Source organism: Fundulus heteroclitus, unplaced genomic scaffold, assembly GCF_011125445.2.
Source record: "Fundulus heteroclitus isolate FHET01 unplaced genomic scaffold, MU-UCD_Fhet_4.1 scaffold_712, whole genome shotgun sequence".
Taxonomy (NCBI): Eukaryota; Metazoa; Chordata; class Actinopteri; order Cyprinodontiformes; family Fundulidae; genus Fundulus; species Fundulus heteroclitus.
In genome coordinates this window covers 1-60344 of record NW_023397157.1, presented here as the reverse complement: position 1 = coordinate 60344, position 60344 = coordinate 1, and the positions used below count along the sequence as shown (strand labels likewise).

General features: G+C 38.5%; 1 protein-coding gene across 1 annotated transcript; it reads right to left on the bottom strand.

Moving 5' to 3' along the window:
• Positions 1-24677: 24677 nt before the first annotated feature.
• LOC118561793 (N-lysine methyltransferase KMT5A-A-like) lies at positions 24678-29940 on the bottom strand (the record flags this gene model as incomplete). Its single annotated transcript, XM_036134001.1, has 7 exons — positions 29376-29940; positions 28779-28894; positions 27848-28010; positions 27490-27682; positions 26983-27072; positions 26215-26304; positions 24678-24768 (listed from the first exon to the last, which is right to left on the bottom strand). Coding segments are annotated over exons 1-7 (751 nt in total), but the record flags the coding sequence as incomplete, so codon positions are not given.
• Positions 29941-60344: the final 30404 nt, after the last annotated feature.

The following is a 60344-nucleotide window of genomic DNA, read 5'->3' as shown; positions in this document are numbered from 1 at the left end:
AAGTATAACTACAGTCTAAACACCAAGACAATAACTAACAAATTGCTTTTGTGGGAGCCGGCAGCGTCCCAGTCACTCATCAGGGCTGATCTGTGCTGATGCAGTGCACAATTTTGTCTCTCTCTCTTACAGATTGCCTGCGAAGCACAACCCCATCTCTTATTTATTTTGTTCATGCCGCTTTGCTGTCTGCATGTTTGGGTGTTTGGTGCACACGAGGAAGAGAGGCAGCTGATGATGAGGAGGATGATGTGTGTGTGTGTGTGTGTGTGTGTGGAGCTGAATTGTTGCAGAAGATCCGGAGTGCTTGGTTGAATGATGCATGATTCTTGTGTGTAGAAGCTTTTTTGCAGGTTTTGTTTTCTGCTGCAGCATTAAAACATAGTTTGTGTGTTGGGTTGTTGTTACACGATGATGATCAGCTGCTTATGTTGCCCTCTGAGTCTACAAGACAAAAAACAACCTCAAACACAGGCAACAAAAACAGCTATACAATATAAAGAAGAATGAAATAATGACATAAATATCTAAGTTGTAAAGCACATGAAAACTTTTACTTTGTAAATGATCATTGAGTTCAACAAATGTTCTTTAAAATGTACATTTCATGGTAGAGGATAATGAGAGCTAGTTCCACCGGAGAGGCGGCTGTAAAGTAAAAGAAATCTGGGAATAACTGAAAGGAATGGAGCAGTGTTTTTAGCTTTTCTTCAAACTCAGAACTATACGTACACTAAGATTACGATGCTTCTTACACACCTTTGGACTGTCCAGAGGGTTGTTTCATCATGGCTTTGAAGCTTTTATTCACAACAGTTCAAACATTTATTCCAGCATTAAAGTAGGTGAGCATGTTTCGGTGCGACATGTGTGCATCAACCCCTGAACAAAAGCAGCGCTGTGGGAATAGGGTGCTGGCTCAAACTGGTAGGAGAGGATCATTGTCCTCGGTGAAATTAGTCCTGTGGAAACGAATGCTGAAAGGCCGCTCACAGAGGAAGAAGAAGAGATTACTCCAAAAGCAACATAAAAAGCTTGATTACTGTTTGCAAGTGCACTCAGGGATAAAGACTGTACATTTTGGAGACATGTCCATCAGTCTAGTATAATTATTATTTCCGTTTTGGCCATAATGCCTGCTGTTAAATATTAGGAAAAAAGGGGAAACTTACAAGCTTTAAATCACCGTCCCAACTATTAAGTACGAAGGTGGCAGCATCATGTTTTGTGAATGTTTTGCTGTAGAAGCAACTGGTGCACTTCATAATATGAAGTATCAAGAATTAAGAGCCTTTGTTTTCATTATGAAACCATAATGATATTTTGGTGAGACACACCCGCTCAGGACGTTCATATAACACACAGACACAAGTCGAAAACACCCATGGAAAAACAGAGAATGAGCATTTCCAGAGAAGACCTTCAAAAATCCAAAAGCACACTGTGGAAATAAAAAAGCTAAATTTTAAGTTACGCTGTAAAGCAGAAGAGAACAACTTATCAGAAGGAAAAAAAATAATGGATAATAAGGCATATTCAGATAAAAACAAAATGTTCTAGTGATATATGGGTGACACCAGAGGAAGTATTATGGGTGAATATTAAACACTTCAAAACGCTTGGGCGTGACATTAAAAACCTAAAAGAATTATTGTAAAAATGTTCTTTTTACATGCTGATCAGTAAACTGAATACACAAGTAATATGTGTATTCATTAGCCCCTTATTTAGATGAGGAGTATATTAGATGAACCAAATTTGTGCCATTCTCAAATTGTGGTCCAGCGGCCACACAAAATCGTTCTGAGGGCTGTAAATGGCCCTCGGGCCACAATTTGGACAGCCCCAGTATAAACTGTCGTCATGTGAGCATTAGCTGGTAATTTATGATGAATAATGCAATAGATATTGTGGTAGGCATAACAGTCACCCTCCCATCTGGAATCTGCTGGAAAATGATTTTTTTTTTTTACGCAGGTTTAGTGTTTTTACAGTTAGTTTCTCTGCTCAGCTACATTTAACATGTTTCATTTGCCAGTATGTGAATCCCATGGGCAGGTCATAGGTTTAGCATTGCCTTCTAACATGGTCTGTATGGAATGTACGTAATTGTCTAATGAGCTTTGAAGCTAAAAAAACAAACAAACAAACAACTATTTGGCACGCTTGGAGGTTGGTGTAAAAGGTTTTAGTAACAGGCCTGAAGTCCACTTGATTCCTGGCTCTGCTCTGACAAGCAGGGAAACAGATTCTGTTTTTTTTAAAGGGAAGACACTTGGAGAATTATCTCTTAGTGTGAGAATAACGATGGGTCATAACCTAGCAACAGAACAAACGTTAAAATATCAGACATTTTCCTTTTAAGAATGGATACTGCACCAGAGGACTTTTAACTTCCATGCTAGATTTATCAAGGATCCAAAGGAGGCAAACTACGACGTGACAAAATTGCCTTTCATTATTCAAATAGGTGTCAATCGTTTGCAGGATAGAAGCACTCAAACAGCACTGAGGAAATATGATTACCTCTCTTAGGTTATGTTGGTCTTCACTGCTATTCACTGGCTGTTGAAAGATGCTACGTCCATCTCCAAGAAAACCAGTGATATGCTCATTTTCTTCTGTATATACAGAGAATTGCTGAGGAAATTCAGCCATCGTCGATGGAGTAAGAAGTAGGAATAAACCCCCGATTCCCTCAACATCCATAGTGGTCACCTAACGTACAATCAAAAGTTCACAGGGACATTTAAATGAGATGTTAGCACCACCAAGGGCCAGCCTCGAGGTCGCTTTGAGAAAAGCAGTGGTACCGTGATAATCTGGACCTTGTTTATCACTTTGGAGCACATTTTAGCCTGAGAGGATTTCCATGCCGACTAAACCAATCAGAAGACAAAATGATCTGGACAATACAAAGTTGATGAGTGTCTGACTTGCTGGAACAAAGCGCAACGGAGCAGCTCTGATTACGACACATGTAAGCAGGGTGAGGAGTTCATTCCTTTCATAGAGCAAAATCATCCTGCAATATCTCACCTCCACTGGAAAGTGAACTTTAAACCTTTAAGTCAGTATTGTACTAGCTCATTAAATGGGATCTCTTGCTGTGCCGGGACGACATACGCGAGCAAAATGCAATTTTGAAGTCCAGAGAGTCCCGACCACTCAGAGCAAACTCTGTATACTGAGCGGGAGCCACATGAGTTTGAGTGGAGATTTTTTTCCGCCTTATTCTTAATGTGTTTATGGAAACTGAGGATGATGAGGGCTGAGGGAGTACCGGAGCCCCAGCAGAATAATTCACTTTTTCAAGATGGTGGGTTGCAGCTCTATCAACTTTCTTTTCAGTTCCTCTCTGTTGCCTTTCCTTGAGATATTCAGTGTTTGGCAGCTCTCACTCTCAGTCCTGAGCCATTGTGCTGAATTCTCATCACCTCCTGCACCACAGCAAAGAGCCTAACTCCCCAAGCCCCTTACATTCAAACCAGAAGAAAGGTCTGGGAAGTGGAGATTCTTGAGGCCCCATTTCTAAACCTTGATTCCTTGGGGACAATAGGAGCTCTAATTTCCTTTTGGCGGTTTTCTTTCTCTTTCAGTCCCATGCGGTGCCAAAGGGGTCTTAGCAACATGTATGGTTTTCTTTACCGTGTGTTATTTTTGCTTTCAAACTCTATTTTGTGCTTGCAATCATTATTTTTGCCAATTTAGGTAGAACCGTTTTCCTATGAGTATGTCTGCTGTGCTCATTAGTTCTTTTTTTTGAAGAAGCAGGAGAAATGCAACAGGGTTGTAACTCTAATCAAAAGAGGTTTCAGTAAATTACACAGTTATTGTCTGAGGTTTTAATGCGGAATGCTGTTTCATCCTATTTTCTGTGAGGTACTGTTCCCAGCTGACCAGAAACCACGCAGTCGTGGCTGAAAGCATTTTCCACTCTGAAAATGCATCTCAAAGAAAAAGGTATGAGGAAAGAGAAGGCTTGCCGAAAGGACGATACACAAGTGTATATTTTCAGAAAGATGGTTTGCCTGTCTGCTTTGCTCAACCTCTCCGCTTCTTCCATTTTCACTTGTGACCTTGGCAGGAGTCGGATGCAATGAGAGGAGTGGAGAACGTGCAAATCGGAAACTTGCACGTTGGGATGGTTTAAGGTCCTTTCTTTTTAAGCCTTTCATCACGTCAGCAGCCAGAGGTGTGTTGTGGTTCGTGCCCTGAATTGTCAGTACTCTTCATGGAAGGCTTCTGCTCTCCAAAAGCGTCTGAATCTCGTGCAACAATACGGAATCTGAATGTGGGACATAATTCTGTATATTTCTGCTCATATCACAGTTTTCATATTGTAGTTGATTGGAAGGAAACTGGAATAAGGAAGCGTCTGTCATCCGTTTAAACATGCATTCTCTGTCAGTCAGCATATGCCTTTGTGCTGTAGGTACAGGTTCCTCAGGTAGATTTGCATTACTGTTAAATTCAAGAAATGAAACAAGTCAGACACATAGCAAAACTTAGAATTAGGAGCCAGGATTGTTCAGGAAACTGTCATTGGCGCTTATGAGCCACGCTCTGAGCAGAGCTAGTGGACAGTATTTGCTGAGCAATACCCAGAGTCACTAAATATCCTCCGCTGCAGTCCTTAAAAAAAATCTTATTTTTTCTAAATCACATTCCGAAGATCAGATATTAAAGTAAAGTGAAAAACATTTTCAACCAGGAGAAGCCTCTTTAGTGCATTTCTAATATATTGTTTTAATAATTTGGGTCCTTGCAGGCATTTGTCATAGCAATTATTTCCACAAAGAAGGCAAAAACAGGTTTACAACTAAGCAGACTAGTAATGGTGACTAAAAAATTAGATTCTTAAATCCTGAATATACTGGAACACAACAAATTAAGAATAAATAATAGAAAAGCACTGCCGAACAGAAGCTCACCATGAACAGAACATTCAACAGAGGAGAGATAATGACTAAAGGACTCTAGGTGTAAAAAGAAAGAAAACAGAACAAGGAATGTTGGTAATTAAACAACCTTGGAACAACCCAGGGATCAGTATATAAGAAATATTCAAATATACAAACTCAAGGAAAGTAAAAGAAACACATATACTGACAGAAAGGGGAAACTTCAAGGCAGACTGAATGTAAAAAATAAATATAATAAAAATAAAGTAAACAAAAACAGAGAAAGAAAACACAGAACTTTATAGTTGCTCTTTAATTTTAGCACAGATTGGGAAACATTCACTTACAAGCTGACATGTATAGTAATATTCTTTGTAAGATGTGTGTTTGTCTGGGATCCCCAACTTTAATTGTACACTTCACAAGACCAAATAAATAGATAAAACGCAGACATTGGATTCCCTGCCCTCGTTTTTAAATGCTAGGCATGGAGGTTGCCTTCAGTAACACAGTTAACACTGTGTTATCTTTGTGAGCATTTATGGTTACAGGCTATTGGAGGTTCTCCCCATTGTTGTATCTCTACAGCACAGCACAGCAAAGCTTCCGCCGTTGCTGCAGTACATTTTCAGATTTGTGTTTTTTTATTTTTTTTATTATTTTTTAGCCAGCATCAATTTACAGGTAGGAAGCACAGTTATATACTTTCAAAAAAGGATAGTTTCCTTTCCCCTCACCCTCCCTTCTTCCTTCTATCTTTCACGGCACTCTTTCCTTCATAGATACTTTGACAATTTTACACACACACGCACACACACAAGCATCACACACACACACACACACACACACACACACACACACACACAGCCTTGTTTATAAGCCGTAGTTGGGACTCAAGACAAGACCATGCTTTCTGGGAACCACCCTTTCTGAAGGCAATATAGCTCTGCAAAAAATCAAGTAGCATACTACAATGACAGTGAACAAAAAGGTCACTTTGAATTTCCAATAAAACAAAGTAAAGTTTCCAACTTGATAAGAACCTGCCTTTTGGGGACGTGTCAGGTATTTAGTAGTAAGTGGGGTATTACACATACACTTATCAGTTTTTCTTACATTGATGGTACCATTAGCACAAATCTAGGTTTAAAACACTTTAACAGCCACCACAGTTCACTGTTCAATGAAATCTACTTTTGAATAGATAAAAACATTAAGTTAACCACTCATTTCAGTCTTGAATCACTCAAGGTAGCAGCATGTTGGAACAGCTGGTACATTTATTATAATTTATTCTTATAAAAGGGCTACATAAAGGGATTAAAATTATGCATACATTTCTAAGTAGGACTTCCTCCTTGGACATCAGATCATAATCTTGTCCCTTTGATCAGATTATAAACCTTGTTCAGGGCAACCTGTGATGACGAGGACTGTGACAAGATGGTCAGAGTATTGAAGGAGCCCTGCAGGATTGTCTTAAGGGTACCAGCATGAATGCACTCGAAGAACTTTAATGTTAACTGAATATGGGACAGACTAAATACATGTCTGCTTGAATAACACTATCCCCAGGAGAATAGTGAGATACATGCTCTTTAATGTAACATGGAGGAAGAGCAGGCCGGACCTCTTGAGAAAGTTAAGATCCTTCCATATTTGCAGCAAGAGGCTCTATACCTTCTATTAATCTGTTGCAAAGAGTGACATCTCTTTTGCCATCATCTCTTGGGTTAGTATCAGGGCCAGGGATTTAAAAAAAACTCAATAGAATAATTCTGTTCTGGGAACTACTGTGGAAATTCTCTTGAGAGGATCGTTCAAAGGATTCTTCATGAAACAAACAGAAACAACCATCATCCTCTTCATTAGAATTTCAGATATTTGCACTCAGAGGCTTCTTTAGATCCATTGTAATACTCAATGAAACAGGAAATCCTTCCTCCCCACAACAATCAACATCTACAACGACTAAATAACTCAGACCAAATGTTATAGCAACATTTAATTTCCATTAGTTTTTTTGATTTAATACATCTGGAAATTGTTTTTTATTTTACTTTTATGTATTAAATAAATGACAAAGGCATATAAATGTGTAGAATAATGAACATTTATTGTTCCCATTCACAGAACTTTTGATGGGATTTTCCCCCCTGTAAATGCTGTGCAAACCAACAACCTAACTTGAAATAGGATCTCCCTATCGGTCCTAATGTCAGATTAGGAGCCTGTTTCTCTTAAAAAGAACAGGCAATTATGTATGGCTGTGATTCAAATGTAAACTACAGTTGTTGACAATTGCATACAAATTTACATTGTTTATTCCTCCATTCCGCTAAACATTCCTTTATGTTTCAAATGCAGCATCAGGTTGGTTATTTTTTTTCCATTTACTAATAAACTTAACAGGGATAAGAACTTCACCCACACGTGGGAATAAACAAGGCAAAGCACCTGAAGCCCTTAAACATTTATATCTCATTTAAATTAAACAACTTTGCCCCAAGGTCAGGGTCACCAAAGAAGTAACAAAATCAGCGAGCCTTGCATCAGTGTCTGTGACTCAGTGAGCTCAAATAAGGATGTCCTAATTAAACAGAGGAAATATCTCTTTCTCTACAGAACCTGAACGTTTATTGTTCAACTGGTGTTACTCAAGTTTCTCGAAAAGTGAGAAATAATAGTTGAAGGTTAGCCATGTGCCTCACAAGTATGGCTCAGTATTTAAAGGCATTGCAAAGCCTTGTAAATCATATATGCTCATTTTTGAACTAACCAACTTGGTTTTTCCAATAGCGGCAGATTTAGTTTTCATGATCAAAGCTGTAAATCCTTGAATGCTCTGGTTTCTGCTCCTCGCAGTCACTTTATATCATATGTACTATTGGTCAAATTACAGGCAAGACTTCTTGAGCTGCATCGAGGTAGCAACCGCAGAGGCTGAGTGTTGTTCCTGTGGAGACCGCTCTGAGTCCTCTGTGATGATGTATAAAATGTGTAGAATAATGAACATTTATTGTTCCCATCAACAGAACTCTTGATGGGATTTTCCCCCCTGTAAATGCTATGCAAACCAACAACTTAACTTAAAAATTACAAACTGAAATTACTTCTGCTTTTAAATAAGATATCCCTATCTGTCCTAATGTCAGATTAGGAGCCTGTTTCTCTTAAGAACACCCAAGAACAGGCAAAGTTATTCATGGCTGTGGTTCAAATGTAAACTAGAGTTGTTGCCAATTGCACACATATTTACATTGTTCATTCCACCGTTCCGCAAACGTTCCTTTACATTTCATATGCAGCATCAGGTTGGTATATTTGCCCATTTACCAATAAACTAACAGGGATAAACAGTCTTGAAATCACCCTCAGTACCCTCAGTTTTTTTAAGTTATTGTGAAGCAATGTAAGAACGAAAAAATGTCCTATTGCCTGTACTTTAAAGGAAGACAAAGACAAACTGAAATGTCTATGACATGACTAAGCAACTAAAGCACTTAAAAGAAGTTTGAAATTAAAACCTTCTAAACTTTGTTTTTGAGGGCTGTTATGCGATTCTTGACATAAAACTTAATAGCTAGCCAATTTCGGTGTCTGAGTGCAACAGGTTCCTGTTTTAGACACATCTCACAATCAGTCTTCCCTGGAACACGACATGTGTTGATGAATGGCATCAAGTGCTTTTCAACTGCAAGGATCTCTGCTTTCTCCCAAGTTCTCCTCTTAGATGGCTGGCGACCTGTAAAACCAAAGTTAATAATACATGTAAAATAAATTCAGGCCTGACACACACACACACACACATATATATATATATATATATATATATATATATATATATATATATATATATTTTTTTTTTTTTTTAAGCTAAAATGAAATCAAAGCAATATCATACTTAAAGATTATTTTGTTTTACAATTGCAAGATATACTCATACTCAATTAGACGAATCTCCCAAAAAGTGGCAAAAAAAAGCAAAACATTCTCTTAAAAACTAATAATGTTAATGAAAAAGATATATGGATAATTTATCTTCATCTATTCTTCAAACACATTTAATATAAAATGCATTTGAAAAACATTGAGAAAATTCACTAAACAGCTTTGATATGCATAAAAAATAGAATTCAAACAAAAACCTAGAGGAATTCTATAAGATGGAGAGGGGCAGGGAGTAGAGGGACAAATGAGTGGAATACTTACTTTTACCCTTTTTAGGTGAACTACTTTTGCTGGTTTGTGAAGGTGTCCTATTGTCCTGTATTTCGGCATTTCTGTCCTCCATTTCTGTTCTATGTTCCCCGATGGATGTGACTTGATCCTCTGAAATGAAAAGTAAAAAAATAATATAAGCTGTATTAATTTATTTACTTACTTATTTAAACCTATTGCTTACCCTTAGGATCTGACTCAAACTCTGCCTCTTCCTCACTGTCCAACTTCACATTCTCTGTAATTGGTTTAAAAGCACCACAACTGGATCAACATTTTGTCACATGGCAATAACCAAAATAAAAGCAATGCATTAAATCATTTACATAGAAATACATGCTAAAAAAAGACAAGCAGTACCTTCAGGGTCAATGGTTATGTCATCCAGGCTTTTTCCTTTAAAGTCAACAAGACGTCCCTGCTCCAGTGCCATGAGTACTTTACTGATTTTAGCAAGCTGAAGGGTGCCTTCTGGAAGCCTGTAAAACTGGCGATGAACTCTTATATCGTGACCAAGGAAATTTGCTAGCTGATCCAACTCTGTATTGCTCAGGTTCAAAATCTGAGACAGAGTTGCTGTTTGCTTGCGCAGCTTTGTTGATGTCAATGTGTCTGGTCTTTTGGCTCCACAGGTGCTAGCAAAATGCCGAAGGCAATCAGAGCCACGATAGCAACTCATTGCGAATGGTCTTGCAAATAAGTAGATGTTTTCTGTAGGTACACCACATTCCTGTCGTTTGCTGACAAGCATATCCAATGACTGCTGCATTTCTGGAGTCAGTAGGACTGGTACCTTTCTGCCCCTTTTCCCTCTTATTTCTAATCTTCTAAAATGTTTGCACAGTTTTTTTTCAAGGTCAGATAGAGCTTCTTTCAAATCATCCTGATCACTATTCGGAATCGAAGACAGATATGCGGAAAGGGACATTTTTGATACTTCCCCGGATCGGCGTCTGTTGAACAGAATCACTTGAGTCAGGGTGACTTTGGTCAGATTCATCCAGGTTTGTGAGGATACTTCTGTTGATAATTGGTTGTAAAAATGTTGTTGTTGCTCACTTAGATGTAAATGAAGAGTCTGGACATCTTTAGTAAAGGGAAGCAACTGTGGAGCATTCCACTTTGATTCCTGGAGTGTTCTCAGAGATGCAGCTGACACAAACTCATTCCATCTCGATTCATAAACATTTCGGAATGCACGAGCATCTTTAGCTGCACTGTAATTCTTCTGCACATTTGCACGACTTTCAACCAGCTGTGAAATTTTTGTCAAGCTGTATCCAATCTTCAACGCTAAACTAGGGCACCTGTAGGTGTTTGTTTCAACCGTAAAACCTGCTAGGGATTTTACAGATTCCACAACCAGCATAAAATTTGCAGGTTTAATGTGTTCTTCAATCGTCGTCATGGGGGTAATTTTCTTTGAATGTATCAAAAGTCTTCCAAGTTCTCTCATCTTTTGACGAATGTACTCATGTTTTGTGGGATCATAACCCAGTCTATTGTAAAGATGCTGTCCATATTCAATGATGAGTTCATCAGATTTTACAGCAGAGTACACCTCATCCTGAATCATGGAGTTCAACAACTTCCAGAACTCTGTCTTCACTCCTGGGGGAGGGGGAACAGCAAATGCACAGAGCGCCTGAACTCGTGTTTTGCCAGGTTTCTTGACAACATTGGGCTTGAACTTGCAGATTGTCATGTGCCTCCAGAGGACTTTTTTTGTGAATAATCCTTGGCAATAGGTGCAGTGGAGATAATTTTGTGATTCAGATGTTTCCCTTGGTTGCTTGCGTGGAACCAGTCTTCCAGTGCCACTATTAAGCACCTCAACATTGTGTGCAAAGTTGCCTCTGTTTCTCAAATGTTCGAGGTGTAACCTTCTTTCCCTGGAGCCTTTGGGAAAAGCTATGGCTTGTGCAACTTCAGGTTTGTTGTAATGAGCACGCTCCAAATGCCTGGAAATTTTTATGTATCCCTGTTTACAGTACAAACAGTACTGCTTTTTGTTGTAAATACGTGACCCATCCTGACTTTTTGAAACAGCAGGTATGACAGGAGAAACTTTAGGACATCTATCATCTGCAACTGAAGAGTAAGATACACCATCATCTTCTGCAACAGGTGTTGATGTGGCAGAGCTGTCGTCTTCACTTGAACGTCCAATTTGATCAGCTGACTGAGCCTCACCAATGCATTTAGTGCGACAGAGTGAAGGACTAAAACGTCGCCTTTTGGATTTATGAAATTTTTCATGCTTTTTTGTTGGTGAACGTCCCCTGTGAAGTCCCCTCTCCGTACATTTATCTTTACTGTTCTCCTTCATCACAGGGGGAGGTGAAACTGCAACTTTCTTAAAATGACAGAGGAGGAGTCTTTTCTGATCGTCAGTTTCCATAATTTCGCTTGTGTCAGTATCTTCAGAGTATTCCTCACTACTTTTAGGAACATATTCTTCTCCACTCTCATTTGATGAAGGGTCAAATAGGTCATCGGACTCCAAATTATCAAGTTTGTTCATCTAGAAAAAAAATATTCCAGAAGGAAAATAAATCTCAAATGGCCATTCTGGGTTTTTTAAGTTCATGATTACTAAATAGTGTAACTTACCACAATGCTTTTGGTCCTTCTTAACTTAGGGATGAGCAAATGGTCTTCATCAGAAGAGCTAGTATCAGGTGAAGACCTTGAATGATGTTTCTAGAATAAAAAAGAAAATTGAGGAGTAAGTGAAATTATTTAACAAGGATAAAAAAAAAAAGTCCACAGTCAACACAACAATCTACGAGGAGGTTTTGGAAGACTGGTTCAATAAACAAGGTGTTCTTTGGGAATACTGGCAATAAAACCTGAACAAACCGGAACCTCATTAAAAAAACCTAAGAACTATTGTCCAGAGGAATATTAGAAATAATAGACCAAATTATGTAGATTACCTGAAACCTGCAATTAAAGCAACCATGACTTTACAGTGGATGTCGGTAGAACCATGTACTGATCACCTCTATGCCAGTGATGAAATATATCACACAAAAAAGACAATGACTGAGAATGAATCAAAACAGTATTGTCATGACCCTGGAATTTAAGTTTAAAAGTGTTTTTATTTGTCTTAATAAGAGACAGAATTTAGAATTTTCAATGTCTAAAAGGAATAATAACCATTATGAGAAAAAGGGGTTAGGGGATTAGCCTCTCATTTCTGCACCACTTTCATCTGCACAGTTTATCCAAGAAGACATAAAGATTGGCCTCTAAACATCCTTGTATAATAATCCCCGATACTGAACATACATCAGGTCATAAACCAAGTGTGAACAATGCTACTGATAGGTGGAAAAAAAACAATTAAGTTCCAAAAAAGCAGAAAAAATTATGATAAATAAAAAAACTCTAACGGGTTTACTAACCCTAATACAAACGACCAACTACTCAACAACCTAAAACCATTGACTAATCAAAAGAGATAAAGCTGATGACTAGCTTGGTGCATTGTTGATTAATCGCTGCTGTCATGTTCAACTATGAAGCAGGTTCAGTTTACCAATGATCTGTTATTTACATAGCCTCTCATTCCTACACCACATTGACCTTTACTAAGTTTACCCAATAAAAAAACACAGGATTGCCTTCTAAACATCTTTGTATAACAGTCCCTGATACAGTGCATACATCAGATAATAAGCCAGGTGTGAACCATGCTACTGATAAGTGGAAGCAAACGCTATAGTTCCATAAAGGCAGAATAAATGATGATTAAAAAACCCTCAAACGGGGTCCTCACTTGTACTGTAAACCAGAAAAATGTGTGTTATCACAAACCAGCCATTAACTGTGTACAGACTACAGCTGCTATAGTCCCCACAATGACATTTGACCAGATTAGTGTGTGTTACTAGGACTCCTGAAGGAAACCTGTTCAATGAAGGACATTTTTTACCAATGTAAAAGTACTGAGATGTCTCTGAAAAACACAAGTAGGACTGATAACTGGAAGGCAGATGAAATGACGTTCAGGAAAAATTACCTTTTTCTCGGAGGACTTGGACGGAGCTTGATCCGATGAGCCAGCATGCTCAACTTCGACAGCCTCAGTCACAGATGATTCTTTGCTAGCCTGTGGAAGAGGAAAATAGCCTCTTAATACTATATTTAAGTGCAGGTTTACTAACATAGAGGCAATCTAAATGACCAACTATGCGACAACCTAAAACCATTGACTAATCAAAAGAGATAAAGCTGATGACTAGCATGGTGCATTGTTGATTAATCGCTGCTGTCATGTTCAACTATGAAGCAGGTTCAGTTTACCAATGATCTGTTATTTACATAGCCTCTCATTTCTACACCACATTGACCTTTACTAAGTTTACCCAATAAAAAAACACAGGATTGCCTTCTAAACATCTTTGTATAACAGTCCCTGATACAGTGCATACATCAGATAATAAGCCAGGTGTGAACCATGCTACTGATAAGTGGAAGCAAACGCTATAGTTCCATAAAGGCAGAATAAATGATGATTAAAAAACCCTCAAACGGGGTCCTCACTTGTACTGTAAACCAGAAAAATGTGTGTTATCACAAACCAGCCATTAACTGTGTACAGACTACAGCTGCTATAGTCCCCACAATGACATTTGACCAGATTAGTGTGTGTTACTAGGTACTCCTGAAGGAAACCTGTTTAATGAAGGACATTTTTTACCAATGTAAAAGTACTGAGATGTCTCTGAAAAACACAAGTAGGACTGATAACTGGAAGGCAGATGAAATGACGTTCAGGAAAAATTACCTTTTTCTCGGAGGACTTGGACGGAGCTTGATCCGATGAGGCAGCATGCTCAACTTCGACAGCCTCGGTCACAGATGATTCTTTGCTAGCCTGTGGAAGAGGAAAATAGCCTCTTAATACTATATTTAAGTGCAGGTTTACTAACATAGAGGCAATCTAAATGACCAACTATGCGACAACCTAAAACCATTGACTAATCAAAAGAGATAAAGCTGATGACTAGCATGGTGCATTGTTGATTAATCGCTGCTGTCATGTTCAACTATGAAGCAGGTTCAGTTTACCAATGATCTGTTATTTACATAGCCTCTCATTTCTACACCACATTGACCTTTACTAAGTTTACCCAATAAAAAAACACAGGATTGCCTTCTAAACATCTTTGTATAACAGTCCCTGATACAGTGCATACATCAGATAATAAGCCAGGTGTGAACCATGCTACTGATAAGTGGAAGCAAACGCTATAGTTCCATAAAGTCAGAATAAATGATGATTAAAAAACCCTCAAACGGGGTCCTCACTTGTACTGTAAACCAGAAAAATGTGTGTTATCACAAACCAGCCATTAACTGTGTACAGACTACAGCTGCTATAGTCCCCACAATGACATTTGACCAGATTAGTGTGTGTTACTAGGACTCCTGAAGGAAACCTGTTCAATGAAGGACATTTTTTACCAATGTAAAAGTACTGAGATGTCTCTGAAAAACACAAGTAGGGACTGATAACTGGAAGGCAGATGAAATGACGTTCAGGAAAAATTACCTTTTTCTCGGAGGACTTGGACGGAGCTTGATCCGATGAGCCAGCATGCTCAACTTCGACAGCCTCAGTCACAGATGATTCTTTGCTAGCCTGTGGAAGAGGAAAATAGCCTCTTAATACTATATTTAAGTGCAGGTTTACTAACATAGAGGCAATCTAAATGACCAACTATGCGACAACCTAAAACCATTGACTAATCAAAAGAGATAAAGCTGATGACTAGCATTGGTGCATTGTTGATTAATCGCTGCTGTCATGTTCAACTATGAAGCAGGTTCAGTTTACCAATGATCTGTTATTTACATAGCCTCTCATTTCTACACCACATTGACCTTTACTAAGTTTACCCAATTAAAAAAAACACAGGATTGCCTTCTAAACATCTTTGTATAACAGTCCCTGATACAGTGCATACATCAGATAATAAGCCAGGTGTGAACCATGCTACTGATAAGTGGAAGCAAACGCTATAGTTCCATAAAGGCAGAATAAATGATGATTAAAAAACCCTCAAACGGGGTCCTCACTTGTACTGTAAACCAGAAAAATGTGTGTTATCACAAACCAGCCATTAACTGTGTACAGACTACAGCTGCTATAGTCCCCACAATGACATTTGACCAGATTAGTGTGTGTTACTAGGACTCCTGAAGGAAACCTGTTCAATGAAGGACATTTTTTACCAATGTAAAAGTACTGAGATGTCTCTGAAAAACACAAGTAGGACTGATAACTGGAAGGCAGATGAAATGACGTTCAGGAAAAATTACCTTTTTCTCGGAGGACTTGGACGGAGCTTGATCCGATGAGCCAGCATGCTCAACTTCGACAGCCTCAGTCACAGATGATTCTTTGCTAGCCTGTGGAAGAGGAAAATAGCCTCTTAATACTATATTTAAGTGCAGGTTTACTAACATAGAGGCAATCTAAATGACCAACTATGCGACAACCTAAAACCATTGACTAATCAAAAGAGATAAAGCTGATGACTAGCATGGTGCATTGTTGATTAATCGCTGCTGTCATGTTCAACTATGAAGCAGGTTCAGTTTACCAATGATCTGTTATTTACATAGCCTCTCATTTCTACACCACATTGACCTTTACTAAGTTTACCCAATAAAAAAACACAGGATTGCCTTCTAAACATCTTTGTATAACAGTCCCTGATACAGTGCATACATCAGATAATAAGCCAGGTGTGAACCATGCTACTGATAAGTGGAAGCAAACGCTATAGTTCCATAAAGGCAGAATAAATGATGATTAAAAAACCCTCAAACGGGGTCCTCACTTGTACTGTAAACCAGAAAAATGTGTGTTATCACAAACCAGCCATTAACTGTGTACAGACTACAGCTGCTATAGTCCCCACAATGACATTTGACCAGATTAGTGTGTGTTACTAGGACTCCTGAAGGAAACCTGTTTAATGAAGGACATTTTTTACCAATGTAAAAGTACTGAGATGTCTCTGAAAAACACAAGTAGGACTGATAACTGGAAGGCAGATGAAATGACGTTCAGGAAAAATTACCTTTTTCTCGGAGGACTTGGACGGAGCTTGATCCGATGAGCCAGCATGCTCAACTTCGACAGCCTCAGTCACAGATGATTCTTTGCTAGCCTGTGGAAGAGGAAAATAGCCTCTTAATACTATATTTAACGTGCAGGTTTACTAACATAGAGGCAATCTAAATGACCAACTATGCGACAACCTAAAACCATTGACTAATCAAAAGAGATAAAGCTGATGACTAGCTTGGTGCATTGTTGATTAATCGCTGCTGTCATGTTCAACTATGAAGCAGGTTCAGTTTACCAATGATCTGTTATTTACATAGCCTCTCATTTCTACACCACATTGACCTTTACTAAGTTTACCCAATAAAAAAAACACAGGATTGCCTTCTAAACATCTTTGTATAACAGTCCCTGATACAGTGCATACATCAGATAATAAGCCAGGTGTGAACCATGCTACTGATAAGTGGAAGCAAACGCTATAGTTCCATAAAGGCAGAATAAATGATGATTAAAAAACCCTCAAACGGGGTCCTCACTTGTACTGTAAACCAGAAAAATGTGTGTTATCACAAACCAGCCATTAACTGTGTACAGACTACAGCTGCTATAGTCCCCACAATGACATTTGACCAGATTAGTGTGTGTTACTAGGACTCCTGAAGGAAACCTGTTCAATGAAGGACATTTTTTACCAATGTAAAAGTACTGAGATGTCTCTGAAAAACACAAGTAGGGCTGATAACTGGAAGGCAGATGAAATGACGTTCAGGAAAAATTACCTTTTTCTCGGAGGACTTGGACGGAGCTTGATCTGATGAGCCAGCATGCTCAACTTCGACAGCCTCAGTCACAGATGATTCTTTGCTAGCCTGTGGAAGAGGAAAATAGCCTCTTAATACTATATTTAAGTGCAGGTTTACTAACATAGAGGCAATCTAAATGACCAACTATGCGACAACCTAAAACCATTGACTAATCAAAAGAGATAAAGCTGATGACTAGCTTGGTGCATTGTTGATTAATCGCTGCTGTCATGTTCAACTATGAAGCAGGTTCAGTTTACCAATGATCTGTTATTTACATAGCCTCTCATTTCTACACCACATTGACCTTTACTAAGTTTACCCAATAAAAAAACACAGGATTGCCTTCTAAACATCTTTGTATAACAGTCCCTGATACAGTGCATACATCAGATAATAAGCCAGGTGTGAACCATGCTACTGATAAGTGGAAGCAAACGCTATAGTTCCATAAAGGCAGAATAAATGATGATTAAAAAACCCTCAAACGGGGTCCTCACTTGTACTGTAAACCAGAAAAATGTGTGTTATCACAAACCAGCCATTAACTGTGTACAGACTACAGCTGCTATAGTCCCCACAATGACATTTGACCAGATTAGTGTGTGTTACTAGGTCTCCTGAAGGAAACCTGTTTAATGAAGGACATTTTTTACCAATGTAAAAGTACTGAGATGTCTCTGAAAAACACAAGTAGGGACTGATAACTGGAAGGCAGATGAAATGACGTTCAGGAAAAATTACCTTTTTCTTGGAGGACTTGGACGGAGCTTGATCCGATGAGCCAGCATGCTCAACTTCGACAGCCTCAGTCACAGATGATTCTTTGCTAGCCTGTGGAAGAGGAAAATAGCCTCTTAATACTATATTTAAGTGCAGGTTTACTAACATAGAGGCAATCTAAATGACCAACTATGCGACAACCTAAAACCATTGACTAATCAAAAGAGATAAAGCTGATGACTAGCTTGGTGCATTGTTGATTAATCGCTGCTGTCATGTTCAACTATGAAGCAGGTTCAGTTTACCAATGATCTGTTATTTACATAGCCTCTCATTTCTACACCACATTGACCTTTACTAAGTTTACCCAATAAAAAAACACAGGATTGCCTTCTAAACATCTTTGTATAACAGTCCCTGATACAGTGCATACATCAGATAATAAGCCAGGTGTGAACCATGCTACTGATAAGTGGAAGCAAACGCTATAGTTCCATAAAGGCAGAATAAATGATGATTAAAAAACCCTCAAACGGGGTCCTCACTTGTACTGTAAACCAGAAAAATGTGTGTTATCACAAACCAGCCATTAACTGTGTACAGACTACAGCTGCTATAGTCCCCACAATGACATTTGACCAGATTAGTGTGTGTTACTAGGTCTCCTGAAGGAAACCTGTTTAATGAAGGACATTTTTTACCAATGTAAAAGTACTGAGATGTCTCTGAAAAACACAAGTAGGACTGATAACTGGAAGGCAGATGAAATGACGTTCAGGAAAAATTACCTTTTTCTCGGAGGACTTGGACGGAGCTTGATCCGATGAGCCAGCATGCTCAACTTCGACAGCCTCAGTCACAGATGATTCTTTGCTAGCCTGTGGAAGAGGAAAATAGCCTCTTAATACTATATTTAAGTGCAGGTTTACTAACATAGAGGCAATCTAAATGACCAACTATGCGACAACCTAAAACCATTGACTAATCAAAAGAGATAAAGCTGATGACTAGCTTGGTGCATTGTTGATTAATCGCTGCTGTCATGTTCAACTATGAAGCAGGTTCAGTTTACCAATGATCTGTTATTTACATAGCCTCTCATTTCTACACCACATTGACCTTTACTAAGTTTACCCAATAAAAAAACACAGGATTGCCTTCTAAACATCTTTGTATAACAGTCCCTGATACAGTGCATACATCAGATAATAAGCCAGGTGTGAACCATGCTACTGATAAGTGGAAGCAAACGCTATAGTTCCATAAAGGCAGAATAAATGATGATTAAAAAACCCTCAAACGGGGTCCTCACTTGTACTGTAAACCAGAAAAATGTGTGTTATCACAAACCAGCCATTAACTGTGTACAGACTACAGCTGCTATAGTCCCCACAATGACATTTGACCAGATTAGTGTGTGTTACTAGGTCTCCTGAAGGAAACCTGTTTAATGAAGGACATTTTTTACCAATGTAAAAGTACTGAGATGTCTCTGAAAAACACAAGTAGGACTGATAACTGGAAGGCAGATGAAATGACGTTCAGGAAAAATTACCTTTTTCTCGGAGGACTTGGACGGAGCTTGATCCGATGAGCCAGCATGCTCAACTTCGACAGCCTCAGTCACAGATGATTCTTTGCTAGCCTGTGGAAGAGGAAAATAGCCTCTTAATACTATATTTAAGTGCAGGTTTACTAACATAGAGGCAATCTAAATGACCAACTATGCGACAACCTAAAACCATTGACTAATCAAAAGTAATAAAGCTGATGACTAGCTTGGTGCATTGTTGATTAATCGCTGCTGTCATGTTCAACTATGAAGCAGGTTCAGTTTACCAATGATCTGTTATTTACATAGCCTCTCATTTCTACACCACATTGACCTTTATTAAGTTTACCCAATAAAAAAACACAGGATTGCCTTCTAAACATCTTTGTATAACAGTCCCTGATACAGTGCATACATCAGATAATAAGCCAGGTGTGAACCATGCTACTGATAAGTGGAAGCAAACGCTATAGTTCCATAAAGGCAGAATAAATGATGATTAAAAAACCCTCAAACGGGGTCCTCACTTGTACTGTAAACCAGAAAAATGTGTGTTATCACAAACCAGCCATTAACTGTGTACAGACTACAGCTGCTATAGTCCCCACAATGACATTTGACCAGATTAGTGTGTGTTACTAGGTCTCCTGAAGGAAACCTGTTTAATGAAGGACATTTTTTACCAATGTAAAAGTACTGAGATGTCTCTGAAAAACACAAGTAGGGACTGATAACTGGAAGGCAGATGAAATGACGTTCAGGAAAAATTACCTTTTTCTCGGAGGACTTGGACGGAGCTTGATCCGATGAGCCAGCATGCTCAACTTCGACAGCCTCAGTCACAGATGATTCTTTGCTAGCCTGTGGAAGAGGAAAATAGCCTCTTAATACTATATTTAAGTGCAGGTTTACTAACATAGAGGCAATCTAAATGACCAACTATGCGACAACCTAAAACCATTGACTAATCAAAAGAGATAAAGCTGATGACTAGCATGGTGCATTGTTGATTAATCGCTGCTGTCATGTTCAACTATGAAGCAGGTTCAGTTTACCAATGATCTGTTATTTACATAGCCTCTCATTTCTACACCACATTGACCTTTACTAAGTTTACCCAATAAAAAAACACAGGATTGCCTTCTAAACATCTTTGTATAACAGTCCCTGATACAGTGTATACATCAGATAATAAGCCAGGTGTGAACCATGCTACTGATAAGTGGAAGCAAACGCTATAGTTCCATAAAGGCAGAATAAATGATGATTAAAAAACCCTCAAACGGGGTCCTCACTTGTACTGTAAACCAGAAAAATGTGTGTTATCACAAACCAGCCATTAACTGTGTACAGACTACAGCTGCTATAGTCCCCACAATGACATTTGACCAGATTAGTGTGTGTTACTAGGACTCCTGAAGGAAACCTGTTCAATGAAGGACATTTTTTACCAATGTAAAAGTACTGAGATGTCTCTGAAAAACACAAGTAGGACTGATAACTGGAAGGCAGATGAAATGACGCTCAGGAAAAATTACCTTTTTCTCGGAGGACTTGGACGGAGCTTGATCTGATGAGCCAGCATGCTCAACTTCGACAGCCTCAGTCACAGATGATTCTTTGCTAGCCTGTGGAAGAGGAAAATAGCCTCTTAATACTATATTTAAGTGCAGGTTTACTAACATAGAGGCAATCTAAATGACCAACTATGCGACAACCTAAAACCATTGACTAATCAAAAGAGATAAAGCTGATGACTAGCTTGGTGCATTGTTGATTAATCGCTGCTGTCATGTTCAACTATGAAGCAGGTTCAGTTTACCAATGATCTGTTATTTACATAGCCTCTCATTTCTACACCACATTGACCTTTACTAAGTTTACCCAATAAAAAAACACAGGATTGCCTTCTAAACATCTTTGTATAACAGTCCCTGATACAGTGCATACATCAGATAATAAGCCAGGTGTGAACCATGCTACTGATAAGTGGAAGCAAACGCTATAGTTCCATAAAGGCAGAATAAATGATGATTAAAAAACCCTCAAACGGGGTCCTCACTTGTACTGTAAACCAGAAAAATGTGTGTTATCACAAACCAGCCATTAACTGTGTACAGACTACAGCTGCTATAGTCCCCACAATGACATTTGACCAGATTAGTGTGTGTTACTAGGTCTCCTGAAGGAAACCTGTTTAATGAAGGACATTTTTTACCAATGTAAAAGTACTGAGATGTCTCTGAAAAACACAAGTAGGACTGATAACTGGAAGGCAGATGAAATGACGTTCAGGAAAAATTACCTTTTTCTTGGAGGACTTGGACGGAGCTTGATCCGATGAGCCAGCATGCTCAACTTCGACAGCCTCAGTCACAGATGATTCTTTGCTAGCCTGTGGAAGAGGAAAATAGCCTCTTAATACTATATTTAAGTGCAGGTTTACTAACATAGAGGCAATCTAAATGACCAACTATGCGACAACCTAAAACCATTGACTAATCAAAAGAGATAAAGCTGATGACTAGCATGGTGCATTGTTGATTAATCGCTGCTGTCATGTTCAACTATGAAGCAGGTTCAGTTTACCAATGATCTGTTATTTACATAGCCTCTCATTTCTACACCACATTGACCTTTACTAAGTTTACCCAATAAAAAAACACAGGATTGCCTTCTAAACATCTTTGTATAACAGTCCCTGATACAGTGCATACATCAGATAATAAGCCAGGTGTGAACCATGCTACTGATAAGTGGAAGCAAACGCTATAGTTCCATAAAGGCAGAATAAATGATGATTAAAAAACCCTCAAACGGGGTCCTCACTTGTACTGTAAACCAGAAAAATGTGTGTTATCACAAACCAGCCATTAACTGTGTACAGACTACAGCTGCTATAGTCCCCACAATGACATTTGACCAGATTAGTGTGTGTTACTAGGTACTCCTGAAGGAAACCTGTTCAATGAAGGACATTTTTTACCAATGTAAAAGTACTGAGATGTCTCTGAAAAACACAAGTAGGGACTGATAACTGGAAGGCAGATGAAATGACGTTCAGGAAAAATTACCTTTTTCTCGGAGGACTTGGACGGAGCTTGATCCGATGAGCCAGCATGCTCAACTTCGACAGCCTCAGTCACAGATGATTCTTTGCTAGCCTGTGGAAGAGGAAAATAGCCTCTTAATACTATATTTAAGTGCAGGTTTACTAACATAGAGGCAATCTAAATGACCAACTATGCGACAACCTAAAACCATTGACTAATCAAAAGTAATAAAGCTGATGACTAGCTTGGTGCATTGTTGATTAATCGCTGCTGTCATGTTCAACTATGAAGCAGGTTCAGTTTACCAATGATCTGTTATTTACATAGCCTCTCATTTCTACACCACATTGACCTTTACTAAGTTTACCCAATAAAAAAACACAGGATTGCCTTCTAAACATCTTTGTATAACAGTCCCTGATACAGTGCATACATCAGATAATAAGCCAGGTGTGAACCATGCTACTGATAAGTGGAAGCAAACGCTATAGTTCCATAAAGGCAGAATAAATGATGATTAAAAAACCCTCAAACGGGGTCCTCACTTGTACTGTAAACCAGAAAAATGTGTGTTATCACAAACCAGCCATTAACTGTGTACAGACTACAGCTGCTATAGTCCCCACAATGACATTTGACCAGATTAGTGTGTGTTACTAGGTCTCCTGAAGGAAACCTGTTTAATGAAGGACATTTTTTACCAATGTAAAAGTACTGAGATGTCTCTGAAAAACACAAGTAGGACTGATAACTGGAAGGCAGATGAAATGACGTTCAGGAAAAATTACCTTTTTCTCGGAGGACTTGGACGGAGCTTGATCCGATGAGGCCAGCATGCTCAACTTCGACAGCCTCAGTCACAGATGATTCTTTGCTAGCCTGTGGAAGAGGAAAATAGCCTCTTAATACTATATTTAAGTGCAGGTTTACTAACATAGAGGCAATCTAAATGACCAACTATGCGACAACCTAAAACCATTGACTAATCAAAAGTAGATAAAGCTGATGACTAGCTTGGTGCATTGTTGATTAATCGCTGCTGTCATGTTCAACTATGAAGCAGGTTCAGTTTACCAATGATCTGTTATTTACATAGCCTCTCATTTCTACACCACATTGACCTTTACTTAAGTTTACCCAATAAAAAAAACACAGGATTGCCTTCTAAACATCTTTGTATAACAGTCCCTGATACAGTGTATACATCAGATAATAAGCCAGGTGTGAACCATGCTACTGATAAGTGGAAGCAAACGCTATAGTTCCATAAAGGCAGAATAAATGATGATTAAAAAACCCTCAAACGGGGTCCTCACTTGTACTGTAAACCAGAAAAATGTGTGTTATCACAAACCAGCCATTAACTGTGTACAGACTACAGCTGCTATAGTCCCCACAATGACATTTGACCAGATTAGTGTGTGTTACTAGGTCTCCTGAAGGAAACCTGTTTAATGAAGGACATTTTTTACCAATGTAAAAGTACTGAGATGTCTCTGAAAAACACAAGTAGGGCTGATAACTGGAAGGCAGATGAAATGACGTTCAGGAAAAATTACCTTTTTCTCGGAGGACTTGGACGGAGCTTGATCTGATGAGCCAGCATGCTCAACTTCGACAGCCTCAGTCACAGATGATTCTTTGCTAGCCTGTGGAAGAGGAAAATAGCCTCTTAATACTATATTTAAGTGCAGGTTTACTAACATAGAGGCAATCTAAATGACCAACTATGCGACAACCTAAAACCATTGACTAATCAAAAGAGATAAAGCTGATGACTAGCATGGTGCATTGTTGATTAATCGCTGCTGTCATGTTCAACTATGAAGCAGGTTCAGTTTACCAATGATCTGTTATTTACATAGCCTCTCATTTCTACACCACATTGACCTTTACTAAGTTTACCCAATAAAAAAACACAGGATTGCCTTCTAAACATCTTTGTATAACAGTCCCTGATACAGTGCATACATCAGATAATAAGCCAGGTGTGAACCATGCTACTGATAAGTGGAAGCAAACGCTATAGTTCCATAAAGGCAGAATAAATGATGATTAAAAAACCCTCAAACGGGGTACCTCACTTGTACTGTAAACCAGAAAAATGTGTGTTATCACAAACCAGCCATTAACTGTGTACAGACTACAGCTGCTATAGTCCCCACAATGACATTTGACCAGATTAGTGTGTGTTACTAGGACTCCTGAAGGAAACCTGTTTCAATGAAGGACATTTTTTACCAATGTAAAAGTACTGAGATGTCTCTGAAAAACACAAGTAGGACTGATAACTGGAAGGCAGATGAAATGACGCTCAGGAAAAATTACCTTTTTCTCGGAGGACTTGGACGGAGCTTGATCCTGATGAGCCAGCATGCTCAACTTCGACAGCCTCAGTCACAGATGATTCTTTGCTAGCCTGTGGAAGAGGAAAATAGCCTCTTAATACTATATTTAAGTGCAGGTTTACTAACATAGAGGCAATCTAAATGACCAACTATGCGACAACCTAAAACCATTGACTAATCAAAAGAGATAAAGCTGATGACTAGCATTGGTGCATTGTTGATTAATCGCTGCTGTCATGTTCAACTATGAAGCAGGTTCAGTTTACCAATGATCTGTTATTTACATAGCCTCTCATTTCTACACCACATTGACCTTTACTAAGTTTACCCAATTAAAAAAACACAGGATTGCCTTCTAAACATCTTTGTATAACAGTCCCTGATACAGTGCATACATCAGATAATAAGCCAGGTGTGAACCATGCTACTGATAAGTGGAAGCAAACGCTATAGTTCCATAAAGGCAGAATAAATGATGATTAAAAAACCCTCAAACGGGGTCCTCACTTGTACTGTAAACCAGAAAAATGTGTGTTATCACAAACCAGCCATTAACTGTGTACAGACTACAGCTGCTATAGTCCCCACAATGACATTTGACCAGATTAGTGTGTGTTACTAGGTCTCCTGAAGGAAACCTGTTTAATGAAGGACATTTTTTACCAATGTAAAAGTACTGAGATGTCTCTGAAAAACACAAGTAGGACTGATAACTGGAAGGCAGATGAAATGACGTTCAGGAAAAATTACCTTTTTCTTGGAGGACTTGGACGGAGCTTGATCCGATGAGCCAGCATGCTCAACTTCGACAGCCTCAGTCACAGATGATTCTTTGCTAGCCTGTGGAAGAGGAAATAGCCTCTTAATACTATATTTAAGTGCAGGTTTACTAACATAGAGGCAATCTAAATGACCAACTATGCGACAACCTAAAACCATTGACTAATCAAAAGAGATAAAGCTGATGACTAGCATGGTGCATTGTTGATTAATCGCTGCTGTCATGTTCAACTATGAAGCAGGTTCAGTTTACCAATGATCTGTTATTTACATAGCCTCTCATTTCTACACCACATTGACCTTTACTAAGTTTACCCAATTAAAAAAACACAGGATTGCCTTCTAAACATCTTTGTATAACAGTCCCTGATACAGTGCATACATCAGATAATAAGCCAGGTGTGAACCATGCTACTGATAAGTGGAAGCAAACGCTATAGTTCCATAAAGGCAGAATAAATGATGATTAAAAAACCCTCAAACGGGGTCCTCACTTGTACTGTAAACCAGAAAAATGTGTGTTATCACAAACCAGCCATTAACTGTGTACAGACTACAGCTGCTATAGTCCCCACAATGACATTTGACCAGATTAGTGTGTGTTACTAGGTCTCCTGAAGGAAACCTGTTCAATGAAGGACATTTTTTACCAATGTAAAAGTACTGAGATGTCTCTGAAAAACACAAGTAGGACTGATAACTGGAAGGCAGATGAAATGACGCTCAGGAAAAATTACCTTTTTCTTGGAGGACTTTGACGGAGCTTGATCCGATGAGCCAGCATGCTCAACTTCGACAGCCTCAGTCACAGATGATTCTTTGCTAGCCTGTGGAAGAGGAAAATAGCCTCTTAATACTATATTTAAGTGCAGGTTTACTAACATAGAGGCAATCTAAATGACCAACTATGCGACAACCTAAAACCATTGACTAATCAAAAGAGATAAAGCTGATGACTAGCTTGGTGCATTGTTGATTAATCGCTGCTGTCATGTTCAACTATGAAGCAGGTTCAGTTTACCAATGATCTGTTATTTACATAGCCTCTCATTTCTACACCACATTGACCTTTACTAAGTTTACCCAATAAAAAAAACACAGGATTGCCTTCTAAACATCTTTGTATAACAGTCCCTGATACAGTGCATACATCAGATAATAAGCCAGGTGTGAACCATGCTACTGATAAGTGGAAGCAAACGCTATAGTTCCATAAAGGCAGAATAAATGATGATTAAAAAACCCTCAAACGGGGTCCTCACTTGTACTGTAAACCAGAAAAATGTGTGTTATCACAAACCAGCCATTAACTGTGTACAGACTACAGCTGCTTTAGTCCCCACAATGACATTTGACCAGATTAGTGTGTGTTACTAGGACTCCTGAAGGAAACCTGTTCAATGAAGGACATTTTTTACCAATGTAAAAGTACTGAGATGTCTCTGAAAAACACAAGTAGGGCTGATAACTGGAAGGCAGATGAAATGACGTTCAGGAAAAATTACCTTTTTCTTGGAGGACTTGGACGGAGCTTGATCTGATGAGCCAGCATGCTCAACTTCGACAGCCTCAGTCACAGATGATTCTTTGCTAGCCTGTGGAAGAGGAAAATAGCCTCTTAATACTATATTTAAGTGCAGGTTTACTAACATAGAGGCAATCTCATCTGTCATCAACATAGTCTCTCATTTTTACATCACCTTGACCTGTACTAGTGTTTACCCAAGAACACCGGATTTCTTTGGTCTTTTTTGTTGTTGTTTGTTTTTCAAAAAAAAAAAAAAAAATACGACCTTAAGAAATTAAAACATTCTTACAACCTAAAATGTTTAACAAAATTTTCTTAAAGGAGCAATTAGTTCATCATTATTCATTACTAGTGAGTCGTTTGAGCACTGTCTGTTAGACCACTTCTTGCTCCACTACAGATTCTTTATTTAACATATATTTATAGACTTCCATCATAAATGTAAGTTATTCATTTTTTAAACAGAAAATGATCCTTGACAAACCTTCTCCCTCCATGGCCAGTCAGTCCCTCCATAGTTGTAAGTTATTTCCTCTCCAGGATTTATGTCTTTCACTGCAAATAAGCACAGATGTGGCTTTCCATCCACCAATATCTTTTTCATTGTACAGCTTGGATTCTTGTGGTCATCATTGACTAATCTTCCAAGACTGTTATCTTCTCGGGATGCATCGATACTTTCCAAATTAGGTGGGGTGGGGAGAATGGGGTTGGAGAAAGAGAAACAAATGTTATATAATAATCTTTTGGTTATTTTGTCAACAAGATAACTTTCAAAAAGCAGCACCACAAGCTTTGACAAGATCCAACTTATATTGAATTATTATAAACACTGGACTTACCACCACCATCTTTCTTGCCACAAGAAGTCAAACATGAAGACAGCACATGCACTATGATACAGTCTCCTCCTCCTTTGTGATTCTTCATAGTTTATCAACTCCCCTCTGTACTCCACCACAAAATCTCCTTTTTTAAAAGGAGTCGTGGCGAACACACCTCGTCCTAGACATATAGAAACTGTAAATTTCAGATCAGAACTCTACCATTGCTGACAGTGTTTCCTCTAACATTCAACAAGGGGGGTGCTCCATCAACCACATAACCCCCCTGAGGTTATACTGAGAATGTTTGCCTTATACAAATATAAGGATGATTACATCAGTTTAAACTCAATTATTATAAGCCTTAAGCTCAATGCAGCATGTTCCCTATGTACATGGCTCTATGGTTATTTTCAGGTGTCTTACAAACATATTGTTTTCTTTGATTCTCCCAAATCACCAGTCTGTCTGTTGGAAACAAAAATTCACCTTCCTGAGTTCATTGTTGAAATAAGATGGATGCTTTGTTTTGGGAAAACACATTTTTGTTGCTATATAGACCCTATAAATGGATCAGAAACAGATCCCAAATGTATTGAAATTAATATTCAATAAAAGGTATGCTGAAAAATATTATGAACTCTTGAAGATCTAGATTTAAAGGAGATTTTCATTCAATCAAGAAGTAGGAAGGAAGAAAGGCAGATATCCTCAAAATATAACCATAACTAAATATACCTGATAGAGACAAAAACATAAAAAGATAGCCAGAAAGATGGATAAACAAGAGACACTCTTGCTCTTGTATAAAGCTGTATTTTGTATGGAAAGCGTGAGAAAAAGCCCCCCCCCCCCCCCAAGACAGAATTTCAAAAGTATTTTCAAAAATACTTTTGTCATAATTTGTGGAAATCTCTGAATTGAGATAACTCTATGCACAGAAACCCACCTTTATAATGATTGATGAACTTCACTTCCAACCTTCCTGTCTTGTCACTGGCCGTTGCTGCATGTTCAGCTGCATCGCGTTTAGGTGGTATTCTACGGTTTATTGATGTCATTATCCTGTTAAACACACAGTACTGTTATAATCATTTTATAACAATACCAATCTGTTCAAAGTCTACGACATTTTTAACATGCAATAAAAGTCAAAATGGCGTCAGTCCTTCCAGGTCTATCACCGGTTCCTTCCACCATATTTGTAAGACGCATGCTTTTCTGAATATTATTTTCCTCATTAACTGTTTTAGTTTATGTATCTCTTAGACTACCATACAGTAATTATTGGAACTGCTTCAACCTAAACATAAAATAGTACGTTAGGTAACAAGAAAGTCATGCATAAAACATAATTGAGTCAATTTCAAAGACTCCATCTTGTTAAAAGGAAAACTTCATCTAAACTCTCAGTTTTGCTTATAAAAGAGTAGTTTCATCGATTTTAATAAACCCGCTCAGCTAGTTTTACCACTTATTACATTCTTAAAAGAAATTGGTACACTTAAATACAGTTTATACGGTTTATATGACAGAATTGACTTACACTTCCATGTGGTGAAGCAACTGCTTAGCAACTGCTTGGTCCTTCGTAAGCTCATTTCAAAGGTGTGCTTCTTTTGGTAGTCAGCGCAGCCCCGGGTGGAGACAAGAAAAACAGAATCTACGTGCTTCCGCCCGTCTGGTGTGTCTGCGTTTGTAAATCCAAATGATTCGAGTATGTTTGTGAAGTAATTTAAAGGGACTGCGTGTTTGACCTGATGGGAGTAACTAATAAACTAAAGAGGTTTTTGAAACGTATATATTACTAAAGTAACGGGAATACAAAGAATTGAAAGCCAGGATTTCTTCTTCTTCTGCGTTGGCTTCAGCGTGACACTAAGCTGGTCAGCTGGGAGACTGGTTTTGAGAGGCCTTTCATCTGGTTGCATGAATAGTACAATTGGAATCATAATTTCAACATGAATACTTTGTAGTATAAAAACCAATTAAAAAACAATTAAATAGTGAATTCAATGATAGAAATACAAACTATTTCAGTTTTTAAAAGTCTACTAAGCAGCTTATCACAAAATTCAAAGAAAACATTAAGGAACAAAAAATACACATGTCCTGAAACACAAACTAGAGTTTAAATTAATCAGCCTTTTAAGCCTATTAGCTATGCAATGTCAAAAAGAATTCCGCTGATCTCAAGACGTTTATTAACATAATTAATTGCAAACACCTATTACCACCATGTCCTTCACCTGTACCTGGCACAGCTTTTAAGGTAGCTCATCCTCATCATCATCAGCCTCCTCTTCCTCCATCACTACTCATATGTCTCTTCCTCCTCTTCCTTCTCCTTCTAACTCCTATTCAATTCAATTCAATTCAATTTTATTTATATAGCGCCAATTCATGAAACATGTCATCTCAAGGAACTTTACAAAATCAAAATCAATCAGATTATACAGATTGGGTCAGATTATACAGATTGGTCAAAAAATTCTTATATAAAGGGAACCAATTAATTGCATCAAAGTCTTGACAAGCAGCATTCACTCCTGAAGAAGCGTAGCGCCACAGGGAGAGTCATCTGCACTGTCCATGGCTTTGCAGCAATCCCTCATACTGAGCAAGCAGGACGCGACAGTGGAAAGAAAAACTCCCCATTAACGGGAAGGAAAAACCTCCAGCAGAAGGTTGGCTCAGTACAGGGCTCAGTATGAACGGTCATCTGCCTCGACCAACTGGGGGTTAGAGAAGACAGAGCAGAGACACAACAAGAGAGACAAACAAGCACAGAAGCTCACATTGATCCAGTAATCTGTTCTACATTAAATGGTAATAGCAGGTGATTTCTTTCCCTGGATAATGTCACAGTTAACAGAACGCCAGACCAGGTGTACCTAGTATGAAGAAAAAAAGTGAACAAAAAGAAATGACAACAGTCATTTCAATGCAATGCAATGCAAGACTGGAGAACAGTAGAACTCAGTAGAGTGAGAAATATAGACCTTGATGTCCTCCAGTAGCCTAAGCCTATAGCAGCATAACTATAGAGGTAGCTCAGGGTAACATGAGCAACTTTAACTATAAGCTTTGTCAAAAAGTAAAGTTTTAAGATAAGTCTTAAAAGTGGACAGAGTATCTGCCTCACGGACCAAAACTGGGAGTTGGTTCCACAGGAGAGGAGCCTGATAGCTAAAGGATCTGCCTCCCATTCTGGTTTTAGAGACTCTAGGAACCACCAGCAAACCTGCAGTCTGAGAGCGAAGTGCTCTGTTAGGAACATACGGGGTAATCAGATCTCTGATATATGATGGAGTTTGATTTTTAAGGGCTTTATACGTTAGAAGGAGAATTTTAAATTCTATTCTTGATTTAAAGGTTTACAATGCAACCAGGGTTGATTTTCCAGCGAGGCTCCCCCAGAGGGCGAAAGTAAAAGGGCACTGTCGTAAAGATGCTCAGCTGTTCTCCTGGTTTCTCGGTCAAGCCAGGCGCGGTTGTTTTGAGCAGAAACACGAGGTCCTTGTCAGCCTTGCAGCCTTCTTTTTCTTTTAGCTCTCACCATTCGGAAAAAGCTTGCCCGATGTTCACCCGTGTACGACTCCTCTCTCTGTCCAGAGCCCTTTTCCTCTTTCTTGCCTGCTCCGACATGGGCTTTCGCTGTTTTCTCGCTGGTTCCGCCATGATAACTGCACAAATATCGCCACTGTGCTAGCAACGAGCATGCCTTTCACTGGGGGCGTGTAGCAGTTCTCGCCGTAAAGCAAGACCGACTCTCGCGATACACGAGACTTCTGAGCCTGTGGGTGCGAGCCGAGGGCGCCTGGGACATCGTCTTGGGAAAGTTTAATGGCTGTAAAGTCGGTCAAATCGCTGTTTCTGTTGCGCGTCTAATAGCTGGTTGCTACGGGCGTTCTCTACCTGTATGTCCTACCTAAGCGGCAAAAGGGGCGTTGCTCTTGAGACGGTGACGTCACGTGCGCGGTACGCTATTGCAAGTACGGTATTTCCCCTACAGTCCACCAGGGCGGCCGAGAAAACTTTTGTTCGACCTGAAATGACTCATTTAATCATCCAAAACGGTATGGAACAGATTAATTAACTGAAAAATGTTGCATAATATGCCTTTAACAGGAAGCCAATGAAGGGAAGCTAAAATTGGAGAAATATGATCCCTTTAATTGATTTTCAACTCTTGCTGCAGTATTTTGGATCTAAAGCTAATCTAGAGCTAAAGACTTTGAACTGCATTTTGTGGACTTCCTAATAGTAAAGAATTACAATAGTTCAGCCTTGAAGTAACAAATGCATGAACTAGTTTTTCAGCATCACGCCTGGACAGAATGTTTATAATTTGGCAATATTCCAGAGGTGAAAAAATGAAACTTCGGAAACCTGGTATTGGGATTTAAACAACATGTCTTGGTAACAAAATAACACCAAGATTTTTTACTTTATTACCAGAGGCCAAGTTAATGCTATCCAGATTAAGTGATTGATTAAGAAGTTTATTTCTTGAGGACTCTGGTCCAAAGATTACAACTTCTGTCTTGACAGAATTGAAATGCAGAAAATTTAAAGTCATCCAGCTTTTGGTGTCATCAAGACATGACAGCAGTCGAAGTAAATGATTGGAATCATCAGGATTTATGGATAAATATATCTTAGTGTCATCAGCATAACAGTGGAAATTAATCCCATGTTGTCTGATAAATTTGCCAATCGGAAGCATATATATAGTAAAGAGAATTGGTCCAAGGACTGAACTCTGTGGTACTCCACAAGTTACCCTAGAGTTTGAAGATTTATTATTAAGATGAACAAACTGGAATCATTCCGACAGACAAGATTCAAACCAGCCTAATGTTTCTCCTTAATCCCTACAGTATGCTCAAGTCTTTGTATGAGAATATTGTGATCAACTGTATCAAATGCAGCACTGAGATCTAACAGGACAAGTACAGACACAAGTCCATTATCTGAGGCCATGAGAATATGATTAGTGACCTTCACCAGAGCCGTTTCAGTGCTATAATGAGCTCTGAAGCCATTTTAAATGTTCATAAAGTTGATTAGCAACTACTTTCTCAAGACTTTTAGATAAGAAAAGAAGATTAGATATAGGTCTGTAATTTACTAACTCGTCTTGATCAAGAGATGGTTTCTTAAGTAAAGGTTTAATAACAACTACTTTAAAAGCTTGTGGTACATATCCATCTACTAAGGTTAGATTAATCATGTCTAAAATTGCATCACTGATCAAAGGGAATATCTCCTTAAACAACTTGGCTGGGATTGGGTCCAACATACAAGTAGAAGGTTTAGATGAAGCTAAAATTTTAGATAGCTCAGAAAGCTCTACTGCTTCTAAACAGTTCAAACACTGCGCAGGTTCTAAAGATTCCTCCAACACTGCCTCACTTACTGAAGACGAGGTAGTCATGTTTGGAAGGATGCCAATTATGTTATTTTTAATGGAGTCAATTTTATTTATGAAAAATCCCATAAAGTCATTACTGGAATGGGAATGGATGGATAAACAGAGCTGTGACTCTGAGTAAGTTTGGCAACTGTACTGAAAAGAAATCTAGGATTATTTTTATTCTCATCAATTAATGATGAAAAATATGCTGCTCTAACTCTGCGAAGGGTTAGAGCAGTTTAGCTAATCCTACCTAATCTGTCTTTCCAGATAAGGTAAGATTCCTCTTGGTGTGTAGAGCGCCATTTTCTCTCCAATTTCCTAACATTGTGCTTTAAGGAACGCAGCTCTGAATTAAACCAGGGAGCCAGCTTCCTGTGAGTAATCACCTTCTTTTTCAAAGGAGCTACATTGTTTAATCCAGAACAAAATGATGAAGTCACACCGTTAACAAAGGTTTCTACTTGTGAATGGGAAGAAACAACATTGCTGCCATCTGCAGGGCATTTCTGCAATACTGAGGATATTAAAAGGGGGACAGACTCTGTAAAGTTAGATATAGCATTATCTGATAAACATCTACTATAATGGAACCCTCTTTTGGGGGTGGAGAACTCAGTTAGATTAAACTCAAAGGTTATTAAAAATGGTCTGATAGAACAGGGTTGTGATGAAATACTGTTAATTCTTCACAATCAATCCCATATGTCAGCACGAGGTCTAAAGTATGAAGCCAAGAGTGCGTCGGTTTAGACACATTTTGAGCAAAACCAATTGAATCTTAAGATAGTTTTAAAGGCTACACTGAGGTTATCACATTCAGTGTCAACATAAATGTTAAAATCACCCACCATAATAACCACCATAATAGTCAGTATTTAACACCAACTCAGATAAGAAGTCTGACAACTGATCGTAAAACTGAGTGTAAGGGCCTGGTGGACGATACAAGGCAACAAAAAGAAGAAGTTTTATTGCTTTGCAGTTTGGATGAGGGAAACTGAGGGTTAGATGTTCAAAAGAACTGTAGTTAGTAATTGGCCTGGGACTAATTAATAAATCAGACTGAAAGATGGTTGCTACTCCTCCCCTCTTCCCATAGATCTGGGAATGTGGAAATTTAAATAATTGGATGGAGTTGACTCATTTATACTAACGTAGTCCTCTTGTAGCCAGGTTTTGTGTGACAAAATAAATCAATCTGATTATCAGAAATCAATTCATTAACTAAAATAAGTCTTTGGGGGAGAGACCTTATATTTAATAGACCACATTTAATTGTTTTATTTTTTGGTTCAAAGTTAGCCTTATTGATTTTTATTAGATATTTTTGATTTGTTCCTTTTAGATCAGTTTTTGATCTATTCAGTTTTGGCCGTGGGAAAGACACCGCCTCAATAGGGTAATGGGTGGGTAACAGTACAGAAGCTGCAGAGATGTGTGTTAAACTACAACTCTATGACTGGCATTATTCTGTCCCTCTGCACAAATGGCAAGCCTTAAACTGGTCTCATCAGCTACAAATAACGATAACAGTAATAATTATGAACATTATAATATTTATTTTGTCAGAACACATATTAAATAACAAAAAATAAGGAAAATACAAAACAAACAAGCACAGTAATGGAACTACTCAACTTATTCATATTTTTCTTGGGCAATTAAAAATACTTAATGAAGAAACACAACAGGAAAAGGATGTAGCCTATAGCTACTAAAATATTGTCGTCTGAACACTCTCTCCTGTAATTTCATCTGTGTACCGAACCTGAAACTGTCTCAACTTCGACCTGTATTTCCCTCTGGCGTTTCACTGATACAGCTCTGGTGAAGGTCACTAATGATATTCTCATGACCTCAGATAATGGACTTGTGTCTGTACCTGTCCTGTTAGATCTCAATGCTGTGTTTGATACAGTTGATCACAAAATTCCCCTTGAAAGACTTGTTTGTTCATTTTCAAACTCTAGAGTCATTTGTGGAGTACCACAGGGTTTAGTCCTTGAGCCAATTCTATTTACTTTGTATATGCTTTGAATTGGCAAAGTTATCAGATGGCATGAGCTTATTGAACTTTATTGATCTCACAATGGAGAAATTCACTTCTGCATCTTATCCCATCCCCTTGGGGAGCAGTGGGCTGCCACTGTGCGGCGCCTGAGGAGCAATCAGGAGTTAAGGGTTTTGCTCAGGAACCCAGAGTAGCAGTCTGTGGGAGTTGAACTCAGAACATCTGGGACCCAAGCTCATTCCTCTAACCACTAGACCACCACTCCCCTCAACTGTTATGCTGATGACACTCAGCTATATTTATCCATAAATCCTGATCAATATAATCAATTAATTTAACTACAGGCATGCCTTGATGACAACAAAACCGGGATGACTTTAAATGACCTGCTTTTAAATTCTGACAAGACAGGAGTTGTAATCTTTGGACCAGAGTCCTAAAAAATAAACTTCTTAATCTGGATGGCATTAAATTGGCCTCTGGTAATGTAGTAAAAGATGTTGGTGTTATTTTTGAACAAGACATGTTATTTAAAACCTATATTAAACAGGTTTCCAGAGGTTGCCTTTTTTTACCCCCGGAAATATTGCCAAAAATAGAAATATTCTGTCTAGGGGAGATGCTGAAAAACCTGTCCATGCATTTGTTATTTCATGGCTGAACTATTGTAATTCTTCACTATCAGGAATTCCACAAAATGCAATTTAAAGTCTTTAGCTGATCCAAAATGCTGCATCAACAGTTTTGATGAAAATCAACAATAGAGATCATATTTCTCCAATTGTAGCTTCCCTTCATTGGCTTCATGTTGAATCAAGAACAGAATTTAAAATTCTCCTTCTCACGTACAAAGCACTTAATAATCAAGCTCCATCATATATTTGAGTTCTGATTACCATATATGTTCCTAACAGAGCACTTTTCTCATAGACTGCTAGTCTATTGGTGGTTCCTAGAGTTTCTAAAAGTAGAAGGGGAGGCACATCTTTTAGTTATCAGGCTCCTCTCCAGTGGAACCAACTCCCAGTTTTGGTCCGTGAGGCAGATACTCTGTCCACTTTTAAGACTTATCTTAAAACTTTACTTTTTGACAAAGATTATAGTCAAAGTGTCTTAAGTTACCCTGAGCTATCTCTATAGTTATGCTGCTGTAGGCTTAGGCTGCTGGAGAACATTAGGGTCTATTTCTCTCTGCTGAGTTCTCCTACTAATCTCAAATTTGCATTGTTCGTTGTCATTTCAGCTTTTAACTTTTTGTTGTAATTTTTTTCCTTCATAGTAGGTACACCTGATCTGGCGTTCTGTTAGGTGTGACATCATCTAGGGAAGACAAACCACCCGCGATTACCATATAACATGGAAAAGATTCCAGGATCAATGTGTGCTTCTCTGCATTTTTTGACTCTCTTATTGTGTCTGCTCTCTCTTTTCTAACTCCCAGTCAATTGAGGCAGATGACTGTTCACACTGAGCCTGGTTCTGTACGTGTTATTTCCTTCCTGTTAAAGGGGGGTCTTCCTTTCCACTATCGCTTCATGCTTGCTCAGTATGAGGGATTGCTGCAAAGCCATGGACAAAGCAGACGACTGTCCCTGTGGCTGTACGCTCCTTTAGGAAGAGTGAATGCTGCTTGTCAAGACTTGATGCAATCTACTGGGTTTCCTTAGATAGGACATTTTTTGACTAATCTGTATAATCTGATCCAATCTGTATAATCTGATTGAATTTGACTTTGGAATGTGTCTTTAGGTGACATGTTTCATGAATTGGAACTATATAAATAACATTGAATTGAATTATTACCTATTGTCACAAAAAAACTAAACAGAAGGGTTTCCCAGAGTGTAATGTAAGGCTGGCCGACCACCAGGTTTAACTTGTGCTGGACTAACCGCCGCATGTTTATTTATTTTAAATAGATTTTTATAAGCCAGTATCAATTATAGCAAAGGCAGGTAAAGCTTTACGGTTTTGCACTCTCAGGATGTGGAGATGCTGCTGGGCCGTCCTCACCACTGCCATGGAATTTGCAGTCCAAGAGAGGTCATCATATCCAGATTAACATTATAGCAGTTTCAGTAATATGCTACTACCATGTCATAAATGTAAAGATTTTTTACTCTTTTGCAAGAATAAACAATTACCTCAGAGTGACAATAGCTAAAAAAAAAAAAAACATCAGTGTTGTGTATTGAACTGGTTTTAGTTCTTACCCGTTTTGACCAATAATTTAAAAGTTTTATGTGATAAACGTAACACTGAGAAAGTTAATAATCAATATGCAATCATGCCAATGGTTCCAATATATATGCAAAGGTAATAAATAACCAAAAAGGAAATGTTAAAAAGGCATTAAAATAGATTTTTTTGAAATACAAAGAAAGATTTTTCATTTGTCCCAACAATGCCACCAGAGCAAGATTGGTGTGTGATGTGTAAGTGTGCGTTCCTGCAGTACCTCAACCTACCACTAAAGGGCGGTACCGAGTAGACAATCTGATACACACTTAAGCACACTATGTTGGTTTTTGTGTATTTTAGAGACCACCCTAAAAATTTGTCAGAGTATCATATTGAACTTCCTTTGATCAAATCTATTAAAAACTTAGTGGGGACTAGGTTTTTGGTCCCCACAAAAAATTTGGTCCCCACACTGTGAGTGTGCTGTCAGGTGTTGGTCCCCTCAATGTAGCAAACACAGACACACACACACACACACACACACACACACACACACACACACACACACGCACACATGCATGTGCACATTCTTATTTTAAGTACAAAGTGAGGACCTTGCCTTGGCTTCCAACCCTTTCTATGGCTTAACCCTAAATTAACCTTTATCAGTATATACGTGACCCTAACCTAAACCTAATTGATACTCTTGTCCTAAATCTAACCTCTAGCCCAAAAAAAGTGGTGAACAAAAAAACATCCTCACATTACATCAAAGTCCTCACTTTACTAGTAAAATGCACAAAGTTTCTCATTCAGCTGCAAGTACAAGCTGACACGCCCTGTGGGCATGACAGCTTCGGTTTCAGTAAAATGCACCCAAACATTTACATGCATTCACCAAAAAGAAAAGAAAAGAAAAGTAAACATTCAGAAGTAATATTGTTGTTTTGAAAATATGATCAAATAATTCAACTTAAAAAATGTGTCAAGCAGGCCATGCTAATGAGCATTTTGGTGGCTTTCTAACAGTATGATAATATTGTTATTTTGACAGTTTTATCCTACTAATCTTTAAATGTGGAAACATAAAAATATGCTCTGACCTTAGATTTCAGGATAACACTGTTCACAGCTTTGTCCACCCGTTAGAATGAACATTGGAGTTTAAGTTTTCCATTGGTCTTATTTACAGCAAAAAAAAAAAAAAAAACAGTGCTGAAAGTGATTGTTTTCTCAGTCAAATCTCATAAGTAAAGCATAAACAAAAATTGTTGTGGAATGAGCTGGTGACTAACTAGTTTTGAAATCTGCCTCAATATTAAGGGCAATGTGTGGAGATAAAATGGGTTTGTGTACTTGCAGCTGCCTGACTTTAGGACTTGATTACTTCTGATCATTTAGATAGCAGACATTTTTCTCTAGCAACCACACACCACAGCTGTCAACAATTTTTAAACAATCAAAGATAATGTTGATGATTTCTTTTACTCAAGGAAAGTTTTTGGAGCGAGCTTGCCATTGCTAAGGCAACCTTGTCATCATGCATTGGTGACTGCTAACTAAATTTACTACAGCAGAGAACTAAATTATCAGGCAGATTTGGTGGATGATTCTTAGATGTGGATAACCCATCTGGTTTGCTGTCTGCATTCTTTATCTTGTTTTTTATTTTGTTTTCCAACATTCATATTCATTTCCAAAACCAGAAGTGCACATACATTTTTGTACTCAAGTTCTCTCTCTTGAACAAAAAGGGTCTCTGTAGCCAGTTGGTTGATTTTGCTTCCATCGGGTTTGATAAACCTACCCAAAAAAAAAGCATTTAGAGAAAACATAAGGACAAACAAAGAATTTATGTCAACAAGCCTGTTTTTACTTTAAACCCTCAGTGGCCCTTCAACTGACTAGGATTTAAAAATTCCTGACCAAAATCTTTGTCCCTAAAATCTGACCAAGTCAATTAAGACTTGGCCCGGAACCAGTTTGATATTTAAAGTCACTGCAATGTAGTCAATACACCTGAATATCTATTCTGATGAAGCACAGTAGTCGGATTAAAACTACCTTTTAAACTCACAACTTTTAAGCAGGTACGGAATGTACTTTTCATTAAACCTATATATACGTGTTTATAAATTTTTATTGGTCAGATGCAATGTTTTAATCATAAATTCCATGTTTTTATTAGCTGTAAGGAGAAAATCATGATAATCAACAGAGGTAAAAGGCTTGAAAACATCACCCTGTGTGTAATCCATATAATGTATTGCATTTAGTGAATTGAATTACTGAAATAAATACACTTTTCTATAATATTACAAATTATTGAATATGACTGTATGTGTTTGGATACTCAGTAACATTCATGTGCAAAATAAACAAATAAATAACATTACATTACATGCTGGCAGTAAGTCGGATTCGATTCCGGTGAGAGTTGGACTCCGCCAAGGGTGCCCTTTATCACCAATTCTCTTCATAACATTTATAAACAGAATTTCTAGGCGCAGCCAAGGTGGTGAGAGGATCTGATTTGGTGGCCTCAGGATCGCAACGCTGCTCTTTGCAGATGACGTGGTCCTGTTGGCTTCGAAACAATGATAGTGCGGATACAAGAGGCTAAAATGAGTTTTCTCCGTAGTGTGTCTGGGCTCTCCCTTAGAGATAGGGTGAGAAGCTCAGTCATCCGGAGGGGACTCAGAGTAGAGCCGCTGCTCCTCCACGTCAAGAGGAGCTAGTTGAGGTGGCTCGGGCATCTGGTTAGGATGCCTCTTGGAAGCCTCCTGGATGGATGTGGTGATCCAGGCACGTCCCACCAAGAGGAGGCCCAGAGGAAGCCCCAGGACACTCTGGAGAGACTCTGTTTATTGGTTGGCCTGGGAACGCCTTGGGGTTCCCCCTGCAGATTTTTTTTCTTGACATCACCTGATATTTTTCCCAAGGGGTTTCTATAGGACAGCATTTTGGCATCGACTTAACATATTCAGCTCCACATTTCAATAAACATCTTCCTCTTGCTGAAACTTTAATGCATCAAGGTTTGCTAAAGTGGCATACTAACATAGCACATGTACCCTCTTTATTATCATGACTTGTTGATAATTTGACTGCTAACACATCTCAACACTGTTCAGGGAGAGTGATCGCAGACACACTTAAAAAAAAGAAGCTGCTTAATAATTCAGTCCTCTGCTTTAAAACTCAAAAAATTGAATTAGTTATTTTTCAGCTGCTCTCTTTTGCACCTTACTGCTACCTGGGCACATTGTGCAGGGCAGGTCACAAGACACAGACAGCCAGGAGACTACAGCAGCCAATGCACTCTTTGTTTCACTTTAAAGCTCTTTGTAAAGGGTAAAAAAAAACGGTTCAATTTACAGATTCATATAAATAAAGAGCACAGCCTAAAAACTCCAGCCAGTTTGTGAGGCAGCACAGCTGAATGCGGGCTCAGGTAACATAATTATTGACAATACAGTAAGAGCATAAATGAGGAGCTGAGCTTTGTTGGGAACTCTGAGACACATTTTAAAAAAAATGTTGTTACCGGTAAATTATGTTTGTGATCAGATCTTGACATTGTGAGTATGTACCATATGTAGCACAAGATGCTGAGCTGAAAAGCATTATTTGACTTACCCGCTGTTGTCCTGAGCCTATTCAGTTGGAATTCATTAGAAAGCTGGGTTACATTCTTCACATTGACACCAAAAGAAATAAGAGTTGCGGATGACTGTTTTTTTCCAAGGTCTTTATGGAGTGTGTAAGTGATCTGAAAAGCACAGGGTGGCTTCTAGATGAGCCTGGGTTTGGATCAGAACCTTGCATCTGGGGCACATGTGCTTTTGACTGGGACAGAAAGACGAGGACCGAGAGCCAAAAGATCTTTCTCACCAAACTGTTCTTTATGTAAGAGCTCTGAAACACAATCTAATGACTTTCTTTTCCATTGCATATTGTCTATCCACTCAGCTCCAATCCCTCTCCTTTTCCCTCACAATTTAGATTTGAAATAGTTCTCATGGAAAGGAGAGCATTGTGAACAACAGGATTACTTGCAATCAAATGTGTTTATAAAATAGCGCTGCCGACACGCCAAACTGAAAAAGTGATCCCTGCAAGGACCAGATCCCTGTGGGCGAATGTGTTTGGTGGGACAGAGGAAACACAAGCCGCAGAGAGATAAACAGTACTACTAAAAAGAGAAAGAGACAAACAACAGAGGAACTATAAAGACAGAAAGCTGTGGATGTTATGGTTTTTTGGCCAACAACAAACCACATCTAGTTTCCCCTGGCAGTCTCTTGGCACTGCTGCTCCATTAGCAGCATCAGAAGGCCCATGGCGGCCGACAGAAGTGTGACCGGAGATTATTGTCCTGCGTGCTTGTTTGGGTTAAGGCTTTAGATGGGGAAATGGGATTAGGCTAGACCCGGCTGGGGAGACACACACTAATGGGAAGCAGAAGAGCGCTCGCCTGATCCCCCTCCACTCACCGAGAGCAACCCTGTTATCCCACCTGATTGGATTAGCCCCCTGTTAAATGTGCTATGATAAGGGTGGACCACTGCTGAGAAGCTCCCTGGTACATCAGGGGTGGAAGCCCGCATGCTATACAGGGAGCAAACAGATTCCTCCACACTGTTATGTCTCGTGTCCGGGACTGTTTCGATTGTGTTTACATGACTGGGGGTGCAAACAGATTCAAAGTAGACTTCTACAAACAACTCCTTAAGCATAATTGTCTCTCCATAGAGAAAATCCTTTTTCATATTAAGTGCTTAGAAGATATGTTGTATTATGATGTTTTTTTTTTCTTTTATTATTATTGCAATGCAACCTTGTAAATGCTTTTTGTATGTATGCAAATCTTCAAGCCTTAAACTTGCTAATTGCAGCAACTCTACCAATCAGACAGTAATTACTGGTATCCTGCCTGCCTTTCCTTCCAATGACTGAGCAGCTAATTTGAGCTGTGGTTTAAACAGCTGGAAAACAGCATCCTGTGGCAAAACTGGAGGCCTGTGTTTGAATATGCATGCGTGTGTGTGCATCTGTGTTGCCGCTCATATATGATGTATGGCACTTTTTATGAAAATGCAGAGTATGATATAACGAATTTAAGTAGTAGGAAAATCTGGGTGGTTGTGTGTGTAACGCAATATTCTTTCAGAATTTGTTTTGCACCTCCTTCTTTTGCCCAGAAAATCAAGGCCTCAGTCAATATGAAAAGTCATTCTGACAGGAGATGCTCAGAGAAATCGGCTGGCAACCGGAATTGCCATGATTTTATCTGGGTGATTTGTTCTGAAACTAAAAAAAAAAAATAACTGTTCTAATGAGTGTTACCGAGTCTACTACACTCTTTGGTGTTATTTGTGGGAAGACGACTCAAAGGTTGACATCTCCAGCATTAGAGAGGTAAAAATTAAGTTTTTGAATGTACAGAGGTGTACAAATTGTTTAATAGGAGTGAGCATTATTTAAACAGCAACCTTACAGATAACACATACAGAATGCTTCATAATCATAACAAAGAACAAAAACTATAATTCCAAAATAAAAACAAAACATTGAAAGAAGCATAAAAATTGAAGAGGACAATCTGGATAAAAGTGTAAAATAATCAAGAGTGTCAAGAGAATACAGTGCTTTGAATACTCTTCTGATTTCTTATTTTACCATGGTTGTAAATGAGAAATAAGAATTGGTTAAATCAGGATCAGCAGGTCAAAGCTTTACAAAAACCAGATACTGGAAATTGACCACACCATTCTGGTACCTCTACCTGTGGCTCCCCGGTCAGTGTAAATTATTCACCATGATTAACATTTGATTAGCATTTACTAAGGTAAAAGATTCAGGTGATATGTAACCTGCCACAGTTAAGGATAAAAGGATTACAGATTTTATAGTTGCTTCTAAATTGTGCTTTATGAGAGCATATGTCAATAATTTAATGATTGTCTACAAAGCATAGGTCTCTCCTCACTAATTCGATCATTATTTAGTGACAATAAGGTGGTCGCTCTTAAAAAATATATATATATATGTATATATATATATATATATATATATATATATATATATGTATATATATATATATATATATATATATATATATATATATATATATATATATATATGGTCATTTTGTAGTACTCTACAGCCATCTCTTTCTAACAGCAAGGTAAACTATTGTGAAATCAATTAAAGCTAAGCCACATGTCCACCTGACAGGCACTTAAGAAATTAGCCCCTGGAATGCAGATCACTGTTAGCTAATTAACTAAACTGTTGTTTATGAAGCACGTGTGTCGTTACGAAGACGGTTAATCTCTAATGGCCACCGAGGAAAAAACAAGTGTGTTTGCCAACTAAAATAGAGTTCTAAGTGTGTCTGGTTATTGAAAGAAATGTAGTCAGATGAGGAGATAGTCTAACACTCCGCCTTTGATGATTAAAATGTTCATTATCACAAAGTTGCATTAGTGAATGTTCTGTTTTTTTTTTATCTTTTGTGGAGGCTGGTTCAGCTGCTGCATGTACACAAAGTGTTTTCTTCTCCACAGCCATTCCAACACATGCACTTCTTTTTACTTACACACAATTTCACATTCCATGTTTTCATTTTCATCTCATCTCTTGCTCATTATTTGCTTATTTGTGACTTTAGTCGAAACAGGCTGAGAACACATTTTCATACACTGATGTGACAGTAATGCGGTGTTGTAAACAACAGGAAATTTTTTCCTGTTTTTGAACTATCAGTGAAGAAGCAGCAACACACATAAGATTAACATCAGCCATGCTAAGGCGGGCAACAGTATTAGAAGACCTTTTTCAATATGATCCACCATGTTTTTCTTCTTCATCTAATAACATTTCCAGGAAAAGAAGTGCTTTGTGCGCCTGATCATGGCGGTGAATGTGTCAACAGACGAAAGGTTCTGGCCCAGGCATCCACAACAGAAATTTGGCTGAGAGAGTAACTACTGTACCTGTGTAATGGCCCACTGACTGCTGCTGTGGTGGAGTTTCAATAAAAAAAAAAATTTGAAGTAGGAATTGAGAAGACTGAAGACTAAAAGGAACAATTAATCTGCTTCTAAAATGGATACTAGCATTTATAGTGCCTTACAAATGTCATCCTACCCCTAGAACCTTTCCACGTTTTGTCACATTACAGCCACAAACTTCCATGTATTTTACCAGGATTTTATGCGATGGAGCAACACATAGCAGGGCATAACTTTGAAGTAGAAGGAGAACGGTACACAGTTTTCAAAACTGTTTTCAAATAAAAGATTTTAAAGCGTAGAATGCATCTCATGCATCTACAGGTGTCTCTTATCAGATACCTGTATAAAACAAAATCCAGCACAAACAACTATTTTCCGAAGTTACCCAATTAGTAAATAGAGTTTAATTATGTGTAATTTCATCTCCATATAAATACAGTAGTTCTATGATTGGCTTGGAAGTTTATTAGAAAAAAAATACTGAACAAACAAGCACCACTGGTCATGGATAAAGAGGCCGAGAGCTTAAAAGCATTGTGTGAATACAACAATAATTCCCAGACCATAAATGGGAATTAATCCCATTTCTGGCTGTGCTCTTTCTATTTTTTAAATCCTAAAATAGAAAGAGTACAGCAAAACAGCAAACCTACCAAGATATGGCCCACTAAAATAGAACTGTCTGTAGACCACAACAAGATGTGACAACCCACACTTCCCTACCTCCACTCCAGCCCCCTCCTCTCCTCCCCTTCTCACCCATTGACTCGTATGCATATATTTGCAAAGGCTAAACACACAGCAAAAACAGCATCACCTTTCAGAGGAACATGTCTAGTGAAGAAGTAAGTAACTCATAACTTTATAATGCGTCCGTGCTCTCCGTCATTTTGCTCCTACGCTACACTGCTCTGACGGTGGCATTTTATGGGCAGGGAGGGGTAAGCCCAGAGTGGCAGATGTTCACATCCAGGTATGTGCCTGCGCGGCCGGCCCGGCTTTGCAAACAAGAGACTGGAGAACAACACAGAGAGATAGTGTGTGACGTCATACAATATTCCATTTGAAAAGATACCTTTAGTTTTTCAAACAACTTTTTAGTTCTTTCTATCTAAAATAATAACATTTCGCTCGTTGCTCCATTAAGGATTGTATTTGAAACATGACAAAATCTGTAAAAAAAAAAAAACTTCAAGTGATGTCAAAACTTTAGTAAGGTAACGTTTTTGTGTTTGTATTCTACTCCATTAGCAAGTAATACTTAAAGAAGTTGTCTTAGTGTTTCAGAATGCTTATTTACCACACAGTGAACCATTCTGTATTGAAGGATTATCTTTCTTTTTTTTTACTTCGCTCGGTTCAGAGCAGAGGTAGACAAAACAAAAAGGGGGAAAAAAACAGTAAACAGTAGTCATGTTATTTTCCTTTAGTGATGACAGAAGACAGCAAAACGCTTCATTGCTTTGCAAGCTGGACTTCATTGGAATTTTCCATAATTGATTTAAAATACTGGAAAGTTTCAGATGCAGCAACAAAGCATTCCTGCAGAGGATACAATAAAGTAATAAAGCCTAGGATTTTTTTTTTTTTGGGGGGGGGGGGGGGGGGTGGCTTATATGATTTTAAGAATTACGGGGTTTGCTTAATCATTAAAGAAACCAGAAAGAGACCAAAAAAAAAAAGAAAAGAAAAAAAGAGCGGCAAAACTTTTTCAAGCCAATAAATAAAAACACAAATCATTCATTTTCATCTTTCCATGTGTGTATGACACAGAAAAAAACATTGGGATGTAAAACATTGGGCAATTTTTTTTTATTGTTTCACGTATTTCTGTGTTGACTGGGAACATAGTGTGCAAGCATAAGCCAAGAGACTGAATGTACTCATATGTGTGTACCTGCACGTTGGCTCAGCATTCTCTGCAGTGTTTGTGTGTGCGTTCATGGATGTCTGTGGGTCATTCTCATCCAGAGCAAGTTGTGAAAGCAAATTGCTAGCACATGTGGTGGATTTTCAAGTGTTTAGAAAGAAGCTGGTTTAAAGAAGAAGCCGGTGGGGGTGAAGGGGGGGGGGGGGGTGTTCAGCAGTCTGCAGACAGAGACAGCCCGCCTGAACCCCCTCTCCTACCTCGGCTGAAACCAGTACACCTTTTATTCCTACTCATGGGAGTAAAGGTCAGAGGTCACTGGGGAAGATCTGTTTGATTGGACACAGGCCTGCAGTATCAAACGGGGAGGACACAGTCAAGCCGTAAACTGTAACGTGAGATGAAAGTGATATTTTAAACAGAAACACCATAACCAACAATGTTTATTCGGGGCACAAACACAAAGAAAAGAAGGCAAACAAACACAAAGCATAGGACACAAATATGAGGAAAAAAGGAAAAAGTCCTGCACACCCTACCACTCAAACCTTGCCTTAATACTCCCCCAACCTAGTTCATTCCGGGGGTGGAGGGGTAAAATGTTCCAGAAGTGGGGATCCAAGCACAATTTCAAAGATGTAACAGAGGGTAAAGATGAAAACGCGCTTTTAATCTTGTGTAACCCTATAGGGCTCTAAACGAGAAAGGCTTTGGAGAAAGGATCCTTTAGAGGGGACATATAATCCTAATTAAAACATGGAGACGAGCTACCCTTTATCCTAAGGTCTCTCAGCTGTTGTGCAACTCTATTCTCCTTCAATATATTTTATTGTTGTTTAAGAAATCCTGAAGAAAATATAGTGTGAGGAAGAAAGTCAAGCATTTAACAATGTTTGTTTTCCAGCTTCCAGACTCCATCAGTTTATTGGCTATGAACTAGGGCGGTTGACTTATGGTTATTTTGGTAGTAGACTAATTGATCAGTGTTTTTTTTTTTCAATTGTAATCCATCTCCGCTTTCTCTGGGCACACCTTCCGTTTTCTGGACTAAAGCATGTTCTACATAAGAAACCAAAAAAGTACATTGCAAGGGCTTTTTTTTAGCTTTACTGAGGATGCAGGCAACAGTGTTCTGGATCAACTGTAGCTGTCTGATGAACTTTTTCAGCAAACCTGTGAAGACACTGTTGCTGTAATCAATTTGACTAAAGATAAAAGCAAGGGTGAGTTTTTCAAGATTCTGCTGTGACAGAATCAGTCGTTTGATCCTGATTTTGTTTTCAGTTGATAGCAGGCTGGTTTTATAATTGTCTTTATGTGCCTCTGAAGGTTCAGGTCTCAGTCCATCAGTACAACCAGATTTCAGGCTTGATCAGTGGCGTTTAGCTGTAATTACTGAAGCTGTGTGCTGACTGCTGATTGCCCCTTCTTTGGTCAAAATTAATTATTTCAGTGTTGTTGTGGTTCAACCGGGGAAAGAAAATATGGCACGTCCACAAATTGATTTGTTCTATGCATCTACTCAACGCTTGAATAGGTTTGGTCACCAGGAATATTGGAGATTGGTCTGTAATTTTGCAATATCACTTGTCCTGTTTGTTCTTTTTCACATAGTCGTTTAATAATCCCTGTTTGTAATACCGGGTGGAAAGTCCCCTGTCAAAAGAGGATGGGTTTATTAGTTGAATCAAATTACGCACTGTGAAAACACTAAAGACTAAAAATTCAAATAAAATAGAATACCTTGCAAAGGAATTCACCTCCCTGGGCCGTTTTCATGTTTTGTTGCCCCCAAATTGGGAATTAAAATGGCTTGTTCGAGAGTTTGCACCATGCAAACTTAGACAATGTTTTTTTTTTTTTTTTTTTCTGGTGAAGCAACAAAAGAAAACTCTAGTTTTGCATGAGCTTGCCACATCTTGCCATTGGGATTTTTGCCCATTCCTCAAGGCAAAACTGCTCCAACTCCTTCATGTTGGATGGTTTTCTCTTGTGAGATTTTAAGTTGGAGTGACGTCTGGACTTTGCCTTGGCCATTCTAGCACATTTTAAAGGTGCTGGAATGCCCACTCCAGTGTGTTTTAGCAGTATGCTTTGGGTCATCGTCCTGCTGGAAGGTGATCCTCCATTCCAGTCTCAATTCACAGGTACACTGATAAACATTTTGTCCCTGTATTTTGCACAATCCAGCTTTCCCTCAACTTGGACAAGTTTCCTATTCCCTAAGCATAAAGATGAAGATAAAGATAGAACTTTATTGATCTCGCAATGTAGAGATTTACTTGTGACATCAGCTCTTATAAGCAACAGAAGGTGCACAAAGGAGGAAAAAGTGCATGAGGTATATACAGTACGTATATACAGTACATCCAGATATACACAGTGGATGGGAAAAAAATGAAAATAAAATAATATCAAAATATCACATAGTTATTGCACAGTTATTGAGGTGTACAGGATTATTGCACAGGTTATTGTACAGGTTATTTAACAGTGTATCAAATAGTTATTGCACAGTTATTACAGTGTTATTATACCAGGTTAAAGTGCAGTGGCATTGTAAAGTCTGATGGCAGCAGGGATAAATGACCTGCGGTAGCGCTCCTTTTTACACACAGGGTGTATAAGTCTGACACTAAAGGAGCTGCTCAGCTCCTTGACAGCCTGGTGCAGGTGGTGAGAGGTCTTGTCCATGATGGGTTTAAGCTTGGACAACACCCTCCTCTCTGCCACTTCCGCCACAGAGTCCAGAGTGCAGCCCAGGACAGAAGTGGCCTTCCTCACCAACCTATTCAGTCTCATTCTGTCCCCCTCTGCTCAATAACTTTGTCCTTGACTTGTTTGGAGAGCTCCTTGGTCTTCATGGTGTGATGTCTCATGCTTAGTGGTGTTTCAGCCTCTGGGGCCTTTCAGAAAAGGCTTGTTTATACTGACCGATCATGTGACACTTAGATTGCACACAGGAAAACTGCATTTTACTAATTATGTGATTTTTGAATGTAATGGGCTGCACCAGAACACTTCATTGTAAAGGGGAATGACACATGTGCATATGCAAATGTTCATTCTTTTAATCTTTTGATTATTTTATAATATTCCTAAATCCTTCTCCTTTCACTTCACCAACTTAGACTATTTTTGCAGATCCATAAGACAAAACAAGATTAAAATATTTGCATCACAGGTTGTAATGTAAAAAGATATGTAAAAAGCCACGGGGGGGGGGGGGGGGGGGGGGGTACACATCTGCAAGGCGCTGTGTAGCAGGAGGAGGAGCTTCAGTGATGTATTCTTTTCTTTCCTAAGCTTCTGTAGTTGATTTAGTAGAATTGTGTAATTTAGTCCAAATTGGTTAGAGGCAACATTGGTACTGGAATGGTGCTATTTTGATGTACAGACAACCCTTGTGGTGTCCTGAATTTTCTCATTCAACATGTTAGATAATTCATTGCGGGCCCTGGTAGAGTGGACTTCAGATGCAACAGACACAGGAGGGCCAGCTTGCTTCCGCCAATGCTTCAAAATTTTGTGAAGGGTCCCATAACATTGTGATTTTACAGTTTTATGCTGCATGAGGTTTTTTTTCGGTGATAGTGTGCCCTAAAGATTGCACTTTCTCAAATACTGCATGCAGCTCGGGAATTTAGCACCTTTACCGCTGGCTACTTTGCCATGCAACAGTAACAAAACAGCAAAGGAGGAAGATTGCACATGTAGCAGCAACATGTGGAATATATGCTAGCAAAAATACACAATGGTTACAAGAAGTGCACACTGTCCTGCAGAAAAAGTAGTTTGAAAAATGAATGTTCAGATGCACTCATATTTAGGATTTCCCCCGTATTTGCATTGTGCTCATGCCCTCTGGTGGATGCACTGCAGCGAGTGCAAGTTTTATTCCTGAATCTAAATTGTTGCTCATGTCTTCTACAAAGGGGTTCTCATGGAGTACAGTCCGTTTTTTTCAGAAAGGTTACAGATGGTTAAAAAATTTCTCTGTCTCCAATAGTCATGCAGCAAAAACCTAAATACCATTACATTTTTATTAGAAAGCAATTGTGAATATGTGTGTACATGTATCAGTTGTGGTATCCTAGGTTTAAACAAAATACACAAGAGAGAAGATACATTTTCCACATTTCGCAGCTCTTTCTAGTGCCGTAAAAAAAGACATTTACATGGTTCTATACCATGTACCAAATACATTTTTGCATCAACATTTTTTTTTATAGTCCAACTCACTTACATTATTTGAATGTTGCAACCCTACTCTGAATACATAGAATAGTTATATTTATATTGACATGTATTACGTCATTTCACAAATTACTAATAATTGTAAATAAACCAACTTGTGTAATCTTTGGTGATATTTTAGATCTGTTTTCCAGTATTCACGCACCAAGACACACACACGAATACACATGCCACGTCCCTTTTCCACTGATCAAGGTAATTGAGAACAGCCATGCCCCCCAACCCCTCACCCCTAACACACACACACACACACACACACCAATCTCAGTTGTCCTCTTTTATGAAAGCCCAAACATCTGGTCCACATACACCCCAAATCTTCATCTCCCAGTCACCTCAGAGCCCAAAACCAGACAGACCAGACAGTTCCATGACAATGAAGTATTTGAAGACCAGCATGGAGAAATAAATGAAGGCAAAAAATATTTGACTTTGTTCTCAGAAAAAGGACATGTTACAAAGCTGGTAAAACAAACGTCAAGCTGAAAATACTTTAAATTTTATTTTTAATAACATATATTAATACTGAACTGAAAGACAATGACACAATATAAACTGAAATTATTTTAAATATTTTATGGACTCAGTACCACATAAGTCCTGCTTTATAACCCAAGCGTGTTGGAGCTTAAGGGGGCCTAGTCGCGTTCGGTGACTTTAGGAATTTCTACGCAAGTAGCTCAGTCTGGTTGTATACAATTTCTTTTGTATAATTTTTTCCAATTATCGCACCCTATTAGCCTATTAGATTTTATTTCTGTTTTACACTTTGTTTTACTCTGTTAGAAAACAAAGCACCTTTGTGTATATTTAAAATAACAAGACCGGAAGTATGAAATTGCTCATGGACGCAATGAGTAAACAAGGGGAAGCAATGGAGCAGAGTGAGTCAACATGGCCCAGCGGAGGAGCGAATAGATTGGGTTGGTCTTTGACCATGCCAAGCTGTCGCTCTACAGTGAGACATTCCAGGATGGTCCACTAGCTCTGACAGTGGCGGCATCCATTGTGATCTTGCTTTCTGATAGTTTTGCGGTACTGCTGGCAGACGACACACCAATGTTTATGTCTACTGATCACGCCCGGTGCAAAAATTCTTTTCAGGCTCAAAAAATGACTGATTGAACCCCAGCAGGACAACCACTAGCAGCATATTGCTAAAGAGACAGTGTCTAACTAATTTTGAATTTTACTATCAAATATCAATACTTTCATGACTACATATTCTGCCAAAGTCTAAAAACAAATGCATAAAAAATGAAAGCATTCTTATAACTTATAATTAGCTGTTTATAAATATATAGGTGGCGGTGCACCCAATGGAAGACGCCATATTGTATTGCCATTTTTGATTACAGTAGCTGAAAGGGGACAAACTCGTTAGCCTTACGCGTTTTATTTGTATATGAAGACGTGTTGTCGGTGGAGGAGGAATATAGGACAAGCAAAGACGACCGTAGATAATTCTATTTGCCATTTTCTGTTGAAATGGAGGACCATCCATACTCTTTGCCCAGCAAGAGGGAAGAGAAATTAACCAAGAAAAGAAAAACAGGTATTAACAGGGAGAAAACGAGAGTCTACATCAGCATGGCTTTTACCAGGTGGAGACAATTTATGAGGGGGTGGGACTTCAAAACGAATGAAAAAAAATGGATGCAGAGGTTTCAGGCCTTCTGCTGGACATGTCTGTTAATTCAACAAACATGAAATTTATTTTGCCATTATGTTAGAAACAGGGCAACGTAGTCCAGCAACTACTCTGTCCTTCTGGCAGAGGCGGCTAATTTGTTTGTTAGCTCTCACCTGACAGGACACTTGAACTTGTGCAAGATGTTGACATTGTCACATTTATGACTATGGCTTCCGTAGTAGTTATTACACGCTTAACGGCAAGGAACCAGAGCATGCTTTTTGAGTATTTCTACTTTATTTGGTACACCACTAGATGGAAGTAAATCTTACTTACTTGGACTTTAAAATGAAGATATAGTTTTTATGTGTCTCATTTTACAGTGAAAATATGTGGCTGTCCCTTTAAGGTTACAAAGTTAAGCCATACATGCTCCTTGAGAAATATTTACACAGAGAGCAGAATTCAAGCTTTGCAGGAATTTGTCCATATACCATATACTGTCCAGGTGGCAACGACTTTGGTTGGTTTATTTCTCTACATTGGAGCATAAAGTATTGCTTTTTGAGACCGTAAACACTACTTCATGTTGTCAGACAGGTTCTGTTTAATTGATTTTACAACGTAACATAGCTAATAGTTTTCACATTTAACAATGGAAAAATTAAATTTTCCCGGCTAGGTTGCCATGGATTGCATTTCCCCTTCAGTAAATAAAATCATAATTTATAAAATCTGTGTTGGTATTTTCTAAAGTTATCTTGCCTGATATTTAAATTACTTTGACAAAAAAGCAAAATACAAAGAACATGTAATGTGATGAATACTTTCTTCAAAGAAAAAAAATACAAGGACTTTTAAAACAAGGCCTAACAGTCTTGAAAATAAACTCTCAATCTACTGTCATTTTTACAAAGAAACCTGTGTGAGCAGGGCTCTAAAGCAAACTCTAGCCCAGACACCAGCATCCTCCTAAATCCAGCTCTGCCTTTGTGTGTGTATGTGTGCATGTGTGTACTTGTACTTGCATCTGAGTGAGAATTGTTTTGGTGCATTTTACTCATAAAGTCAGGATTTTAATGTGAGGGCTAGGGGTTAGGTTTAGGACTAAGGTGTCAAATAGGTCTAAGGTAGGGTTAGGACATAGAAAGGGTTGAAAATTAATGGAAGCCAATATAAGCAAAGGCAAGGTCCTCACTTTGTATTGGAAACGAGGATGTATGTGCAGGCGCCTGCCGCGTGCGTGCGTGCGTGTGTGCGTGTGTGTGTGTGTGTGTGCACATACATCCAGCACTGGAGGCAGTGTAAGTTACGTGTTACAGATAAGAGATCTGGCTGGGACAGATTTAATTAACAGATATCTCTCTCTAATGTAGATTCTTTTGGCTCCTTCAGATCCAACCTCTTGTGCTTATCCGACTAAAAAAAAAGAAAAAGAAAAACTTATCTTGGCTTTGCACTCATCATAATTTGTTTCCTATAGCGTTTAAAGAAACAGGGGTTTCATTCTACACCTTCATGTTTTACTTGCATCAGACACCAGTGGACAAGATTATTGCTCAAAGTATCATTTTCAACATCTTCAGTACATATTGCTCTAACATGCATTATGAGTCTTGTGCTGCTTTTTTTTACGTTACATCTAGGAAAAAAAATGGTATCTGGATTTGAGCAAGCTTGTATTAATTAGCCCTCTGTAAACTAAAGCTAATAGAGACTTGTCCTGTTAACTATCTCTCAAGGTGACCAGATTACTTACATCAATTAAAACGTATTCTGTTGGCCACATGCCTGAAACACACGCTCTTCCTTAGAGGAGAAGAGGAGATCATCACCCAATAAATCAGCACAGGAAAGGAGAAAAGGTGGAGAAAAGTAAGTGAAACAGGAAAATGCAGGACAGGGATGACTCCTGTTTCCTCATCAAAGCTAATTGCCCTGCAGCCCTACACAAAGTCCATTACTGTAATAAAGCAAATAATGAAATTTAATTTAATGCTTGTGGATTCTGTACTTGGATTTTACAGTAACTATAGTCTTCTTAGTTATCACAGCTTGATGATCTAGTAAAAGTTGATGGAACAAAGGAGAAAACTATTGACAAATAAATGAGTCAACACAGGAAGATCAGGTAGAATTCCTTAAACAGCAACACAAGTCTCCTAATGACATCATGAAAATAAATGTTTATATCCATATAATATTTTGTTAAAACGTGTGCTCTCACTGTTGTTATACATTGCTCTGTTTTTAATGATTTGTTGATAAAGTTTGACCTTTGTGTGTGTGTTTGCATGTAAGCAGGCATATCTATATAAATACAAGGATTGCTCTGCATGTGGTTTGTGGGGACCCTTCTAAAACCTCTAGACATGACTTTGCAAAGGATTCTTCATAAGCATCCTCTTCATCAGACTGTTCTACAACAGCAGAAGGTCAGAGGCTTCTCCAGCTCAGCTGTAAGACAGACCAGGACATTGTCTGAAATAAAGTATTCATTCATTCATTAGTTCCAATTTAGAAATTGGTTTGTTCGCCCATCTATGTGTATCTTTCTGTGATAGAAATTTTTGCAAAACAAAAATTTTGCAAAACATTTCCTACACCTTGAACTTTTCACATTTTTACATGTTATAGCCACATATTCTAATGCTTTTTATTATGCCAATGTGAAGTTCAGATTGTACAAAGTATTTACTCAGGAGGGCTCTGTACAAATACATGCCACACTTTTTCGATTTTTTTTTCCAGTTTTTTTCCTTATTCTTCCCAATGTTGCACTACTGTTTTTGTCTATCCCAAAAACAATAAAACAAAATAATACTAAAGCCCAGGGTTGTAATGTGAAAAGTTCAAGGAGGTCTGAATATTTTTGCAAGACGCTGATTGGAGTTTTTGAGCATGGTGCAATAACTCCCAGGTAATCTTTCATCTCCAGTCGTTACACTGATGGTCACAAGCTGAACTTGCCTTAGTGCGTGGCCTTGTCTGCACATATTAGGGAAAATGATTATGTTTTTTTGGACTTTCATCCACATGTAAACTGTTTTACATCACTAAAAACTATTATTTCCGGAAACGTTGGCCAAAGAGGAGCTTTGAGAAAATCCTATTTTTGAGCCTGCCTGTGTACCTGGCAAAACAGCGCTTTAGGGTTCCACGCATCTGTCTGTGATAAAATAAAAAATAAAATAAAAAATGTGGTGCTGACGTTATATGGTGTGATTATTGTTATTGAATTGGCCATTCAGTAGAAGAAAAATGAATGCTGAATGAAAGGTGCTGATTTTTACGTTGGTGACTGTGTCTTATCTATCTCAATGTTAAACTGGACGACTTCACTGTTACACAATCAACAGCATCTCGACTTGTTTATTTCCAACCGGTAACCACACAGCATTTCCTGTTTTCACCTCAGTATCGAGACTTCAAGGTAAAAGCATAACGTCATAGTTGGTTCAGACGCTTTCTGCTTGTTTGTTTTTGCAAGTCTAGCTGCTCCAATATGTTGAGGTGTAAAGGAGAAAGAGCACTTGTAGGTCAGGTATTTTACACAAACTGTGTAGTTGGTGTAAAATGTGGTTGTTTTGGAGGATTCTGACTGTTTCAGCCTTGTGGTACACTGCACCCTCTGCGTTTGGCATGTTTAAAACAACGGTCAGCGGTGTATTTCTGCTGGTTCGAGTGAATGAAAGCTTTTCTGAAAATCATCCCTTGTGTTAAATACTATTTTTAAAAGCGGTGCGAGTGAGAGATTCATCCCCATGTGTGTAAAGGGCCTATGTCAGCCAACACACAGCCCACTTCCCTTAACCCCCATGAATCCAAAGTGTGATCTATATAAAAGAATGGCTTAGTGGGTTGTTTAAGAGAAAGCTCCAGAAGTCGGGTTTCTGTATTTACCCCAGTATCCTCTTTCCAGTATTTCCCAGTTGACTTTAGGTGTTGCGTTACTTGAAATTGGATCAGTAGCAATTCATTATGCAGCTGATGCAACCTCATTGTCTCTTGGTTGAAAAACTAATAAAGATCAGTCTCTTTAGACATGTAGCAAACCACCGGTTCAAACACAAATGTCATAGAACTAAACAGCCTTTACACCAAGAAGAAATGTTATTGTATAAAGTCACAATGGCGAAAGATTGCTGCATTTCAGAAGCATTTGAGCATCAAGATGGATGCGCATGTTGTGCTAGAGCAACCAGTTTATGAAATAAAATTAGTAGCAAGACCATGCAAATAGATCCATGCATGCATGAACACACACACACACCAACACAGTGCGCTCGTCATTAAAAGGACTGAAATACAATCCAATGACACATAGCACTCTGTTTAAAAGCATACTTTCACGAGGGATGAGGAACTTTAATTAACCTGGGTTGCAGATGGGATGGAGGCAGCAGTTATCTGGTGGCCTCTGGCATGTTGCCTGTCCAGCCTGGTGATGTGAAATATATTCTTATGGACATGAAGTCAGCAACATGCACGGTTCCCTCTCTTCCTAGACACATTAACCTTGCAAGTACGGACACCAATCCCAAAATAAAAAATCTGTGCAGTCTGAGAGCATTAGCCTTGCAAAAAGTAAAGCAGCTATAATAGTTTCAATACATGCGTTCTAATTCTACACATTATTATTGCTTTTATTTTAATCATATTTAAAATATTTCAAAGGCAATGCAGCCCTAAACCTGTCATATCCTGGCTCTGTGGTCTTCTTTGTCTCCCTGACTCCCCCATGCACACCTCCCCTGGGCTACTGACTCCAAGAACCTTGGGCCCGGCTTTCCCAGACGGTGATTTAAAATAACAATTGCATGCATATCAGGTTCCAGGCCTCTGAAATACATGTGAGATGAGGTAATGTGATCAGTTCAGAACACCATCTAAGTCTCTTTCCCTGCTTTCTGCATGCTAGTCTGCATATGCCTGTGTGTATCTTAATAACTTCTCTCCTATATTTAAAGGTGATGTTTTCTGTGGATTTGGTCCTCAGAAACAAAACAAAGAAAATTAAAAGAAGTATAAAAAGTGCAAATATTTCTAAGGTTTAGATGTGTTTGAGCATACTTCATTGAGAGCTTGGAAAACCTCACTGCTACCATAAATAGAAGGTGACATGTCAGACAGTCTTTAAGCATACCAATTGTTTGCTGGTACTAAGTTTGGTACTAAAGGTTTTAGAATTCATTTCTGATCTTCTACCAAGACACACAAAAAATACTGCACTCTACAAAATAACTTGACATCTACCAGCAGCCCTTGCATAACTATCTGATCTAGAGAAGCTGCTATGTGGAGTCGGTCAAAAACAAAAGAATAGCCTCGCCAGTGTAGATATAGTGTGACTACTTTTACTTGTTAATAATCCATAATTTTATATCAAGGACAAAAAGAAGCAGAAAAAAGGTTGAAGTCCTGTAGTTGCTTTTAATATTCATGAATACCAGTGTTTCAAAAAGTGCCAAATTACCTTTGTTAATCTGTAATAAAGATTTTTTTTCATCTTTGTTCAAAAATAAAAAACCCTGATTTGCATTTTTTCCTTACATGAACAATTTATGAATAGTATTCGTATATTGTTGAATAGGGCAAAATCAGTATAGGCAAATTGAGATTAGTTGATCTCTAAATTTAAATAAAAATCTGTAAAAATTGAGGGGCATTACATTTCTAGCTTGGTCAGCCAGACTAACTTTTGCCTCTCTTCCATAAGGCTGAAATTAGTCTGGAACTGCTCCCACAGAGGGCTTTTTCTGGGGCAGGGGTAACAGGCACAAAGTAGAGAAACTACAGACGTGACGTGAAAAAGGTACAATCATAAGCATTCCGCTGTTAACATTTCACAATATAATTCAACATGGCGAGTCGCAGTCAAGCGGAGACTTCGGTGAATGATTCTTTTAAAACAGAGGAGAGTGCTCTAGCAAACGAATGCTCCGTAGCGGCAGCCATCTTATTTGTTTTGGATGAGTGTATCTCGGTGCCGCACATCACTCAACATATAAAGCCCGTCCACGCCTGTGATTGGTTGGTATCAGTAAAGAGGGCTCTATGGGTGCAGTTCCAGACTCAGTTCGCTGTATAGCAAAGGAAAAGTGAAAATGAGTCTGGTTGGCCAGGCTACTACATTTCATCCGGAAATATTCAACCCTTCTCATACCAAAATTGCAAAAAAAAAAAAAAAAGGAGTGGCCTCTTTGCATTTGGCTTAACCAGTGGGTCATCTTCCGATAACTGTGGCTCATACCATGCAAGGCTCCACACCCTGCTGTATCCAGAAAACTTTGTTAATATTCTCCGCATCACCACCTGTCAGATTTCCATATAATGCTTTATGAGATCACAAAATAAATTTACGAAAAGTCCCTTCCTCACCAACTTGATTGTGGCTCTGCATTTGGTAGCTGTGTTTGCCTCTTGACCTGCATCCCTAAGGCTACAAAATCAGCCTTCGGCATTGTTCAGTTGTGTGGCTGGCTTAAGTATATAAGTTTTATTTTCCTTGTTTTTAAATAAAATCACAGTAAGATGTCTTTAAAACAAGCCTGGGAATAATAATGTACGACCAAAAACTCTGAGTTGAATAGGAGTGCATAGTAGTAGGAACTTGGCTTTAGGCTAATTTATGTCAGTACAGTGATGAAGCACAATTTCTGCTTTGGTTCAAAACAATACCTTTTCTCAGATTTTTTTAAAGTTATCATGAGCAGCAGTTTTTTATGATTTCTGGAGTCCTTTAAATGTTTTTCTTTGGACACTGCAGCTTTGTCATTCATTTTCAGTATAATTCAAAACTAATTTTAAATGTATTTATTTAAGGTTTTTTCGTTTGAGTCAGTCGTTTTATTCGCTTTAGCTAAAGAGACTGAATGCTGTTTCTGCACAAAGAACCCAATAGCTATTTAAATGTCATCTGTCATTTTCCTCTCAAAGCATAGTTTTTTTCATTCACCGAAAAATCACATAGTTTCCTGAAAAAAACGGGTGCGAATACCAAAGTCTATTAATATATTTTTTTGTGCTTGAATAATTTATTTCTCTTGTCAAGTAACTTTGATAACTACATAAAAAAATACAAAAAAAATACAACAGAAATGTTTAGCTAAACTAAAAATGGGATAACTTGTTGTATATGCTGAGAGAACCTTTGTAAAAATGCCTACACAAAAAAATTCAAAACAATGAATCTCTGTTCACTCAGTATGAGAGCTCGGGGACTGTTTTCAATTAGAGCCCAAGTTAACAGCATTAAACTCTTACATGGTGTCACTGAGTCAAAATTACAACTCAGTTAATACCTCATAAAATGGTCAGAGTTAACGATTGTGCAAAGAGACAGAGCCATAATGTTGCCCATAACATTAAACTAAGAAGTCAGGTTACCTCACTGCACATGGGCAGGACCCTATAAGTCCCAGTGAGTAAACACCAATAATAGCTTCCATTAAGCAACTCACGTGGTGGGTGGGCCGGGCCTGTGGGGGCCATTAAAAATTCTGCAGCACAAGGCGTTCCCTGCCAGACCCAAGCACAAGTGTTATGACACTGGTGGATGGCAGCGCAGTGAGGTGATAACAGGGACTCATGGAAACAAAGAGCCAGGGGGGACAAGCAATTAGAGAGTATAATAAAAGCAGCCACTGTAAATTGCAAGGAGAGAAAAAAACTTCAAGTGAATCTCTGCACCATGGTCGACCAGAGCTCTGATTAGAAACAGGACCACGGAGTTGGTGTTTTTTTTGTTTTGTTTTTTTCTCATTTGAACACACTTTACATTCTAAAGTATTCACTCTTCTTTACCTTTTTTTACATTTTTGTCACATTATAACCACAAACCTAAAAGTATCTTATAGGAATTTTAGGATCAGAACCAACGCTGCATATTTCATAACTGTTTACAGCAAGGAACAAGTTACATTTATTTGTTTTACAAATAAACTTTACAAAACTTTAGTATATATTTGTGGCCCTAGTATGGACTAGCAACCTGTCCAGGGTGTATCCCGCTTCTCACCCAATAAATGGAGACCCCAAGAGGGCAAATGAAAAAAATTAAATGGTTGAAAGAAGCCCATTTGTCACAAGCCATACAAGGACACAACAAACATGTGGAAGA